Consider the following 72,089-nt stretch of genomic DNA (forward strand, 5'->3'; position numbering starts at 1 on the left):
TGTGAGATACACACACACACACACACACCACACACACACACATATATACACATTTACCAAACTATTAAGTGGCAGTATATTACTCAAATTCAGTCTATATTCAGGGTCATAGTCCTTAACTACATAGAGAGCCATATAGGACATTATCAGAACTCTAGATTTTACTCAGCAATAAATGTATGTTTTACACTACAATGATATCTCAATTGCCCAAGTAAGAATTTGAGAAGTCACTCTGATAGGCAGAAAAGTGGACCTTGCCTGCAGATATCTGTGTCCTAATCCCTGTAATCTATAAATCTGTTATATTACATAGCAAAGAGGAATTAGGGTTACAGATGGAATTAATGTTGCTAATCAACAGATAGGAAAATTATCTGGGTATGGCCAAAGTAATCAGAAGGGTTCTTAAATGTGAAATAAGCATGCAGAATAAAAGATAATTAAAGAGATGGTATTATGAGAGGCCATGGTCTGACATTGCTGGCTTGAAGATGGAAAGTGGGGCCATGAGCCACGGAATGTGGGTGGCCTCTGGAAGTTGGAAAAGGCAAATAATCCAGATTTCCCCCTACAGTCTTCAAAAGGAATATAGCTGTGTGTACTTTGATTTTTGTCCAATGGCATCCATTAATACTTCTGACTCCCAGAATTGTATGATAATATGTTTTTGTTATTTTAGGCCACTAAGTTTGTGGTAATTTGTTACAGCAACACTAGGAAACTGATAGTCATCATTAACTCTTCTTTGTACCTCTCCACCATTTCTATCAAAGTCATAATGAAAATTTGTGTGGTTTTATCTTTAATTTTTGTAAACTCCCTCACCACCATGTTGTTTTAGAAAGGATTTAACGTTCTTACTGGGTTAATATCTTCAAAAAAGTTCATTTTCTTTTCTAGCTTTATTTTTGTTTAATTCAGTACCTCATTCTCTCTCCACTGAATATTTGTGGTATTATCTTTGCTAGTTTTCTTGCCTTTTACACTTAAGCCTTGGTCCACATTTGTGCAAAGTGATCCATCATTCTAAAATGCATGCAATGACACAGGGGAGTATGTAGAAGAGAGGGACTTTAGTGAGAGCCACCAGCATGAAGGAAGTTGGATTTTTTCCCCCTATTTCCATGTGAGATTGGTTTCTTTAGATAATTCATTATGCATTAACTTACTCTCGCTATTGCTTACAGACAGGATACTTTATTTTGTTTAGAAACTACAACATGTGCAAAGCTCAGGAATGTAGATGCTCACCACAACTTATAGTTATGTGGGTGCTTCTCTACTTCCTATTCTCATCATGGGACATTGCAGTGAAAGAGAGAGATGACTTTTCACATTCCTGGTTAAGAAACCATTCATAAGCAGCAAAAAGAAAAACCATTAATCCAGCTGATTCCTAAATCCTAGTAATATGTATTCAAATTGTTTATTTGGCATTATAGAATGAAGACTGAACTTGGAATCTTAAACATCGAAGGTGAATTCTACCTTTAACTCTTATTGCATATATGTCCTCAGTACAAGTCACTGCACCTGTCAAACCTGTTTCCTCATCTGGAAAAATGAAGGTAGAAAGGAAATTATCTTGGGTTGGGAGCTGGGCTACACACATATGTACATTGTCTCATCTAATCTCCAGAAAAAAGCAAAGAACCGTTAGTGCGCAGACTTGTCTTTTCACTCTTCTATCTAAAAAACAGAAAACTTTTGTGAATTATAATGGTAGAAGAGGCTGAAATATGAACTCTGAATAACTGTGGACCTTAGCTATAATTCTGGGAGGCAATATCCATTTCTCCCAAAGGTTACATTGGGAAACCTGGCATCTACTAACTACTTTGCTGTTGATAAGATGTGTGACTTTAGACAAGCTATGTGCTCCTACCTGGGCTCACTTTCTGCCCCCTTCTTAAAATGAGAGGATTGGATTATTTCTACAAACCCTTACCTTTGATATTCTATGCCAGGAATGGGCAACTATCTTCTACAAAGGGCAGATAGTAAATATTTTAGGCTTTGCAGACCAAAATGTCTCTGTCAAAACTACTCAACTCTATCTGTACAGAACAAAGACAGCTGTAGATAATATGTAAATTAATTGGCATGACTGCATTAGAGTAAAACTCTACTTACAAAACAGATTGTGGCCTGAATTTAGCCCAGAGAACTTAGTTTGATGAGCCCTGGTCTGCGGAGCAATGAAGAATTTTGTGTGTGACCAATTCCACTCTTCCTTTTTCTGTTTGGATCAATATAGTCAGAACTAATTTTGTTCATGCCTAGCCTAAAGACGTCTCTCTGTTGAAGTGGAGTTTATTTATGTGCTTCAATCTTTTTTGTTTAAGTCAGGATTAAGCTGAGAATTTTGAGAAGTAACTAGACAGGTTTTTGGCTGTAGCTTATTAAGAACAGCATTGGCTATCTTAAGCATACATGAATACTATCATGTTCTACATATGAACATGACAGAAATGAAGAAGCCATTAATGAATAAAAGTTATATGATAGTTATGAATTTGGATAGATTTAAGATCCTACTCTCACCTATTTGTTCCAATTTTTATGTGTGATCATATTATCACAGCAACCTAGCCAATATATTGACATCAATCAAAATATATATTGGATTGCATTTTAAGTTATCAAATATACTGCTTTTTTGATATGCACAGAGATCCTTAATGAGGCTTCTTGGCTATAAGAGAATGTTTCACAAAGGGTAGGGCACAGAGGGGAATTAAGAATTTTCATGTATTTCTGCAGATGGTAGATGGACAAATGGCCTGTTAAAGGTATTTGATTAGGTTAAGCAACTGTCACAGGAAAGTGACTTGGAAATCACTGTCAAAGCCAGCATTTGAACAATAATATAACTTTAGGTCTGTGTACTCCAAGGTTTTCTTTATGTATGGCTTGGCCTGTTCAACAATGGTAGCATTACTTTAGGACTTTCTTTTTCTTTTGCTGTTGTTTAATTCAGCTAGCTCTTTGTGCTAAAGATGAATCTGATGGCAATGTATATCACGAAAGGTTTTCATCACAGCAAGAAGTACTTCTGAAGCTGGAGGAAGCTTTGGGCACGTTGACAAATTTCCCCAAAGCAAGACTGCAGTATGGGCTCCTAAATCAGCAAGTGTTTTGATATTTGAACGTTCTCTTTATTTTCTATTCTCACTGTTTCTTTCTGTTCCGCTATGCCTTCAACTTCACTTGTTCAGTGACTTCAGTCGTAGAAAATATTCAGAGGGCATGGGCAGATGGTGAATTCACCAGGGAGTTTATGAAATTCTCTGATTCATTTCATCATTCTAGAATTATACAGAAATGAGCCCAGTATGAGCTTAAGCATATTCTGCCTTGAAGAATGAAAAAAAAAAATACACCAAAAATGATTAAAACGTAAATTTAAGTAGTCTTTTATTTGCCCTGTAGAATATTTCTAATTAGATTTTAGCTGAATTCTGTCAGTTCCTTACCCCTAATAGCTGCATTTTCCAGTTCTGGATAACATTTTTATCAGTGTTTCTTTTTATTCTGATAATGAGATTTTTCTCATGATTTTTTATCTGATCAACCTTTCATGAATTTTATAAATAAATATGTATTTATTGTATGAGCTTCAACATTATTGTGCTTACTTTTGACATGATCCATTTTTGTTATTTTACAAATTGCAAACACAAAATTTAACATAGGATACAAAAATATTATGCATATTATACACATACACACACACACACACACACACACATCCATATGCAATCTGGTGCCGCGTAAAGAATCTGTCATTTCCACTGGTTCCCAGTGAGATGCAATTTTGTCCCATGTCACACATTTGGAAATGTTTGGAGACATTTTTGGCTGTCACAGCCTGGGGTGAGAGTAGACAGGGAGAGAATCTAGTTGCATCTAATGGGTACATGTCAGGGATTTTGCCAATGGTCTGCTATGCACAGTCCAGACCCTCATACCCAACATGGAAAAAAAAATATCCAGCTCAAGTTACCAATAGTGCCCAGGTCTAAAAAATTCAGGTCTGATTTAAAAGCATGTAAAAATGTACACAGATAATTCAGGCAATTCTATATCATAGCACAGATCTTTAACATGCCATAAGTCCTTACAGTACATATGGGAAAGTTTTACAGGAAAGTGCTAGAAGTTTTTTTTCTGATGGTATGCAATCTACTCTTATATTCAGAACATTGCAAAGTAGAGAGTCTTACAATGCACCCAAATTAATATATTTTTTCCTTGAGAAATGGCCAGGAGGATTTGATTAAGAATATAGATTTATATTTGTTGTTATCTTTATAGTTATATCTGCATAGAACATTTTTTTCTATTAATTGCTGTCCATCATTCTATTCCATTTCTTTGCTACCCGTACTTGAGTAATAGAGGAGCTGCTATGTTAATTCAATATAAGCTTTGACCCTGGAAATTTGGGGAAAGACATTAGGAGTGAGAATCCACTCTCTCTTTCTTTCCCTATGGCTGCCAAACCTATAATACGCAATGTACCAGATATTTCTAAGACTGTACTTTTGATTACATTAATTGAAGAAGCACTGAAGATCTAGAGGGAGACAGAGATAAACAAAAAGAGGAAGAAGTTGTATAATAAGCTCTTCTGTGCATTGTGAATGTATTTTCCACTCTGGCACTTTTTCAAAAGTAGGAAATAAAAAATAAAGTTTCTTTATGCATATTGGCAATAATAGACTGCTCTTTCCTTCTTTCTTTCCTTCCTTCCTTCCTTCCTTCCTTCCTTCTTTCTTTCTTTCTTTCTTTCTTTCTTTCTTTTTTTTTCTTTCTTTCTTTCTTTCTTTCTTTCTTTCTTTCTTTCTTTCTTTCTTTCTTTCTTTCTTTGACTGAGTTTCGCTCTTGTTGCGCAGGCTGGAGTGCAATGGCGCCATCTCAGCTCACCGCAACCTCCGCCTCCCGGGTTCTAGCGATTCTCCTGCCTCAGCCTCCTGGGTAGCTGGGATTACAGGCATGCACCACTACACCCGGCTAATTTTTGTATTTTTTAGTAGAGACGGGGTTTCACCATGTTGGTCAGGCTGGTCTCGAACTCCTGACCTCAGGTGATCTGCCTGCCTGGCCTCCCAAAGTGCTGGGATTACAGGCGTGAGCTTCTGTGCCTGGCCGACTGTTGTTTCTTTGAATGAGAAACACTGGAAATAGACTTTAATGAGAGAACATGAAGGTCAAGATTATTTTAGTCATACAGTCATATATGTGCACACGTGTGCACACACACCTTTGCACATATAAATCCATAATGGTATATGTTATCTGCTACTTTGCTACTTTTACTCATGAATGTCCTGTAAATGCCTTTTTATTTCCACTTACATCACTATTTTTATAACTGCTGAATCGTTCAGGGCTTTACATCACTATTTTCATAACTGCTGAATGGTACATTTTCTTCACTAAGCTATGCTTTTCTTGATTGGAATTTAGGTGGTTTGTTACCAGAGGTTCCCTGATAAAACAATGCTGGAGTGATCATGCTTATGTATACTCTTTATGCATTTTTTGCTATCATCTTCAGAAATATTTCTAGAAGATCTGTTGAGTCAAATAATATGTAATTTAAACAATTTTGAAGCACAGTGCTAATTCCCCTTCTGGAAAGGTTGAGACAAGTTGCATTCCCAGCAGTGCGCAGATATGCCCACATCGCATACCTTTCCTGACAGCGGGGGACCTCAGACCCCTCCATCTTTGTTCATATTTTCCTAATGATCACTACGAAGGGTAAAAAAAACCCTTCATTTTCATCTACATTTTTGATAAATAGTTAAGGTGAACATCTTTTCATTTTTACTAACCATTTTCAGTTCTTATTTTGGCATTTTCAATTCTTAATTGGCTTTTCATATTTGCTGCTCAGTTTTAAAAAATGTTACTCATCTTTTTAGTTTTGATTTATAGAAGCTCTTTGAATATTAAGAAAATTAATCTGTCAAATGTATTACAAATATTTTTTCCCAGATTTTCTTTTAACTCTCATTAGGGTACTTTTTAGCTAAAAGGAAGCTTGACATTTTTATGTTATCCTGTTTATCATTTTTTAGAAGTTCTTGGGATGCTAGTGAAGTTTAGAAAGGCATGACCTTCATCAAGATTATAAAAAGTATTCGTACAAAACTCCTTCAACTATAATTTAATTTTTAACATTTAAATATTTGATTTCTCTGGAATTGATTTGAGAGCTTTGGAGTGAGGTACTGCAGTCAAGCTTAGTAGCTAATGCTTAGGCTATATAATAAGAAAGACTTGTATTAAGGTCTGAGCTCCACCACTTAATTGCCAAGTGACCTTGAAAAAAATCACCTAACCTTTTGGAGCCTGTTTTTTTTAATCTGTGAAAAGGGACAACCATACTCCCTAACTCACAGGTTTGTGATGAAAATAACAGTTCAAAGAATTTAGAGCAAATGTTGGAACATATTAAGCATATTATTAATGTTAGCTGGACTTCGTCTTGTTATTACTATTCCAAGTAGGTAAACAGTTTTCCCTAAATGATTTATTGATTAGTCTACCTTTTACCCAAAGACTGAAAATGTTATCTTCAGTATATACTTAATTACAATATACAATTAGACAGACATATGTCTAAATGTCTAAACCCTCTCTAATCTGTTATATTGTTCTGCCTGTGCATCTGGGTAACACCATTTCAATTACAATAGCATTTAGGGTAGTTTTTAATGTCTAGTGGGCAAAGTCCCTGCCATTACTCTACTTACTTGATCTTTGTATAGATATTCTTCCATATTATTTCCTTCCAGATAAACTTTGGAATTTTTGGGTTGAGATTCACACACACACAGAATCCCATTCAGTAATATTTTTAACTTATTTTTTAAATGAAAGAACGATATTATAATTGTATATTAATTTTGCTCTCAGTTGCATTCATTTCTGATGTGTAAAAAAAAAAGATGTTGTCTTTTCCAAAAACATTAGAGTATTCTCAAAAGAATTTTTTTTTTTTTTGAGATGGAGTCTTGCTCTGTCGCCCAGGCTGGAGTGCTGTGGTGCTATCTTGGCTCACTGAAACCTCTGCCTCCCCGGTTCAAGAGATTCTCCTGCCTCAGCCTCCTGAGTAGCTGGGACTACAGCTAATATTTGTATTTTTAGTAGAGACGGGGTTTCACCGTGTTAGTCAGGATGGTCTCGATCTCCTGACCTCGTGATCCGTCCCCCTCGGCCTCCCAAAGTGCTGAGATTACAGGCGTGAGCCACCGCCCAGCCAAAATAATTTTTAATAACAGTAAGCATCCTTCGCTTGTTTCTGGAATTAATTTTGAACTTTATTTTATGATTAAATATGCTGTTTTTAGTTTGAGTCATATATTTAAGTTGTTAAGAAAGCACAATGCTAATTGCCCATCCAAAAAGCTAGAAAAATTTGCATTTGCAACAGTATGCATAAATATGCCCACATTCCATGACGTCCCTGACAGCAGATTTCCTTATGTTCTTTCCTTTTTGCTAATGTTTTTCTTTGTTATCAATTTGAAAGGTCAAAATATCTCATTTTAATCTCTTTACAGACACAGGAAGAACTGATATCTTTAAATCACTGCCTTTTCTATGTTTCTCTACTTTGATTCAGGCCTTTTTCTTTTAATCTCTCCCAGCAAAGTTTTATATGGTAGTTTTCTTCATTTAGTACTCATGCATTGCTTATTTAATTTATTCCTTGTTATTTTCTTTTCATTTTACTTTTGACTGCTTGTGTGAATGGGCTTTTTCATTTCATTTTAGCTTTTTGTTGGTATGAAAGGAAGATATTAGACATTATCTATTAATTTTACAGTCACTTTCATATCAAACATGTAAAATTTTTCTACCCTTTTCTTTTCTTTTTTGAGACACACTCTCACTCTGTTGCCCAGGCTGGAGTGCAGTGGCGTGATCTCAGCTCACAGAAACCTCTACCTCCCAGGTTCAAGCAATCCTTGTGCCTCAGCCTCCCAAGTAGCTGGGATGGCAGGCACACACATCCATGCCCAACTCATTTATGTATTTTTAGTAGAGATGGGTTTTCACCATGTTGGCCAGGCAGGTCTCAAACCCCTGACCTCAGGTGATCCACCCACCCAGGCCTCCCAAAGTGCTGGGATTACAGGCAAGAGCCACCATGCCTGGGCTTTTTCTTTTCTTTTCTGAATGTATTATGTAGCAATTGTGAAAAAATAGTTTTTGTATATATTCAAGGTATAAAACATGGTGTTATAAGATACACATATAGAGCATAAAATCTATCAATTTTAAAACAATTTTATATAACTGTCAAAAGCCACATTCTAATTTTGTTCATATACAAATTCTAAATTTTTCAATTATTTTTATAATTAAGCATAAGGCTTTTAATTTGAATCATATATTACACATTTTAAGAAAGCACTTACATTTAAATGAAGGTTTAACTTTATAAATTTCCTCATTGACATCTACCAGAATGACCATATTTCTCTCCTCCTTTGTCTTACTAATATGGTAAATTATATTTATGTAATTCTTTACAGGATTCCTGATTTTGCATGCTTTTCATTCCTAGAATGTCTCCCACTACATCATTATATATTATTTTATTGATATACTGTTGGATTATGTTTACAAATATTTTCAAATACTTTATTTCAGACTTTTGTGTTAAGACATATTTTTCAGTAGATTTATCTGCATTCATTAGTGCCATTAGGTCCATTTGGGTATTAGTATTATGCTTCCTTAATGAAACAATTAGAAAAGTTTTGTTATCTTTCACACTCTGAAACAGTTTAAAATATGTAGCAATTGTACTGGTTAAAGGAATGACCTCTCTAACCAGAGAAAGGGAGAGAGAAAGAGAGAAGCAAAGATTCAAAATCTGGATTTTCCTACTCTTCTACCTACTCTTTGTTTTTACATTTATAAAATGGTTATAATAATTGATAGGATTTGGCTGTGTCCCCACCCAAATCTCATCTTGAATTATAGCCCCCATAATTTCCATGTGTTGTAGGAGGCACCTGCTGGGAGATAATTGAAACATAGGGGCTGTTTCCCCCATACTGTTCTTGTGGTAATAAATAAGTCTCATGAGATCTGATAGTTTTACAAGGGGAAACCCCTTTCTCTTGGTTCTCATATTCTCTCTTGTCTGACACCATGTAAGACGTGCCTTTACCTTCTGCCATGATTGTGAGGTCTCCCCAGCCATGACTTAAGGGCTCTTAAGCCCAACTGATTTAGGGCTCTTTTTGGGCAATGAAAATGTTCTATAACTGGATTCTTACGATGATTGCACAACTGCTTAAATTAACTAAATATCATTAAATTGTGTAATTTATAATTCATAACCTTTATGTTAATTATACTTCAATAAAGCTGTTAAAGTCAAGAAAGTATAGAAAACTGTTCATGCAAATAATGTTAAGAAATGATAGATTTGGTGATTTCATGTGAGAGAATGGGGAATGAAAACCCTTTACCATAATACCCATAATACCCAAGGTTATAGATTGAGTAACAGGGATTACAGTCTGGAAATTCACTATACTGAGGAACACGGGAGGAGAAACCAGATCCACGGGAGAAGATAAATTCGTGTTTAACAGTTGAGTTGGAAGTGCTAGTGAGATTTTCAAGTGGATATCTGTGAGGCAGTTCAGTATAAGAGTTGGAGATTAAGAGATTGATCCAAATGGTAATTTGGATTTGGAACTTCTCTTCAAAATGACTTATTTAGAAAGGATAAAAAGTGTTTTTCACCCTTTCTAAATAAGTAACTCTTGCAATCTTCCTTAATCTACTTTATTTCTCTACTATCTCGTATTTTTACTGTGTATATTCAATATTCTATACTAAAAATGATTGCTACTTGTCATATGTGTTTTCAAACTACATATTCTCTCCTATCATGCACTTCTAGATACTTTGATAATTCCTCTAGGGCCTTTTGTTGAAACATTTCATCAATGGTAACTGAATCCATTGGAGTGGGTGAGTTTGCTCATAGCACAATGAGAAGTGGCCATAGATCAAAAGGCTGAGAAATATAGAAATATTATTAATGAACTTATGAGAATAGTTTCAGAGGACTGGAAGGAACAGAATTCCAATTACAGTGGGAAGTTGGCTGTGAAGCAATTTTCAGCTAAGACAGAGGAAAAATATAGGGCAGTAGCTGGTGGGATTTGGAGAGAAGCAAAGGTTAAGATGAAAAATATGTTAGCATATTTATATGTGGATGTGACAGATCAATGACATAACTGTAGATAAAAGGGTGAATATTTAAAAGTTAATTCCCTTAGAAGATGAAAGATGAAAGGAATTCAGTGCATACTTAAGAAAGGCAGTTTTTTCTATTATAACCTGAAGAAAAGATGAAAGAATAGCTGCCCGTACATAGATATTCATGGTTGTTCCTCTGTGTTCATACCCAATCTCCTCATTTTCTATTTGAAATTTTGGGGATATTGGCCTCATTACGTTGTAATTATTTATAACATATTACATTGTAATTATTTATAAACTATTTTGCTCATTTTTCAAGGATATGTGTGTGTGTGTATGCGTGTGTACATATATTCTATACCATCAATTGCTTTATGGGTCAGTACATTGTTTTCTACACAGTAACCCCTGACTCGTAGCTCTAAAAGAGTTGCCTCAAGACTGTTTAGGAAGCTGGGCCAGGAAAAACATGGTGATGCATTTAGTCATGTGGCTGTTCCTCTAGCCTTCCCTTCCTTATAGAGAGCTGAGGTCAAGGAATACAAAGCAAGTGGGGTGTGCTATTTCTTATGATTTGCTTTTGCTTCCTTTCCCCAGCCTTCTAAGCTGAGACCTATCACTGGAAATCTTAGTAACTTATCCCACTTACTTACTGATGAAAATAAGTTATATATGGCGTTCAAAACCTGCAGAGTCTGAATTGTTGTATCCACTCTCCTTTTGGTCTAACTGTATTGTTCTTGACCAGTAGTATTATCTGGAGATTCTAGTATGTCCTTGTAACTTTTCCTGGTCTTTGTGGAGGTATATTCATTTTGTTTGTTTTGGTGGCTGTTAGAGAGGAAGCATTGTCGATGTGCACTTATGCCACTTTCCTTTCTCAAAAGGTCTGGAGATTTTGAGACCTTGATTAGTCTTTTTCAATTGCCCCACTAACCAATACACCATTCAGTCCCAAATAATGGGCAGGATTCAGCTTGGCAGAAATGACTTTGGGATCGTGTCAACTACATCTATGTAATGACACATTTAAATAAATTCATATTTGTGTGAGGGGTTTCTCACCAATAGAAATTTGGAAGCTAAGTCACTTGGTAAACCAATTAATTAACATTGTGTATATAAACCGTATTTATAAGATACTACTGTAAAGAATATAACCCATTAACAAAATACATAAAAGTTAGATTGTTTTAGTAAGAATAATTTCTTACATGTGTATAGTGGATAGTGTCCTGTTTAAAATGTCCTTTCTTGGCCGGGCGCGGTGGCTCAAGCCTGTAATCCCAGCACTTTGGGAGGCCGAGACGGGCGGATCACGAGGTCAGGAGATCGAGACCATCCTGGCTAACACGGTGAAACCCCGTGTCTACTAAAAAATACAAAAAACTAGCCGGGCGAGGTGGCGGGCGCCTGTAGTCCCAGCTACTCGGGAGGCTGAGGCAGGAGAATGGCGTAGACCCAGGAGGCGGAGCTTGCAGTGAGCTGAGATCCGGCCACTGCACTCCAGCCTGGGCGACAGAGCGAGACTCCGACTCAAAAAAAAAATAAATAAATAAAAATTAAAAAAAATAAAATGTTCTTTCTTTACTAGCTAAATGAGTTATTACAGGAAGAGTGGGCCAGGCGTGGTGGCTCACACCTGTAATCCCAGCACTTTGGGAGGCCGAGGTGGGTGGATCACCTGAGGTCAGGAGTTCAAGACCAGCCTGGCCTCTTCTCTAGTAACTCCCATCTCTAGTAAAAAAAAAAAAAAAAAAAAATTAGCCGGTGTCATGGCAGGCACCTATAATCCCAGCTGCTTGGGAGGCTGAGGCATGAGAACCACTTGAATCCGGGAGGTGGAAGATGCAGTGAGCTGAGATCACACCACTGCACTCCAACCTGGGTGACAGAGAAATATAGAAAGGATATTTTTTTTCTGTTGAAGGAAAGAAAAGAAAAGAAAAAAAGAAAAGAAAAGAAAGAAGGAAGAAAGGAAGGAGCATAAAACAGTGTTAATTAGGCCCTGTCAGAAGCACTTTTACATGAATTATCTAATCTAATTCTTCTACAATCCAGTTTAAGTTTCCATTATTATCCTAATATTAGAGAAAAGGGGACTGAAAGACTTAGATGACCGACATTTGCTCAAAGTCACACAATTAGTTCTCCAGGTTGGAAGCCAAGCCCTATGCCATAGAGCTCACAGCTTTAACCATGATAGCAGTGTATCACCTCATGTGAGATTGACAGCAGCAATGTAAGGTAAGAATGACATAGCATCCAGATTCTCCACATAAGGAACCTAAAATTCAGAGAGGTTAGAAAATTGTCCAAAATAACCCCTTAGCAGCAAATATGATGCACCTGGGAATAAAACTCAGGTCTCCAGCAAAGTTCATTGCTCATTTTATTACACTGCCTCTATCTATGCCCTGCCTTTGAGTTATCTAGAGACTGACACTGTGTTATGGAAGGTTATTTCCTAAGTAGGAAGACTGCAGCTATGTAATGCAAGCACATCCCTCATAGATCAATTGTGAGTTTTAAGTTAGATAGTGGCTGTAAATGCCTCTCACATTCCTTACACCTAACACATATTCCATAAATGAAGGGCAATTCCTTGCACATCCTACTACTGATCATTTATCTTATTTTATTGACTCTCTGTTCTTATTCTGATTCACTTTATTACAAAGTAACAGACATCTCTTTTTACCTTCATATCTTTGACCTCATTCCTTAGTCAGTGCTGCTTTCCTTAGCTTTCTACTTTCACTGACTGCTAAGCTCAATTTACTACATGAATTCTACCAGTTGGAAAAAAAAAAGCGTGGAATAAAGCCCTAATAAAGAGATAAAGCTTGGGAGCCTGCAGGATATAAGACATCAATGACAGGAAGTCTGAGGAGTTCCTATGAGTAGCAGTGAGCAGAGTTCAGAGCCAAGGTGAATGCTAACAGACCTGTAACACTGATATGATAAATGATGCAATAAGAAAGTAATGACCATCTTTTCCAAATTAATACATCCTGCAAAGCACCTACACTGTAAAGACAGCAATTCCATTCTTGAGGTTGAAGCCTGAAGCTTAGATGGGGTCTATGATAGTCCATTTTAATTGCCAACTTGACTGGGCCACTGGGTGTCCATATATTTAGTTAAATATTATACTGGTGTGTCTGTGAAGGTGTCTTTGGATGGATTTCAGTGGGTAGACTGAGTAAAGCAGATTTCCCTCCCTGATGTGGGTGGGCATCATCCAATCAATTGAGGGCCTGAATAAAACAAAAAGACAGAATAAGAGAATTTTTTCTCCACCTTACTGACTGGGCTGGGGCATCAGTCTTCTCCTGCCCTTGTGCTGGGACTTACATAGTCAGCACTCCTGGTTCTCAGATCTTAAACATGGACTAGAATTTACACCATTGGTTCTCCTTGTTTTCTAGCTTGCAGAGAGCAGATTGTGAGACTTCTCACAATAAAATGTGGAATTGACTCATGTGACTTTGGAGGCTGATATCTTATATTACATATATGAGAATACGTATATTACATATGTAAGAATCTTACATTATTTTATATATGTATTTTATTTGTTTTGTTTTTCTGGAGAACTCTGACTAATGCAGGGCCTAAGTTATTAGGATTTTAATCATTTGGGAACTATTATTGCAGATTAATTGTACTAGCCATGTATATAAAATGTCAGTTACAAATATATGTACTACTGGCCCACTTTTACGTGCATTGTCACATTTAAACTTCATAAAAAACCAGGGAAACAGCAAAGCTACTATAATCTCCATTTCAACATAGGGAAGAATCAAGCTTCAAAGAGTTCAAATAATTAGCTACAAATCACACACCGTCAAGTAGTGGAAGACGATTTGATTCTGTTTGACTCCAAATTCCTTGTTTTTTCATTTTTCCACACTGTCTCACTAAAATGAAACATAATGGTTTGTTAATGAATAAATTAATAAATAATTGATAATATAAGTACTCATAGTTTTTGGCTTCAGTGTTAGTGACTTTGTTGGATTCTTCTTATTTGTATGGTGCAAGATTTAGGGTGGAGCTACCTAAGCAGGTTTCATTCTCATATTAAACATCTTCTCTCCACTGAACCTATTCTACACTCAGCACAGGGTCTAGAAAATCTGTGGTTTGTTGTGGTTGTGACTCTTTTCGAGCAGCCTTGCAAATAGATACCTTAAACAAAGCTACTGATGTAGAGGCACTGCTCTCACTTTCTTTTCCGTTTCTCTACACATTATTCTCTAATTCTTCCAGCAGCCAGGATATTTTTCAAACAGTCTGTTAGTATTTTCACTTTGCTGGAAATTCCAACTTCATGGGCTCCTGATGGGAACAGGCAGGAGATTATTTGGGTGTAGTATTATTTTCTTTCCCTAAAGTAAATTGCCAGAATTTCAATCCATTATTTTGTATCAAATTGCTTTTTTTTTTTTTTTTTTGGCACGGTCTCTGTTTTCTTCCATCAAAATGTAGAGATGGAAGTATGGTAACTCGAGGAACGGTATCTTCTTGGTCTAAAAACAGTGTATGTCAACAATACTGGTGGAAGAAGGTTGTTTTTGGGGTGTGTGTGTGTATGCATTTATTTAGAAGAGATCTTTTCATTTAACCACTGAGAGTCCTCTTGTGAATAAGGACCTGGACACAATCTCAATTTTATCATTAGAGCACAGGCTTACTAACAATACAGAGTTGGAGGGCCTCTCAACCCTTCGCTGGTTTCCTTTCTGGAAGTTTGAACACTTCAATGGTGTGGCTTATACTGGACCTATCATTATATACCTGGCACCTGGCAAAGATACTTGACAAGGTAGGTGCTCAGTAAGTGTTTCTAAAATAGATGAGTAAGTAACTGTAAAGAAATGAGTAAATGAATGGATAAGTGAATAAGTGAATGAATGAATACAGTATTAAGAATAGAAACTGGGATGGCTGGAAAGCAGCAAAGGCCAGATTGTGCTAAGGATGTAACTCCTAAGGAGTCAGGAAAATGAACTCCTTTGATGTCTTCCAAGAGGATACTCAGGTCTGATTTAGTCACTGTGAAAAAAAAGTTCTATTTCTTATTCATATGGTGGATTAACTTCTCATGTTTACCATCTCTCTTCAAAAACACTGTTTAAATGGTTGTAAAGGAATAAAAATTGTGTAAAACCCAAGGATAAAGAAAATAAGAGAAGTCACTGGCCCAAAAGAGATTTCAGCATTCGTTCATTTTTGCAACTATGTCCGGAATGCCTTGCTATGCACCAGGTACTCTTCTCAACACTGACAACAAATCAGTAAGCTGAACAGACAAAAATTCCTGCCGTCATGTATCCAATGTTCTAGCGGCCAGAGCACATTTTCAAAGGAAGCCTAAAAGTGATGGAAGGATCGCGATTGATTTAGCAAAGTATAGGAAGTTAAAAATGTTAACCTGGGGCAGACATGAAAGGAGGTGAGCCAATTTGCCACACAGAAGCCAGGATAGATCAGGTCTTGAGGCATCAGATACTGCAGAAGACAGATATGGAAAACTGGAGTTAAAACAGAGAGAGTTGTTGAAAGTCTGTGTTTATAGGTGATAGAGTTCCAGGTCTCCACCTGCTACTCTCCACTTTCTGCTCCTCTCAGATAAGAGACTAAATGTTTTCTTTCCGAAAGTTGAACTTGTGAAGTTCTAGACTTTGAGACACCTAACAGTGTTTGGCAGTGGCAAGATCCAGAGTGGATAAAAAATGGATGAAGCGAAGATGTGCATACTGAGATTCCCACATGTCTATCAATTTCTTCTTCCCAGAACACCAGATTATGGCACCCTGAGATGATACTGGTGGATTTTTCTATTGAGAAACTGACTGACCTCATAAAAATTATTTCCAGGCTGGGCGCAGTGGCTCACGCCTGTAAACCCAGCACTTTGGGAAGCCGAGGCAGGCAGATCACGAGGTCAGGAGATCAAGACCATCCTGGCTAACACGGTGAAACCCCATCTCTACTAAAAATACAAAAAATTAGCCGGGCATGGTGGCAGGCGCCTGTAGTCCCAGCTACTTGGGAGGCTGAGGCAGGAGAATGGCATGCACCCAGGAGGCAGAGGTTGCAGTGAGCCGAGATCACGCCACTGCACTCCAGCCTGGGCGACAGAGGGAGACTCTGTCTCAAAAAAAAAAAAAAAAATTATTTCCAGATACTGATATTCAGTGGTCCCTCAGTAAGAAGATGCAAACAGAGCTCTCAATGAGTATGTATTTGATTTAAATTTTTTTTTTTTTGAGACAGAGTCTCGCTCTGTCACCCTGGCTAGAGTGCAGTGGCTCATTCTCGGCTCACTGCAACCTCCACCTCTGGGGTTCAAGCGATTCTCCTGCTTCAGCCTCCCAAGCAGCTGGGACTACAGGCTTGTGCCCCCAGGACCAGCTAATTTTCATATTTTTAGTAGAGACAGGGTTTCACTATATTGGCCAGGCTGGTCTTGAACTATTGACCTCATGATCCACCCACCTGGGCCTCCCAAAGCGCTGGGATTACAGGCGTGAGCCTCCACGCCCGGCCTGATTTAATCTTAAATGAGAATAAGGAACCCCAAGATGATCAGACATTTCAGAAATCCCGAGACAGTGTAGGAAAAACATTGAAAGAGCAGACAGAGAATATAGGGAGACAGGAATTATCGAAGAGAGAGTAGTACAGAAATTAGGGACTCAGGACTTCAGATTGAAAAGATCCACCAAAAAACTAATGATCGGAGCCTGGTGTCTATAAATTCAGATACATCGACTGGTAAGGGGTAGGGTCCATACATTGGCATGTTTTATATAGCCCCACAAATGACTTTAATATATAGCTGGGAATGAAAAAAAAACCTGTTATACCTATTAATGTGCACTTTTCCCTTTTTGTATTTAGGCTACTTGGGTTAGCACACACACTGACATGTAAATATTTTTTTCTGGCATGGTGGAACATATGGAAAACTAAGACCAGAAAGGTGGATCCTCTTTCTCCCAGTCTAGGATTCATATATTGCCTATTTCTTTTTCTCATACTGGGTAAAATATATAAGAAACAATAAAAATGATGTTTTCTGTGATTGGCCTGTAAAATAGTTAAGAAATCTCTTTTGCCATAAGCTTGTATCTTTCCTCTTACAAAAACTTTTATTAAAAAAATTAAAATTTTTTTCTTAAACATTGCCTATATCTTATGTAGGTTTCTTCATGGAATGTTGAAACTCAGAGGCCATGCCAAACCTGATTACAACTTAGAAGGCAAAACCCAATGCAGGGGAGGGGGAAGGAACTTTTAGATACCTGTTCTCGAGAGTTAGTTATATAAAATCAGCATAGACACTACAACCTCTGGAGCAAGTAGGGCAGCCTGACAAAGTAGAGCAAAGGTTGCTGGTACTATAGGCCTTCCAAATTTATCTCAGGGCTTCTTTTACTTAACCACTAATTTAAAGCTATAGTGCTCTGCCCAGAGATGGGGAAGGACAACCCTTATCATAGCTGTAGCTGTATGGTTTGCTTTGTCCACTATTTTTCTCTCTCCTGTGAACTGGACATGTTCTCTGCATTGATGATAATAAAGTGTTAGAGTTACTAACTTGGAAATTAGTTATGAGAATCTTCTATCACTAAAAGCATCACTCCTCAGTAGAATGAGAATGCACTAGAACTAAGGCAGAAAGTGCATCAGCAGAACCCAATGCAAGTCATCCTCTGACCAGAGCTTTCAATGGTTCCCACCTTAGATATGAGCTATTACCCCAGTTCTCAGCTGAGCAACATTGTATCTTACCCAACTCCTCCTTTACAATTGAGAATATGGAAATATATTAATAGAAAGTCGTAAGACTTTCTGAATGGTAATCGTGGAACCAGAATTCAAAGCCAGTTCAGTTGTTCCCTACAGATGTAGAAACATTTTCCTACGTCATTTGGGGGTATAATTAAAGCACACCGGGAGTATAGGGAAAGGGGAGCTTCAGTGTCACCAAAGGAGTCAGGGAAAGTTACTCAGAGGAAGTAACACTCGAGGTATGAAAATAACCAAGGCAGATAGAGAAGGGGAGAGTAAGAAAGGCACAGTGTAGGGAAAAACCTGTTCAAAGTCATGATGTCTGGTGAAAGCCAAAGGTGATCTTAGAGATTATATAACTCTTTCACTTTACCCTTAGGAAAAAATAGAACCCTAAACTGTGCCAGGTACTAGGAATATACAGATAATTATGTTCCTGTCATCAAAAGCACACGGTAGAGTGTGAAAATAATCGTTTTATTTTTTCCCAACAATGTCTACTTTATGTGATGCTCACATCTGCCAGTAAGCTTAGTTCAGTTTCCTGAGTAAGGGTCATATCTCTATTTCTTGTTATTTATATTTCCAGTGGTGCCAGAATGAGACACTAACTGCAGGTTCCTTCCAACTACAAGAGAAACATAGTTCAGAGTGTAGAATACTGAGGGCAGGATCAGTATCTTCATATTTGTACCTTAAGATAAATTTTCCAAAATACATTGATTGCTCATGTTACATTTAGATTTTTATTGCCAATTCTTGAGGTCATTATGCACTAGTTCATTTCACTAATCCCCCTCCATTGAGCATCAGATAGTTGCACAGCATTGAGTCAAGTGTTGTGAGGCAGCAAAGATTAACTAGATGAAGTTTATGCCCTACAGGAGATAAAGGTTTCACTAAGGTAAATACATGTATATTACAAAAGTAAAATATAGCACAGCATACATTTTCTTAGTGTACTCTAAGGGATGCCTCATGGTGTAGGGAAAAGAACATTAATTTCACAGTAATATGGACCCAAGTGTGTGACCTAAATATTTTTTGACCTGGCACAATTTATTAAACTTCAAGTCCCAATTTTTCCAACTGTAAAGTGGAAATGATGAAAACTCCTACCTCAGTAGTTCGTATGTGTGTGCGTCTGTGCGTGTACTGAGCAAATCAAATAGTATACCAAGCAACGGGGAATAGACTAGGACTTCAGTATATTTTTACTTAGTCTCTGGTCCCTGCCAAACCATCCCAACACCCTAAGTAGTTAACATCTGAGAAGTCAGTGGAACATAAAATATTTGGTGGTATTGCACTTCTTTCATGAATTATCCAACTTTAAAAAGTACATGACAACACATACAGTTCTCTCAAAATTCAAAATAATGCCCTTACTAAAACGATTTGGAGTGGTGACTTACTGTGTCCTTGCATACTGCTTCAGAGATTTGGCATATATTATCAAGAATTGCATTTTATTTAAAAAGCTCATAAAGCTTCATCCTTAGCTATTACGGATTTAGGAGTAGTAGATATATGGAAACTTTCACACTCTATTGAACGGATTATACATTCTTCTCTAGCCCACATAACTCATATTTCCAGGCTCGTTCTAAATTCTTCACTTTCTGATTAATGATATGGATAACATGGCTCCAGGTAGTGTTCCCTTATCTGACCATGCCACAGACTCACTTCCAATTGTCCTTCAGAAAACATTAGGCAGCATTTTGGCAAAACTTCCTTTAGTAAGGAATATTGGAAAAGGAGGTTATAATTTGTGATTCTAAAACTACATACAAAGTTCACACACACATATCCAAGGACTCTGGATTGCTGATATATATATATATGTATCTGATATATATATACACACACACACACACACACACACACACACACCCCTCATCTTAGATATGAGCTATAATGACTCTTATAGTACTGCTATAAGGATGACTGATATATGCAAATTATCTGTTGTAAACACTGACACATAGTAGATGCTCAACAAGTTTGCTGAAATGAATTTTTCCATTTAAACATGTGACGATACTGCAATTCAATTTAAGTAACTTTCTCAAGGTCATATAGATTTTAATAAGAGTTGTATATATATATATATATGTGTGTGTGTGTGTGTGTGTGTGTCAGCAATCCAGAGTCTTTGTATATTTTATATATAAAATATAAAAGGGCTTTATATAAATATGTGTGTGTGTGTGTGTGTGTGTGTGTGTGTATAAATTAAGCCTATATAGGCTCTCTTTTAGTTATGAATGATTGACATCCACTTCTTTCTGGAGCACAGTATTATTAATTACAAAAATAAATTAACTGGCAATGTTCTCATTAAGGATAAATGTGAACTGGGAAGACTGTATAGATAAATCGTTGCCTGCCTCATTCAGATTGAAAGAAACATTTAGACTCTGGAGGGAACAGTGAAAAAAGTGTATATTATAGAGTTATATGTTTTAATAACTTCACCTCATTCTATTAAGCCTCTAACCCCACTGGAATCATAAAAGGTTAATATTGAGATGAACCCTAAAGGCATAAATTAGGCTTTGCCATTACTTGCCCCCGAATGAGCCTTAAGCTGTGTAATACTGGATCAGCAGGACTTTCCTTTATTATTAAAGAAATGAAGATACACTGCATTGAATGATATTATTGAAAATGCCTAAATTTTCTCATTATCCTACAAGTGCTTAAAATTGCTATTACAGATTTCTGTAGGCAAAATCCCAGATCCCAGCAGACCCCTGCAGAATGTTATGGAGTATTTGTAGGGAATGTGTTTCAATTACCCACAAAAATATACTTAAGTAGCCATATTGGGTATTTTCAGGAGGAAATGAGATATTTTATTTTTATTCTACTATAAAGAAGGGTCAATCTGAAATGGTGTGCTGGAGTTACAGGCTACAAATCAAAACTGAGGCATCATCAAAAATATTTCTCATTTATGAACTTTTTGTGATATTAAAAAAGCACCAAGTTATCTATCATTTCTTGCTTCTTGGGTAGCTTCATTTTTCAGTATTAGATATTAGTACTTCACGTTTGCTATTCATCAAGTTTAAAAGCGACACTTGTCCAATAAAAATAGTTGGATATCCTTGGCAAAGACGTAGCACTTTTGGATTGTCATATATATCATCAACTTCTTCTAAGAAGAAATCCTCAGGTTGTAAATAATGAAAGGGCAGCTCTATCATAGGTAAAACAATTTCACACAAATCTTTCTTAACATCATCTGTTTTAAAAAAATAGTTTAATTTGTAGATTTCAAAAATCCTTTTTTTTTCCAACATTTGTGCTAACATAAAAAGTTCTTAACATTTTAAAAATATATAAATCTTAACCATTTTAATTTGTGGCACAAAGATTTAATGGTATATAGTATAAGTTTCTAGAACAGTGATATTTATCTAAAACTTATTTTTTAAAGCTTCCTTTTAATATTCAATTAATAGTCTTAATTATAAGAGTATGATTTTAATTTGATCATGATATCTAACTCTACAAACAATTACCAGTGGTTATGATTATTCAGATTTTTCAACAAAACACAGAGGGAAGAATAGACAACAATTCAATTACTGAAATGATATGCTTTGTCAAAACAAATACATCAAATTTAAAGTAATACTATATTTGGTAAGTACTTTCTAATTTATAAAGCACTTTCACATTTTTGCCCATTTGATCCTCTTATCCCAAGGAGATAGGCAAGGCCTCAATATTTTTCTGCTACTCAAAAAGAACAAAGCTGAAGGCATCACTCTATGGGACTTCAAAGTATACTACAAGGCTGTAGTAACCAAAACAGCATGGTACTAGTCAAAAAACAGACACATTAGATCAATGGAACAGAATAGAGAACTCAGAAATAAGACTGCACACCTACAACCATCTGATCTTTGACAAACCTGACAAAAACAAGCAATGGGGAAAGGATTTAATAAATGTTGCTGGGAGAAGTGGGCAGCCATATGCAGAAAATTAAAACTGGACTTCTTCCTTATACCTTATGCAAAAATTAAGATGGATGAAAGGCTTAAATGTAAAACTCAAAACTGTAACAACCCTACAAGAATATCTAGGTAATACCATTCAGGACATAGGCACGGGCAAAGATTTCATGACAAAAATGCCAAAAGCAATTGCAACAAAAGCAAAAATGGACAAATGGGAGCTAATTAAACTAGAGAGCTTCTGCATAGCAAAAGAAACTTTCATCAGAGTGAACTTACAGCCTACAGAATGAGAGAAAATTTTTGCAACTTACCCATCTGACAAAGGTCTCATATCCAGAGACTACAAGAAAGTTAAACACATTTACAAGAAAAAACAAACAACCTCATTAAAAGTGGACAAAAGACATGAACAGACACTTTTTTTTTTTTTTTTGAGATAGAGTCTCGCCCTGTTGCCCAGGCCCAGGCTGGAGTGCAGTGGCGTGATCTCAGCTCACTGCAAGCTCCGCCTCCTGGGTTCATGCCATTCTCCTGCCTCAGCCTCTGGAGTAGCTGGGACTACAGGCGTCCGCCACCATGCCCGGCTAATTTTTTGTATTATTTTTAGTAGAGACAGGGTTTCACCGTGTTACCCAAGATGGTCTTGATCTCCTGACCTCGTGATATGCCCGTCTCAGCCTCCCAAAGTGTTGGGATTACAGGCATGAGCCGCCGCGCCCAGCCGAACAGACACTTCTGAAAAGAAGACGTTCGTGTGGCCAAGAAACATACAAAAAACCGCCCAACATCACTGATGATTAGGGAAATGCAAATCAAAACCACAATGAGATGCCATCTCACACCAGTTAGAATGAAAATTATTAAAAAGTCAAGAAACAACAGATGCTGGAGAGATTGTGGAGATAAAGGAATGCTTTCACACTGTTGATGGGAATCTAAATTAGTTCAACCATTGTGGAAGACAGTGTGGTGATTCCTCAAAGATCTAGAACCAGGAACACCATTTGACCCAGCAATCACATTATTGGGTATCTACCCAAAGGAATATAAATCATTCTATTGTAAAGATACATGCATGCATATATTCACTGCAGCACTATTCACAGTAACAAAGACATGGAATCAACCCAAATGCCCATCAGTGATAGACTGGATAAAGAAAATGTGGTACATATATGCCATGGGATACTATGAAGCCATAAAAAGGAAAAAGATCATGTCCTTGGCAGGGATGTGGATGGAGCTGGAAGCTGTTATCTTCATCAAACTAATTCAGGAACAGAAATCCAAACACCACATGTTCTCACTTATAAGTGGGAGCTGAATAATGAGAACACATGGACACATGGGGAAGACAACACTCTGGGGTCTAGGGGTGGTGGGGGGAGGTAGAACATCAGGAAGAATAGTTAATGGATGCTGGGCTTAATACTTAGGTAATGGGTTGATGTGTGCAGCAAACCACCATGGCACATGTTTACCTACCTATGTAGTAGACCTGCACATCCTGCACGTGTACCCCAGAACTTAAAATAAATGTTGAAGAAAAATATATATATTTTTTCTGCTATTAAATCAGGATAATCACTCTTATTACATAGTACTGCTATAAGGATGACTGAGATAATGTATGCAAATCATCTACTGTAGACACTGACGCAGATGCTCAACAAATATTTGCTGAAATGAATTTTTCCATTTTATCATGTGAGGATATTGCAATTCAATTTAAGTAACTTTCTCAGAGTCATACAGATTTTAATAACAGTTGTATTATTAGAAGTCAAGTCTTAATGATTCAGCTGAATTATTGCTAAACATGAAGATTTAAATGTCCCTATTAGTTCAGTTTTATGATATTGTATTGATCAATGTGATTTGATCAAAACAAATAAATTAAAGTATTCAAAATTACTATAACTTAAACATGAAATACAGTCACATCACAAATTTCAACTATGTCACTTAGCCCTGTAGCATGAAGATAGTAGAAAGAATAAATTGTTCACAACTGCAATTTATTTATCACTTAGTTTGGCCCAGAAACATAAGTGGTTTACATGGGTCATCTGAATTAATCCTTTCAACATCTTAATAAGGCTATTCTCATTATCATTTTATGATCTGGACAAATAAAGCACAGTGAGAGGTTAAGTAACTTTTCTCAAGGTCATTGAAGTAGGAAGTAGGGGAAGAAGAAATTTTAACCCAAGCACACTGACTCTAGTCTGGAGTTCATACTCTTAATCCCCATAATCCCTAGCTTCTACAGAGGGTATGTAGGTAAGAATGGCTCCATAGAAGTGCAGAGAAATCCAGAGTGCAAAGCAGGAGGATCAAAGCTTGACTGTTAGGACAATATAGAAAAGAGGAAGTAGAATGTTTGGAAGAACAAGGGGAATATAAATGGACAGCAGAATAAGCATGGGATTTTGCAAAGCAGTCTTGCATGAGAGTATTAAAGCTGAGGGCTATGTGAAGATTGTACTCCTGCATCTGTCACAAGGCTGAGGTGTGTAGAGAGGTTGATAGCTCTAGGAAAGAACAATCCAGAATGTTCTGGTATGTTCTACAATAGACCAAGTCATAGTCTGACAGGTTAGGGAAAGTGTGCAGCTGTAACCCAGTGGGCCAAGGAAGGGAACTGAGGTTGTGTATCAGTGTGTAGTCATGGTGCAGAGCTATGCTGGTGCAAAAGTAAAGGAGTGAGGCCTTTTCAGCTCATTCTTCTACATTAATTACACTTCTGAAGCCAGATCAGTAGGACTCAGAAGACGTGAGGTAGCAAGGAGGAGTTCATTCAGTGAGAGTTGGCTGGAATGAGAAGCCTACTGAAACATAGTGGTAAACAGGTGTGTGTCGATCTGAATGTGTGGTTAATACTTCAAATCCACACACGCGCGCACACACACACATTAATCTACAATCTCAAATCTAGTTTTTCCTTAGTATTTAAAAAATTTTATTATATCATATTGCAAGTTGAAATTATCTAATATTATGTGTGAATTCTTCCATGAAATTTAGGTTTTTTTTGGTAACACTTGTAGATAGCTAATATATAGTTTGACGAGTATAATGTTTTGTTCCAAACATATGGTATCATAATCTGTTTGAGCTGCCATAATAAAATACTGTAGAATGGGTGGTATAAACAACAGAATTTTATTTCTCATAATTGCGGAAGCTGCTATGTCCAAGGTCAAATTACCAGCAAATGGCCGGGTACAGTGGCTCACATTTGTAATCCCAGCACTTTGGGAGGCCGATGCAGGTGGATCACCTGAGGTCAGGAGTTCAAGACCACCCTGGCCAACATGGTGAAACCCCATCTCTACTAAAAATACAAAAAATTAGCCGGGACTGGTGGTGCACGCCTGTAATCTCAGCTACTTGGGAGGCTGAGGCAGGAGAATGACTTGAACCCAGGATGAACCCAGGAGGCGGGGGTTGCAGTGAGTCGAGATTGTGCCATTGCACTCCAGCCTGGGCAACAGAGTGGGACTCCCTCTCAAAAAAAAAAAAAAAGTACTAAAAAAATAAGGCCTCATTCTGAAGCTTTTTCTCTTGGCTTATAGGCAGCTACCGTCTCACAGTGTGCTCACACTACCTCTCTGGTGTCTTTGTTTGTTTGTTTGTTTGTTTTTTGAGACAAAGTCTTTATCACCCAGGCTGGAGTGCAGTGGTGTGATATCAGCTCACTGCAGCCTCTGCCTCCCGGATTCAAGCAATTCTCCTGTCTCAGCCTCCCCAGTAGCTAGGATTACAGGCACGCACCACCACGCCTGGCTAATTTTTTTTTTTTTTTTTAAGTATTTTTAGTAGAGATGGGGTTTCACCGTGTTGGCCAGGATGGTCTCGATCTACTGACCTTGTGATCCACCGGCCTCAGCCTCCCAAAGTGCTGGGATTACAGGCGTGAGCCACTGCACCCGGCTAGTGTCTCTTCTTATAAGGTTCATCGTGAGGGCCCTATCCTTATGTCATCTAACCCTAATGACTTCCCAAGTGCTCTATCTCCAAATGCTATCACATTGGGGGTTAGGGCTTCAACATACGCATTTTGGGGCGACACGAACATTCAGTCCATAAAATATGGGAACTATATATATATGGTGAAATTTACGCTAAATGCTGATGAAAAAGTTTCAAATATTTTCAAATGATCGTGATAAGAAATTACTTGTTATGTTTTATTCTAACTTTATATCCTCCTGTAAAGATGAACAAAAAATGTATTCTCCAGATGTCAGTAATTTGTCTATGCTGTGCCATTAGTTTTTCCTCTACTCAAATGTTTTGGTCAGTCAGCCAGATTTGTATCTATCAAAAATAGGTGCTGTGGTAGCAAGAGATTTAAACTGGTAGTCAGTGATATAGAGTGGGGAGTGTCAAACTTGGCACTAATTTGCTATGCAACCTTCACTTGCTCTTTCTTAGCCTTTACTCACTAGAAAAAAAAGTATGAACTGAATTATGATTATTTTAATGAATCACTTGAATAACCATATGACTGGGTTTTCCTGAGACTGTCTTGGTTTTAGCCCTAAACTTCCCACCTACCAGAAAACCTCTACCCTGGGATGTGAAAAGACCCAGTTTCTCTTTATTATTGGAGAGGGATGGGGAGGAAACCGGCGGCCTCCACAATAGGGGCTCAAAGTAATACTATTTTCAGTGTTAAATGGATAAGTCTCAGATTATTTGCCTGCTGGGTTTTCTGTTGTTCCCTCTGCCCCCACCACGGCGCCCCTCCCTTCCCCTCCCCCCAACCTTCCCAGCTTATTGCTAATGTTGCAACCCTGATCTGTGATACACAGACCAGAGTATGTGCAACTTACGCATACTGTAATTGTGTTAACGGTTCAGTTTTCAATTTGCCTGTAGGCTAGCTGTTGTGCTTTGTATCAAGATATTGTTAGTGTAACTTTTTAACATTGTGAGTCATGTTACCATGTTTTGTAACAGTTCAGATAACGACAAAGAGACAATTGCAATATCAACACAGAACTTACCTGGCTATCATTGAAAAGAAGGTTAAATGACTGTGTGATTTTAATACTGACAGAAGGATTCAGATATGAGATAAAGGAAGTAAGCAACCCAAACAGAGAATACTGTACAATATGCAGAAAATAATTTGGGAGTAAACATAATGGAGAAGGGGATGTGAAAGCACATATGTAGAGTGAATTTCATAAGTCTTGGGTGAGACAAGTGAGAAAAGTTTTTGTCTCCCCAAAAGACAACAATGCTCAGTTGAAAACACTCGCCACTGAATTAACCTGGACATACCACATGAAAGTACATTCATTATCATATCATTCCTTTGATTGCTCTATAAATCTGAATAAACTTACATTTCCTGATTCAGAGGTTTCACCTAAAACGTCTGTATGAATGAAAACAGGGATTTGATAATGGATGTGTTTGTTTCTTACACTGTAAAGCTGATTCTGTCCATTTTTTACCAACTATCATGCTTTCTACACTATATCAGTTGATACTTTGAATCATGGCAACAAGTCTCTAGCTTTCAGGTGCTTTGATTTGAAATATGGAGTTTCAAACAGTCCTCTTATATGAAGATTTTAATAATGATATAGGAAACATAAAACAAAAGATATAAATTAGGTTTTGCTCATTTATATGCATATTCAGCAGAGAGTACAAAGCTAAATTTTGGCAAATTTCTTTCAATGTATACACTTCTTACCAAAGAAGATTAAAAGATCTTGTCTAGTAAATGTTATTTAGGCTTTGTCCACAGCATTTCTGAAAAAGGGCATGATTTGCTTACTTGTGCCACTAAGGCTTTTGTAATTTTTGTAACTGAACGTTTTTGGTTTCCCAAAATGTGCAGCAGCACTTGATGAATTTTTTTGTTTTTGTTTTTGTTTTTGTTTTTGTTTTGAGATGCAGTCTCGCTCTTTCAGCCAGGCTGGAGTGCAGTGGCGCAATCTCGGCTCACTGCAACCTCCACCTCCCAAGGTCAAGCGATCCTTCTGCCTCAGCCTCCAGAGTAGCTGGGACTAAAGGGGCGTGCCACCACACCAGGCTAATTTTTTGTATTTTTAATAGAGACGGGGTTTCACTGTGTTAGCCAGGATGGTCTCGAGCTCCTGACCTCATTATCCGCCCGCCTTGGCCTCCCAATGTGCTGGGATTACAGGTGAGAGCCACCGCACCCCGCCCTTAAACAGTTTTTTAGAGGATAGTTAGCATGATGCCGTCATACTGGACTGACATCAGTAATCATTTTAATGTGGTCTTGATAAGAACTTGCAAGTCAAAATAAACATTGTATTTGGCTGTATTCAGTTTTATTATTGTATAAAAGAAAAGAAGGATGTCTTAAAGACTGTAGGCAGTTCAGACATTATGTAGTATTGGAAATGGAAACAGTAATAGTAGAAACATCTTACAACAGAAAAAAACATGTCACTATTTTTATTAAATACAGGTAACTTTTTAAATCATGTCATATTCTTTTTAAAATCATGTCGTGTTCTCTTTTTTAAGAGTCTTTTTTTGATTCAAGTGTTTTCAACCAAGCGTTGGTGTCTTTTGGGGAGAGTTCTCTTTTTTAAGAGTCTTTCAAATGTCTCAACATATAAGATGTTAAAGGTAAGCAAAGTGATGGACATGTTAATTAGCTTGACTTAATCATTTCATATTGTATACATACATCAAAATATCATATTGTGCCCCATAAATGTATATAATTAGTATTTATTAGTTAAAATATCAACAATAATAAAGCTACATGAAAAAACAAAGAGTATACAACAGTATAGCCTACAATATTTAAGTATTCAGTAGTGTTTAAAAAAGAGTTGAATGGCTATATTAGAAGACACAATGATACATTATAAAACATTATTGTATTTTTCTCACACCCATAATTTTAATTTATATAAATTACTACTAATTGCCACTGTTAACTTGTTTGATTTTTAAGTATAAATTATAGGATTTATGTGACAGAAGTAAATACAGAATAATGTATAATTCCAAAAATCTATTCATTTTTCATAGTTTAACTTAAAGTAATAACACATATAGGTATAACTGTTTATTATAGTTTATATTATTATAGATTTTTGTCTGGTATGCTTGTGTCCCAGTTTTGTTCTCTGATAAGTTAGTCACTTACTCCATGTGCCACTCAGCTCTAATGTTCTGTCTGCATGACTGTAGATGGCATCCTTAGCAGTATAAATAAGACAAGTAGCAAAGTTCCTCGAGTTCATGAGAATTAATGAAGTGTTTTGTTAAGAAAACGGTCTAACCTACTTTTCCCAGTTAATTTTGAGGTTGGCCAGAGTGAGTTCAAAAGAAAATATATGATAACTTTATATTTCGAAGAATTCTCAGTACTTTAACATGATTACTTCATGTCTGGTACACATACTCTCACTTTGTCAATGAAAATCCCAGCAATTTTAGCTCTTCAGGTAAGGGACTTTAGAGGTACATATGGAGTAGACTAATGCAAGATGAACAAGGTGTCATACCGTTTGCTAGTGTAGTCATTCCTCAGACACATGATGTGGAGAAAGGGCCCTTGTGGCCAATTGCATAGTTAGGAAGTAAGAGAGCTTTTTTTTCTAAGACGGAGGCTCGCCCTGTTGCCCAGGCTGGAGTGCACTAGGGTGATCTCAGTTCACTGCAACCTCTGCCTCCCGGGTTCAAGCGATTTTCCTGCCTCAGCCTCCCAAGTAGCTGGGATTTCAGGCGCCCGCCACCACACCGGGCTAATTTTTTGTATCTTTAGTAGAGATGGGATTTCACCATGTTGGCCAGACCTCGAACTCCTGACCTTGTGATCCGCCTGCCTTGGCCTCCCAAAGTGCTGGGATTATAGGCGTGAATCACTGTGCCCGACAGGAAGTAAGAGAGCTTTTTACACACCCACTCAGTGAAAAATATTCTATTAAGAACAGTATTTTAGGTGACATTTTTTGGAAAGTGAGTATACTCAAAATTATACATACTTTAATCTACATATTGTGTTGGCATAAGATATGAAATCAAATTAGTAGTGCCCTGGAGGTTAATGTGGTAGCAGAGGACTACTGAAAAGAATTTAGGTGAAGGGAATTTTGGGAAAAAGAAATACAATACAAACAACTTTGGACGTGATGAAAATTTAGTCACAACTGCAAGCTATTAGATAACAGCTATGCCAAATTATTGGATTTTTATGTATTTGTTTTTTTCTCTCTTGTTAATGAAAAACATAATTAACCTAATTAAGTCTTCTCTGTGTTATTGGCAATAATGAGAAGTGAAAACTTAAATATATATCACATGAAAATTAAAAACAACTTAAAAATCCATACCCGTAAATCCCACATATGCCCTTTATGAGGTGCTATATGTAAGTCATAAAATTGTTTTTTAGTGATTAGCAACAATCATTTTCAATATACTTGAAAAATATTTAAAATCATGAGAGCACTACCAAACAAGAAACATTATTTGAAAATAGAATTTTAAAATTAGAAAATGAAAGTAAAAAGTTTTATGGTTTTACTGCTTACCTTTCATTTGCTTTTTTAGTACAGAAAAAAGAAAAAAAGTCAGAAAAGACATTCTAACAAAAAGAATGCAACTGATGACCATATCCCATAAAACTCAGAGACTTCATCTATCGAGACCTCAAGATCTATTTTTCTAGATCCTTTTGTCTTGCTCTCACTCTCCTCACCCCCTTAAATGAGATTATGCCAAGAATGTTCATCTACCATCCATGTTTAACTTAATGCAATATATCACAAACATCTTTAATTTTTAAGCTTCATTATAAAATATACACATAAAAGACTGATGTATATGCTTCGCCAATATATATGATGCTGTCTGATTATTACTTCTTAATATTCCCTTCTCTCTCATGTAACTACTATTCTGCATATTATGGTAATTACTCTCATGCTCTCCTTCATATTTTACCACCTATGTATGTATCTTTAAGTGACATAAAGTTTGATTTTTCCTGTATTTGATTTTTTATTATTGAAATCATAAGTGTTTTTCTGCAGCTTCTGCTCATTATATTTTTGTCTCTGTGTTGATACAAGTAGCCACATTTCATGTATTTTTCATAACGTATGTAGTATTTAGTATTCCATTTTAGGCATAAAACGTTTTTTGTTTTGTTTTGTTTTGTTTGTTTGTTTGTTCTTGAGACTGGGTCTCACTCTGTCACCCAAGCTGGAGTGCAGTGGCATGAACTGGGCTCACTGCAACCTCCACCTCCCCTTGTTCCAGCGATTCTCCTGCCTCAGCCTCCCTAGTAGCTGGGACTACAGGCTTGGGCCACCATGCCTGGCTAATAAACATGGATGTGTTGTCCATGAATTTTTTGGTTAATTTTAGTGTTTTGATGGCACAAACAATGCTCCTGTATTTCTGTACATGGTTATGGCTGCTAGATAAAATACAAGATGCTTAGTTTAATTTGAATTTCAGATAAACAAACTCTTTTAGTATAAGTATATTCCCAATATTGCATAGAACATACATACACTATTTTTATTATTTATATTAAATTTAAATTTAACTGAGAGTCATGTGTTATTATTTGCTGAATCTGGCAACACTCTACATGGTGCAAATTTTTAGGAAGTTAAGTAGGATATATACCTAAGTGTGTAATTATTATGTCTTGGGAAATAAGTGTGTTCAATTTATTTCCAAATTGGTGATATTGATTTATATATCTATTTGCGGTTCTACTGGAATGCTCATCACTTTGTGTCTTCACTAATGCATAGTATTGTCCAACTTTATAACTACCAATTTGATGAGAGTCAAATTTTATATCATTGTGGTTTGAATTTCAATTTCCCACATTACTAATGAAATTGAGTGTCTTTTCAAATGACTGTGGACCATTTGTGTTTCTGCTCCTGAGAGATGCCCACTTATGTATTGTGCCTCCTTTTTTTATTGTGTTATCAGTTTCAGGGGTTGGAGGATTTCTTTATATGTTCTGAATACTAACTATTGTTGGTTTATATGTTGCACATATAGGCTCCCATTTTGTGGCTTATCTTTTGATATTAACATTAGTTTTTGTTCATCGCATGTGTATAGACTGGCTTCCGGGATCTCTATTTAGTTCCATTGTTCCCATCATCTATCCCTGAGCCCAAAAAACATAATGTAACTATTATAGCTCTATAAAAAAATACTGGAATAACTTGTAGGGCATGTCTCCTAATTTTTTTGAGAATTTACTTAAGGTCTGGCAGATGGTCAGTTTGTGTTAATATTTCATATGCATTTAAAAGGTACATTATCCAGTTGTTCAGTGCCATCATGTTATATTTAGATGTCCATTTGATTAAGCATGTTGTCTATGCTATTCAAATCTTCCAGATATTTACTGATATTTTTCTGCTTAACCTATCAACTATTTAGAGAGGTACGTTAAAATTTTCAAATATGCAGCTGGGTGCAGTGGCTCACGCCTGTAATCTTAGCACTCTGGGAGGCTGAGGTGGATGGATCACTTGAGGTCAGGAGTTTGAGACCAGCCTGGCCAACATGGTAAAACCCTGTCTCTACTAAAAATACAATATAAATTAGCTGGATATGGTGGCACGCGCCTGTAGTCCCAGCTATTAGGGAGGCTGAGGCAGGAGAATCTCTTGAACCCAGGAGGCAGAGGTTGCAGTGAGCTGAGATTGATTGTGCCACTGCACTCCAGCCTGTACTGCACTCCAGCCTGGGCAACAGAGTGAGACTCCATCTCAAAAAAGAAAAAAAAAATTCAAATATGATGGCTGGATTTGTTAGTTTCTTTTCCTTTGTAGTTTGGTCAAATTTTACTTTTAAACTATTTTCAAAACTATTTTTACTAGGTCCCATCAGGTTTAGAATTGCTTAATCTCCATAATGAATGAATACTTCTATAAATATGTATTGGCCCTCTTTATCTATAGAAATAAATGTTGCCTAAAATTTATTTTGTCTGATGCTAATGTGACTGTGCCAAATATCTTGTTTCACATTTATTTTGTATATCTTTTGTATCATTTTACTTATATAGTTCTTGTGTCCTTATGTTTAAATATGACTTTTGTAAACAATGCATAAATATATTTTAAAAATATGATCTGAGGGTGAACAGCATAGCTTGTGATTTGTATGTATATATATACATGTAGATATAGACATATATATACGTATATATATATACTTTGTTTCATTTCCTTTTTAATTGACATATAATAAATATACATATTTACTGGGTACAGTATGATGTTTGATACATGTGTATATAGCATAATTATTAATTTGGGATAATTGGCATTTGATTTATTTCTATCATCTTATTTAGTATTTTCCATTTGTCCCACTTTTATAGTTTTTTCTTCTTGCATACTTGATTACTTTTGGTTTAACCCTGTTTCTTTCCCTTGGTTTCATTTTTGGTTGTACTGTTCTGGAAGTTGTACATTCTATTTTATTTATTTAGTAGTTAATTGAGGAAATTTAATATAGAGTTAAACCTCAAAAATTCTACAATTAATAACATATTTCTCTTTCCTTAAGTTGTATGAAAATATTAGAATGCTTGAACTCCAATCACAACATCCCAAATTATATACTTGCATTATTCAGTATTTTCAGTTCTGTTTTGATTTTCTGTGAAGATATAGTCTTCCCTGTTAACAGAAAATAAATCCAAATATATTTTAATAAATGTTTTCTTCTCTTACATCATTTTAATCATGTAGTGTTCCATTAATTATTTTGAGAAGTCAGCATTTGTCCAACTCACTTTTGTTGGACATTCAGATGGTTTCCAAACTTCACTATTACCAGCAATAGTCTTGGTTGGCTGAAAATTACTTAAAAGTAAACCTAATAGCTCATAATAATAGTCAAATTCTGACATCAGTTTAACATCATCTATATGGAGCAGTACAAAATAGTTTATAGTTTAACATCATCTATATGGAGTAGTACAAAAATAACTCAGGAAACTGAAACTCTAAAAATAAATAACTTGGTTAAGTTCAAAGAGCTATTAAGTGGTCAAAATGCACTTTGGACCCAGACAGTTTACATTCTGAGACATACAGCAAAAATGTGGAAATTGAACACACACACACATACAAACACACACACACACACACACACACACACAATTTCCAAGTTCTATTTAAGGAATAAAAACTGATGTAAAGCTATTCTAAGACACACACAAACACACACATGCGCACACACATACACAAATATTAATTAGTGACAAAATGTGTGAAGTAGAAACATTCATTTTTGACCGATTTTCTTGAGTCTTGACTATCCAGGTGTTTTTCTTTTTGCCAAACTTTTATCTCTGCAGGTTATTTTGGACAATTGGACAATTTGCTTTCAAATATCTTTTCTTACCAAGACAACACCATTGAGTGACTACAATTCACATTGTCTAATTCTTAAGATTTCTAGTATACAGACATGTCTGCTGTAACTTTCAGGCCTCTCCAACAAAAGTATTTTCTCAATCACAAAACAGTTACTCATTATAAAGATACGCACTTTACAAAAAAGAAATCTTTACTTTCTACTTTCAATTGAAATAGAATTAAATGAACATGAAGATCTTTTACACCACTATTCAGAAACATTCCTCTAGCATGACAATAAGAATACCCATAATAGAATTTAATTGTAGATATGGAGATAGAAATAAAAGTGCTTAAAATACTGACTACTTCAATCTAAACTGAAGATGGAAAATTGATTGGCTTAGAGAAAAAATACAGATTTTGAAATTTAAATTTACTAAAATTGGCACCATCTTATTGATTTTTTCTATTGGCTACCACTTTGTATCACAGACCTCTAAGTATGATTTCAGGCTTTCATTAACAACAATTTAAACATATTTGAAAATAAGATATGCATTTTGTAAAATTAAAATATCTCCCACTCAACCTAAGGTGGAAGACGCTTATAGCCAGAACGCCAAAATATAAGGAGCATGAAAACAGGGATTTTTGCCTGTTTATTCACTACTACAATTGTAGTTTCTTGGACAGTACATGGCCCAGAGTCTGAACTCAGTAAACATTTCTTGAATGAATACACAAGTGAATAATTATTTCTTAGCATTCACTATTTGGTGCATATTAATTGTGTGTTATCAGTGAACAAAGGACCCAACGTGCCTGGCTCTAGAGCAGCAGTTTTCAACAGGTGGGCTAAGTGCTCCAAGAATATATCTGGGTCAGGAGTTGTAGTTTGAGAAACTTCCCTTGATGATTCAGAATTACAACCATGCTTTACAAGTTTTCCCAGTGTCATAAGGGCAAGCCAGTTATCATGTTTCTCTCAGAGTAGATTTAATTTTTTTTTTCTATTTAACAGCGACTCGCAAAGTCTTGAGTATGGCCTAGCATGTCTGATAGCATTTTTTCATTGTGAATAATCTTTTGTCCTTTATTTAATAAAATAGATCTGTCTTGTGCAGCAGCAGATGTGGCAAGGAATTGGTAGGCAGTTGTATAGGGTCAGCTGGGATGAAAGGAGATAGCAGACAGAATGTTAACACATGGTGGATACAATTACCAATATCGGAAGAGCCATTTTAACTATTCCATTGGTGTGTTCACTGATTTGCAGATGTTCTGGAAAACATCCTGTCATTTCATTTTAGAGTCTGAATCAAGAGACCATTCTAATCATTTTAAAAGCTTTTCATTATAAAAAGTTTGAAAAGAAGCTGTGTGTTATTAACAGCTATTGAATATATACATTTTGAAAAAAATATATTTTTGAATGGTTTTCCTTGCCCTTCTCATAGAAAACTTGGCAAAATTGTGCATTGTTTCTCAAAGGGAAATGTAGATTTAAATCAATACATGTGTGCCCCATTTATGAAGTCCCAATTTATGCAAACGTGAATTTAAAAACTCAGTTGGTTTGTTAAATTTTCTGTCTAGAGACAATATTTCTGTTCAGGAAAATACAGCAAGATCTAATAGAGATCATAGAACAAAGTTTTGCCTTTCTGTCTTGGTTTTGCCTTGTAAGATAAGACTATATCGCTCTCAGACTCAATTTTCTTACTTGTAATATAAGACACAAAAAATTCTCTAACAGGCGTCAATGAAGTAGTTAAAGCCTGATCAAATTTTATTATAAATAATTGCTCCCAATGGCAGGCTTGCTACTACTATGCCATCTGAAGAGGTATTTAATATTTTAGATGCTATGACCCCACCTTTAGATATTCTGGAGGTCTGTAGTTTTGTTAAATATGTTCTCTATGTGAATCTCATGGACCTTCTTTCCCAAAGATCCAAATTTTGGAACCCCTGTTTTAAACACTTCTGAGAGCTGTTTAATTGACCACAGACATATATTGGTCAAATTAAAAAATAGACCTTTTGTCCGGGCACGGTGGCTCACGCCTGTAATCCCAGCACTTTGGGAGGTCGAGGCGGGTGGATCACCTGAGGTCAGGAGTTCGAGATCAGCCTGGCCAAGATGGTGAAACCTTGTCTCTACTAAAAATACAAAAATTAGCCAGGCGCAGTGGCGGGCGCCTGTAATCCCAGCTACTCAGGAGGCTGAGGCAGGAGAATTGCTTGAACCCGGGAGGCGGAGTCTGCAGTGAGTCAAGATCGCACCACTGCACTCTAGCCTAGGCAACAGAGCAAGACTCTGTCTCAAAAATGAATAAACAAAACAAAAAAAAAATAGACCTTTTATGGCATGCCTTTTCATGTAGCTTATTTGATTATTCTTTTAGATTCCTTTATATATAATACTGCAAATAGACTTATTGTTTAATAATTCTTTTTCCTTTTTTCTTCTTATTTCATGTGTTCTAGTTTGGTTCACTTTTCAGACGTGGAATAACTGGATCAAAGGCTATGAATGTTGCCAGGCAGGTCGATACTAAGTACATGGGTACTAAGTACAAGGGAGGCATTTACCTTGGACAAAAGATTTTAATAATGTTTAAATGCAATATTTTAAAACAAAATTATAGCAAAAACCCATGATGAACAAAATCACATTTCAAATAAAAGAGGCTCCAATTTCTTCATTTTGCCTCAGGTTCCAACACGGCTGTGCACAGCACTGCTGCCAGCATCATTTGAATATTATCATTTCTGAAGACATTTACAAATTTGAAAGGTGGAAATAATCTCTGTATATCATTATTTGTCTCATATGTATTTATTTATACACATCTTTATACCACAGTGCCACAATACAGTATGGTGTCTTCCAAATCACATGTAATATGGCAAAATGGTGTAGATTACAAGCAGGTGAGAAAAGACAGGTGATACTATTTTGTCTGTGTAATTCTTTCTGGATTTGTTTTATATTGTTCAACTCTAGATACTTGGTCCATACCAGTTCATGATTATCATATTCTTGGAAGATTGTTTTTTACTAGTGTGGAATCTCTGTCTGTGTTCATATTAATGCTTTTTCAGTTTCATTTTGCTAAATATTAATCTTTCTTTGATTTATTTGTTAATAATTTACTTGATATTTTATTTTAAACATGTTATTTTGTTTATATATGACTGTAGAAAAAAGTATATAGCAGGAATTATTTTGGTTCTGATTTGAATACTTGCCTTTCAATAGGTGTGCTTAATTTATTTCCTTTTCCTGAGATCACTGGTCTGTTTTCATGTGTGTTTGTATATACCATCTTCAGCATCACATCTGTTTTCCTTTCCTGTTTCATTTTGGATTGTGGAGCTTATTCCATGTACTTCTCTATTTGATTAAACTTTCATTTTCTAGTCTTTCTCTAATTTTCCTTACATTTTTACCATTTAAACAAAACTCTGAAATTATTGGGACAACTGGAAAATAATGAAGTGTGACCTCTATCTTAAACCATATATAAAAATTAACTCAAAATGCATCGTAGACCTAAATGTAAGAGCTGAAAGTATTCTAAAAGTAGAAAGTTGTAATAGTTGCCTAATTCTGTGAATACACTTAAAAACACTGAATTGTAAAGTTTAAAAGGGTGTGTTTTATATTTTATCTCAAAGCTTTTATTAAAAATCTAAAATAAGTATGTCTGTCTTTCTAAGACAGCTTGCTGTAATATCCCGATTTTCTTAATTTAGATTTTCCTATTGCAGTGCTATCTCTTTCATGAATCTGAATTTCCATTTGTGCTTTTTGATGGAGGGCTGTCCTGACTGGGAGGTGGCTGTTTTATTTTGTTTCAAATCATACATGTTCCTCCACATTTGGCAATTTCATGGTTGCTTCTGCTACACGTTTTAGATTTGGGGATTCAAAAAAGAGTCAGTGAGCAGCTTGGAACTCTTTATTTGTACAACACAATCCTAGTCACTATGTTTGTGTGCAATTCAGGCTGGGTCCTAATTTTGTAGTGGCATCTCAGCTTCCTTCCTGTTCCACAGGCAGCTTTGGATGGACAGTTACATCTTCTCCTAAACAGTCAGAGAGTGCAATTCTAGGCCCCTTCTTCATAAAGGAAGCCTGGTTTTGCTATCCAACCACTTAAGGGATGAGGTCATTCTCTGTTACTGCAAGACATTAAAACTAGACCCCTGCTGCTTGTTTCTGATTGCGGTGTCTTTCACGTTTGGTTAGTGTTCTGCACTGTTAGTTTCCCCTTTCCCTGGCCTACAGATAGTCTGCCGTTCTATGTCAGTGCAGTTAGGCATTTAAATTTTTTTTTTTTTTTTTAAAAAGCACACATGCTCCCATGTTTTCAGTGAAGGAGGAAGTTTTCGTATATGCTCAGTCATCCACCTTATGTGGGAAACTAATCAAGGTTAGAAGTACGGAGCTAGAATTGAGCTAATATAAAATACTAAGAAATAGTGGGCATGAGCTAAGATTATTACTTAAGTGTGATTACTACTAGTGAAGCTGAACATTTCCCTATATCGTTGCTTATGTTTTATATTTTATTTTAGTAAATTAGGTTTTAATATTCTCTTCCCCATTTGTCTTTTTGAAACTTGCTCTTTTCCTCATCGGTTCTTATGAGCTACAAATGTGGTTCACTTTATTTATATTTTGACATTTAATTTTAGTTTTTTAATAACGTTCGAGGTAGTTTAGTTATTAGTCAATGAAATCTGTTAGACTTCTTTCTAATTTCCCCTTTTAATAGAAAGAATCCACACACACAATTGAAGAGATCAGCAAATGATCTTAGTGTATTTGTCATAAGTCAGGAAGCAAAGAAATGTTCGAGAGAGAACCAAGCTCTGAGTATTTATGCCATTTAAGAACTTTTTCTTTGCTAGAATGAATACTTTATTAAATCAAGTAATCCTCATTATGCAAATATACTTGTGATCAAATATGGTATTTATGATGGCCACAGTGAAAAAGAACACATTTCTTGAGGTCTCTTGAAGTTGTTATAGATTCTTGAGTTTGAATTTGACTGCCAATCATCAGTTTTTCTTTTATCATATTTCTATTTGCATACCGCAGAGAAACTACTATGGATGTACAACGAGTGAAATTTCACTGGCATGTTGCAAAAGTTGGTATTAACACAGATTGTAACTGAGAAACAAAGAAATGGGGCTTCAGATACAACCAAGATACGTTCTATTAATATTTAAATTGAGTTTCACATTGGAGACATGTCAACGTTCATTGACTCTTAAAGAACAGACTTTTTGTTTTACTTCATTGCTGAGCATTTCTTCAGTGAGAGTATATAATTTTCTTTCACCTTTTTTATTTTTCTTGCTTTACTCCTCAAAACAGACAGAAGCTCCTTATTGTATAGAATAGAAGGCAACTTATTTATCATTGATTTCAGAGTCAGATACAATTTGGCTCCAAGCCATTTTTCTCATATTATCCCTCTAAATGATAATAATAGTGATAATATTAATAGTACATTTTGCTGATGATTTCTGACAAGGCGCCGTTAACTGTTTTAAGCACATTATATACATTATCTAATTGAATCTTCACAACAACCTTCTTACTAGCTTTCATTTTTGAGATGTGCAATTTGAGGCTCAAAAAGGATAGGTAACTTGCCCAAGGCAAAATAGCCACTTTGAGTCCAGAGATGGTGCATTAACTCCCATATTATTTATAGCCAGGCTACACTGGCCTACATGTCATGACCTAAATATCTTAGCATCAAATGTCCACGTATTTGCTTGTCTTTTTCTTAACCCCTGGATGCACTGACACTCCTCATCTACAAATCGAACTCTTCCTCAACTTTTTAAAAAACTTCAATCCTCTTTTAAATGCTGAGAAATTCCATGCTACACCACTCCAACACAGACCATTCATGTAATGCATTTTCTCAAAAATCAAATGAAAATACAACCACAAGCTTGACAGAGAATCTCAGTGGGACACAGCTGAGTATGGGTGTCAGAGGGATCTAGTGTTAACCCAAGTTTTCTACAATAAATTGGGTTCAGGAATGGCAACTGCTTTCACTCTTCTCCTTAAAGGAATTTGTGCTAATGATTCTGTTGCTTCTCATCGAACTTCCATGGCCTGTAGCCAATAGATAACTGAAAGTTATGTTAAGTAAGATGTTATTAAGCCTATTTTAATATACCCAATCCATACTTGCACTGGTCTCTATAAAGTATGAATTACTTTATAGTAATTGTTGCTTGGATTGCCTTTTTCTAGATAGCTTAATCCAGGAACTTTCAAACAACATTTTGAAAAGTGGTTTTCTTAGATGAATAGTGCACTGTCATTAAGCCAATGTCCACCATTCCCTCATGTGCTATAATTTTGAGCCAAGAATTATCTTTATGTAGAGAAATTAAAAAGAGAATGTTCCAGATATAACATAATAAATGTCTGACTTTCTTCATACAAATGATTGTCAAAATTCTCTTAAAAGGAGGAGTACAGTTACAATATCTTCGTTAATCTTCCTCCTAAGACCTCTAAAATAACATTGACTAGAGACTTACTGAAAATCAAATTCTCAATTGACATAATATTCAGTTATTCACTTACTCATTCTTGTCTTTATTCATTTAGAACAACATGTATGGAAAAATTTGGAAACTGATCCAATAATCTCTACAATATTGTAATTTCTATAAGACAGTGTACCATTTATAGATTAAGGCATATACCTCATGAGATATGTCACAAGACGTATCTCCTATACAAATTTCTAAAAATCGGGTAAGAAGAAATAAAGGCCTTCCAACTAAACCAAATATAATAGCTATTTTTATTTATGTATTATTTTATTTTTATTTACAAAAGAAGAGAGATATATACACATATGTGCAAGATAGAAGATATTTAATGGAAAAGAAACTTGTTGAGAAATCACCAGCCTTTATTTCACAAAATAATAGAACAATATTAAGGAGCATGCGTATAGAATGTATGACTAGATAGCACTAACTAGTTAAATATTTATGTGGACCAGAATTCTAAAAGTTTGTAGCAAGTTGTTTTTCTTAAAACTAATGTGTTATGATAATTTTAATTTGAAACTGGCATATAAAGGAAATCTGAAATTTTTTAAATACTCAAATGACTGAATACGTGCATTGTGTTTAGTGCTGTGCTAAGCAGTGAAGGAGCTGTGAGGGTATATAAAGCATGAAACTTGTCTTCAACGAGCTTACCATCTAATTTGGAAAGCTTCTAATGTGACAGTCCAAGATGACCCCCTTGTGAGATGCCCCTACTGGTCTCAGAAGGCCTCAGAGTTCTTTCCTTCAAAAGTAGATGAAGTGAGGAGGTAGCTAAATTAATTTCTGCAAAAGGTTTCTATTAACTAGTTATTTGGCTATATTAAAATAAAATGTTCATATTTTAATTTAGTTTTGATTAGTTACTTCATAAATTTAGATTCCTTAAGGTCATACACACACAAAAAATTAACATTATTTTTCACTCTCTCCATTAAAGCTTGTATAGAACCAATCTATATATAGTTCATAAAAATAAACACCACTTACACAATAAAATCAGGTTATATCCACTTCTGAATCTGACAAATAACAGTTCAGTAAAATATTAACATTTGTAATTCTGACCTTTCATTGTAGTTTCCTCATTGTGGCACGTGAGAAATATATAGCTGTCTATCTTCTAATAAAATTTATCCAAATTCAGTAGCCAATTAAGCCTCAGTAATTAGTGTGTTATTTGGTTATTTATTTTCTTGGTTTAAAAAAATTATAAAGGCTACACACTAAACCATTGCAAATAAGTTGTGAGCTAATTGTCACATTTTATATAATACCATAACAGTAGAAGAAAGATCTACAGTGACTTATGAAGGGGAAAATAAAAGGGTCAAAGGAAAAGAATATGCCAGTGATTAGCTACTTCAGCCTTTTCAAAACAGTTTTCTTCAGATTTTATTTTATGGGGAGCTAATAAGTGTTAATGTTAAAAAGAAAAAAAAAAGAAATACAAGAAAAAAAGAAAAGGAAGGTCTTTCGTGGCAAAATAAGCTCATAACATTGTAGGACCTTTCTGAGACTTTACAATGTCCATATATATGGAAAAACTATAAATGAAAAATAAAGCATTTAACTGAAGGACCCCTTACCATCCTCTTTTAAAGCAACTATTATCCAGTACTGTTAAGGGTGAGGTTGGCAATCTCATTCTGTAAAGGGCCAGATACACCTGACAGGCCTTATGGTCTTTTTCTCAACTACTCAACTCCATTGATGCAACACAAAAGCAGCCATAGACAATATGTAAAAGAATTAGTGTGACTCTGTTCCAACAAAACTTGATTTATAAACAATTACATTTGAATATTCTGTACTTTTCACATCACAATACTATTCATTTTTGACTTGTTTTAACCATTTAAATATGTAAAAAATTATTCCTGTCTCACAAAGCATACACGAAGAGAGAGTAAGCAGAATTTAACACATAGGTCACACGGGGGCCAACCCTTGGTCTAGAGGAAACAGGAACTGCGTTGTGTAGACCCTGACTCTTTTTCTAGAAATATGCATTCCATATTGGAAAAGACAACTGTATTACCTCTTCCTTGTTAAGGGAAAGTGGAGTGAGGGTGAGGTAAACTCGGATGTGGCCATGCGGTTTCCAGCCAGGTTACTCAAGACTGAAAAGACATCTTCCATTTTCAGAAGATTTATTGCATGTGCTTTGGGGTGAGAAAAAATTGGATTCATATCCGGCTTTTACTACATTCAAGGTGTAAGTCTTCAAATAAATCACTTTACCAACCGGAACCTCTGCTTTCATTGCTAAAGAGTAGTACCTACAACACAAGGTTGTAGTGATAATTAAAGAAGCATTAAACACAGTGCCTGGCACCACAGAGTGTTTCCCAAACAGTAGTGTCACCTTGTTCTTAGTTTGTATTTATGCATATGGTTTGTCTACTGATTATTATTTTCATGTTGAGCAAGTTGCATCTGCTGCTTATTATCAAGAGTGGAAGTCTGAGCACTCCTGCGCACTTCCTCTTGGTATTGGAGTCACTGAGGAAAACACAAGGTAGTCAAGCACTAGCGCATAGGGAGGAAACAGAAAGATCAGCTTCAGTGGTGGGTGCCAGTCCCCCATGGCCAGTGGGTCCCCCTTGGCAATTGACACAGGGCAGTTGGCCTGCGCACACCCCTCTTGTGTCACAGCAGAAGGGCTTTACCTTCTCCTCACTGGGGTTGGCCAGTCCAAAGGAGTGAACATTGAGTCTAAAACAGAAAAATACCCTCACACAAGGTGACAAGTTTAGAACAGGCTGTGAGGATTCTTTATCTCTTGGTAAGGAAGTGCTCCTGGACCAAGGCCCATTTGTATGTGTCCAAGAGAAGATAGAAAGACTGCATGTATGGCCGGGCGAAGTGGCTCATGCCTGTAATCCCAGCACTTTGGGAGGCTGAGGCAGGTGAACCACCTGAGGTCAGGAGTTAGAGACCAGCCTGACCAACGAGGTGAAACCCCATCTCTACTAAAAATACAAAAATTAACCAGTCATGGTGGGAGGCGCCTGTAGTCCCAGCTCCTTGGGAGGCTGAGATAGGAGAATTGCTCGAACCCAGCAGGCAGAGGTTGCAGTGAGCCGAGATTGTACCACTGCATTGCAGCCTGGGCGATGGAGTGAGACTCGCTCTCAAATAAATAAATAAATAAATAAATAAATAAATAAATACTGCATGCACATGACTGCCTTACTCAAGAATTCATATAGAGACACAGGTGTAGATATAGATATTTATTTATACATATCAGAGGTTTACTACAACTTTGTGTGTGTTTACATACAGTGAGTTTTCTTTTCACTGAATATAATAAAAATAACAAATTTATTAAGAAGCGTCAGCTTAATGGAGAAAACATGAAATGGTTCTGTTTTTTGAAAAATCACTGCTTTTAATTTTTGGCTCACATCCATAAATGCTATCTGGGGTAAATTCCACCACTTTCTGTCACTTTCAATTCAATAGAGTGTGCAATTTCAATCTCTAATTCAATTCAAATACTATTTCAACTTCTCTCTTTCTCATATCTTTAGTTTGAGGTTACATGTACCCAGAGGAAAGAGGAAAGAGTGGTCTGCTCTTTTACCTCACCCATCATACCACCTTTAGGCAGGCTCAGGAATATCATCTCTCTCCCTGTTTCCTGAGTCTGACTTCTCTAGGGGGAAAAGCACGAGGAGGGACCAGTGCACCAGGATTCACTGTAGGTGGACAGAAAGCATCCCTGTTCTTGCTCTGGTTTGGTCTGTTTTCATCTACTGGTGGCCTATTCTAGTTTTACAGTCTTCTGAAAATGTCATATATATATATTTATAGTGTTTATTTAGCATAGTACAAGTTTTCTACTTGTTCTTAGAGTGATTAGTTACAAATCATTAGTTCACTATTATCAGGAGGGGAATTCTTTTAATAACTATCCTGTTTTAACTATATATATATTTTTAGTGAAGCTAATTCCCCAACACTTAACTGCTTTGAAATTTATTATATAATTTCATGCATTTATTCTTCCACTAGAACTTTAGAATAATTTTGTCAATTTGTAAAATAGACTTGCATTGCACTTATTTATTTATTTGGAAAAGTTGATATTGTTTTACTAAGATTTTATCAGGGTATAAATACATGACTTGAAAACAATGATAATTTATAAACACTCTTTTTGACTTTTATGTCATATCTTTTTATCTTCTTCATGACATTTTAAATAAAATTGTGGCTAATTTTTCAATTTTAACATGAAACTGACTAATGAATGGAATCTTTTTAAAAGAACACAATAAGCATGTATTTTTCTATTTCTCAGTTATGTTTTTTAAATCAGAAATTGATGTTGGATTTTATTCATATCCTTCTATTTTTCTTTTCTTTTAACTATTATTTATTTTTGTCTCCTAGATGCCAGGCAGCCATATATTGTAGGTATCACAATGTACAAAAGAGAGTGAGACAATTTGTAAGCTTTAATGAAGCTTATAGTCTTTATCAGTCAGGGTCTTAGCAAAAAACAGATGGCATACTCAAAAGTTACTACTATTCCTAGGCCTAAAGGGTCAAGGGGAGAAAATACTTTCTGGAACCTGCAGTGAAAGTTCTATCTGTATGAAAGTTTTGACCACGGGAGCTATTAATAGATAGACAAATCAGCCCAGACAACTTGCAGCCTATAAAGGAAGGAAACAAAGAAATTAGTACTTCATTCTCTCCTCCCATCCTCAAATATCTTTTCAGTATTTTCCTTTGGCCAAATCTAGTTGGAAGCCAGAGGGAAAAGAAGCCCAAGCAAGCCAGATTCCTGGAAAATAGTACAACATGGAAATAGATAACCAATCTATAGCAAAAACTAAAGAATAAGTAGCACATAATATATGGAAACTGGCATTTAAGTAGGTAAGTTTTATATAGAGTGATAAGTGATATGTTAGAGGAAGTTTTGCATGGCATTAAAACTTTTAGAAGGGGCATCTCTGATTTGCTAATCTGTAGTATCTCTTGGACAGGTGTTGTCTACCTGTTCTGCTCTAGTCAGATCAATATCTGCATCTGTACTCATATTCAGTAACTTTAAAAACCATTTTATTATGCAAATGTTTGAATGCACACAAAAGTAAAGAGAACAGTAATTAGTTACGATCTATCCATCACATACATTCAACAACCATCATTACTTTGGAATCTAGAGCCTTCTATTGCCCAACTACTCTTTTTAATTTTATTTGAGAGAGGTTCATAAAAGATTACAGCATTATGTTGTTTTACCAGAAAATACTTAAATATACATCTCTGATATAATACTTTAAATATATTTTACATATCACCATGTCATTATCATACTTAATAACATTAACTCATTATCCTGAGAAAATTAATTAAATTCTTTAACACCATCTGATATTATCTATACTCAAATATCTCTCAGATCATGCAATCGATTGAGAGAGAAACCAGATCATTTGTCCTATAGACCATCCCACATTCTTAATTTCAGATTGTTTCCTCATGACCTCATTTAATGTATTCCTCTTTTTCTGGTATTTCCCATAAAATTGTGTGTAGCTCTAGAGCCTTAATTGTATTTTGGTCCAATTTTAGGCAAGAATATTTAGTGAGTGGTGGTGTGTACTTTCCATTACATTACATTGGAGGCACATAATGTCTGATTGTCCTACTTCCAGTAATGCAAACTGTCATTGTGGGTTCAGATGATGCCAACCTAACCATTCCATCATCAAATTTCTCACCAACACTTCAACTAAGGTTTTTAGAATTAATTGATTATTGTTGTGAAGGTACATTATGCCTTTAGGGGATACAAAATGGAGATTTTCTCATTCTATCATTCCTTTTGAATCTATCAATTCAATAAAGAATAACTTTCTCTCCTTAATTATTAACTTATCTTAAAATACACTTCATCTGGAAAGGGAAGATGAATACTTAAGTTTTCCACTTCTTCATCAGATTTCAGAAAAATGGGTTGATGCCTGAACAACTTCCAATGGTATCTAGTAAGTTTTTATCATTCTGAATTTATTTATTTTTATACACGTGATGTGTTTTTGACCATTGAAGTTATTATTGCTGAAATGATTCCATTTTCTGTCCGGTGGGAGTTCACTAAGTTAACATGTACATTAATATTTTACTTAACTTGAAATTGAGATCGCTCTTTGAATTATACTCACTCCTGACATCTATCCTTTTTAAAATACTATATGTTGCTACAAAACTTTGACAGAATATCACATGAACACCTTTGAATGCTCTAATCACTAGCCATATACTGGATAGTGTTCAATATTCATTCTAACTTTTCAAGATATCATCAATTGACTCTGACTCAGCTCTACGTCAGACATGCCACTTAACTGAAATTTGATGTCCTATAGCTCTTCAGACCTACAAATTCTGTCTATACTCATTGTTATGGAATTTGGAGTTCTCCATGATTTATCCTTAAACTTATTTCTCATTACTACTTCACCCTACCTCATTGCTGCCCTATTTGCCTTTTTCAGCTTCTGAAAGGCAGATCCATGTTGAATACTTCCTGCAAGTCTAGGTTTGTGGAAGTTTCTGAGCTAATTTTGGAAAGGCTAAAGAGAGTTGAAATCAAAACAGTAAGAGATGTACTCGCATTTATTTTTCTGTTAATTCATCTAACTCCCTTTGTTATGGCTCTTTTTTTGTTATGGCTCACCAGAAGAGGACTGCCTGTTATGGGTCTTCCCAGGTAGATCTTACTTTCAAAAAGAGACTGCTCTCACCAAAGTAATTGATGGCCTATTTCTCTTTCAGTTATATGTTGTTTTCATTATAATTAAGTTCCTGGCATTTTCACTATAGGTAGCTTTCTATGCTCTATCTTTTACACAGGGAAAGTCTATAGAAAAAAAGATGCCTCATCTACAGTGCCTAGTTATTATCACAGTCCTGTTTTTCACTGCAATTAATTATTTGTATTTCTGATCAGTCTTGTGAGCCAGCACAATGTGAATCTACCCACTCTCTGAGTGCTGATAACTTAGATCACTGAGTCAAAAAGACTGCAGAGTAGATCTCAGGCCTTGGCATCATGATAATGAATGTATCCGTGTGAGACAGTCAACAGTCCTTCCCCTGGTGGCATAAGTCTTTGTGTTAGTCTTATCCTCATTTGTCTTATTTGAACTTCTACAGGCACAACTTGCAAGGCATCACAGATTAGATTATGCTTTGATCCAATTATTTTATTTTATAGATGAGAAAACTGAAGCCACAAGAAGAAAGGACTTGTCTGAGTTTACAAAGTCATGAAAAAGTCACAATTTATTCCAAGTCTCCTGATACTCAAATGAGCATTCTTTGCCTTGTTTGATGGGTCTAGATGGACTAAAAAAGCATTTTCCTATTATCATTTGGACTTCATAAATATTCATGGATTATAAAACTCTAGTGATGCCTGAGACCATAGGACCATTTAATCTGTTGTATCTCACAGGGATCTATGGACTAGATATATTAGAATGATCCCTGGAAATTTTCATTCTATGGTACTGGGATGAGGATAAAAAACTGTATTTTTTATAAAAATAAAAACTTCCCAAGTGATTCTGCACAGTAAGACTTGGAAACCCCTCCTATCTTATAATGTCTTCCTTTTGCAGATGAATTAACAGGCCTAGGAAGGAGAAGAAATATTTTCTTTATACATAATTTCTTGCTTGGGGTCTTGATCACAGCACAATTGACTTTTGAGCAGTTATTTACAACTCCAGCACTATGTACTAACAGAGATTGAAGCTGTTCAGTTTGGAAGATCTATGTTAGGGAAACATCACGTAGAGCAAATCCTGGAGCAGATTGGGAAGTCAGTCCCGAATGTCATTTGGGCACAAGTGTTTTTTGCTTCTATTGCTGAAATATGCATAACTTATGCTGTGGGACGTATTCAAACAGGCAGAAAGCTACAATTAGAAGGAGACGATAACACACATTGCTATCACTGAATTTAGAGAAATAATAATTGAAGTCATCATTAAAGTCAAAGCTGGATGCATTTTGGAAGCATAATCAGGTTCTGAAGGGCCCCAGTGCGAATTATTCACGTCTTTGGAGGTTGTTCTCAGCTACATACTACCATTAGGAATGTAGGGTGTACTTTAATACTCATGGGTAGTTCTGGTTCTGTAACACTAACCCATTTTAGAGGCTCGTAGGCCTATATCAATTGTCTATGCCAGTACCTCCTCAGATGTGTATCTGTACATTATTTTTCTTAATGATATTGAACACTTTTATATGTGAGGCACAACCATAAAGCATTTTAAGTCAGATAAGGGAGTAAAACAACTTGTATAGGATTGAAATAAAAGATAAGTTTACTTAGTAGTATTTGTTCAGAGGCAAGAATTATCACATTCCATTTGTGGAAGATAATGAGAAACATTGATGGCATATGAGGTGGGCCTTGGAGAATGGGGTGGATGGAGACAGACAAGAGAGAGACAGAGAGAGAGAGAGAGAGAGAGAGAGAGAGAGAAAGAGGAAAGCAAGAAAGGAGATAGAAAGAATGAATGAAAGCGTTCATTCCAGGCTTCCAGGCACAGGGAACTGCATGAATAATGCTACAGATGAATGAGAGTACAAAATAGATCAGGCTAACCCAGAGACTTATCCTTTGCAGACATTCTTTGAAAGGGCATTCCACCCTCTTAGTTTCCTTAAGAAGCTTTCAACTGAAAGCTCCTGTCTTCCACGTATTAATAAAGAGTAATGGTTTTCATAGATTGGTGGTAAACAGAGAGGTGTAGTTGAACATCACCTGTAAACCAAATAGGGTATTAACAGAAATCTAGAACTCTGACAATGATGCTATAGTTACGTGGAAGGTGGGACAGTAGTGTTAAGGAAAAGGGAGTAAAGGAGTTAGTAACAGAAGGGTAAATGTTCAGCCTCTTCCTTGTTACTAATTAACCATATGACCTTGGGTTTTTACTCAATGTCTTTTGCACCTCACTTTCTTTCTTTACAAAAATAGTATGAAAATGCCTCTTCTTTCTAGGTCTGTGGATTGCTGTGAGGGTCAAATAAGGTAAATGCAAAATTTGGTGTTATTATAGAAGTAATAATGGTAAAATAGAATATTTCATATCATTTAAATATTTTTATATATGCTGAGGAAGGGTTTTTTTCATACTTTTACAAAACATTAATTCTGTAGTGTTATAAATAATTTTATTAAGTGAATCACTGGTACAAAGATCACATTCTGATTCATAAGTCCTTTCTGGATGACTTAGAAATATTTAAATGTTAATATGAGTGTGAAAACCCAGCAGACTGAATCATTAAGGAGGAAAAAGAATCAATTTTTATGCATCAGTCAGGTTTCAGTAGCTGATATTGTCTGTCTACAGGAGTTGGACACAATGATTCTTGCATCTTTTGGATTCAAATGCATTCTTATTATTTTGTCCCGGAAGCTAGGTTTGGAAAGACAACATTTGTTGCTTAAGACAACTTCAAAAACTCCCATTTCTAAGTTATCACGTTGGAAGTGTTGTCATGAAACTATCATGTTATTTTATTTGCCAAATATGCTATGAATATGTTTCCTTAGTAATGTGCTTTTAAATTTATGTTGTTGTTATTGTTTTTAGAGAAAGAAGATACTGTTCTCAATAAAATAAAGAACATGCTCAAATAACCAACTAATAAAGAGATGAAAATAGTCAATTAACATTGAGAAGCTTGTTCACTCTCACTAGTAATCAAACAAATAAAATGTAAATCACTGAGATACTGTTTCAAACTATCGAATTGCAGACATTTAAAAGAAAAGTAGCTGGGCAAATTCATGACCTCCTTTAAAAGGGGAGTAGTTAAATGAGGTATAGTAGAGTGATTAAAGTACGTTCTAAAGAATAGATGGCAGTGAGGAAATAATCACTGTAAATACATGAAAAATATCAGATATATAATTGGTGATCTGCAAGGAAATGAGGTGAAAAGTTAGTAGCATTTACTTCTGAAAGGTTGTGCAATTTTTAGATTTTTAAAATCTCAGTTTCCGAATTTTCTGCAATGATTATTACTGTTATTATCAGTAAAAATGAGAAAACAAAATTATGTGTATGTGCACTCATGCATGAATGCACACCTATAATCATCTTCTAGAGTTGCTTGTTCTTAGCTACAGCAAGAGTATAATCTACCACAAAATGACAGCAGCGTGCTTTATTGAGCTGCAGCTGTGCATATGGCCTGTTTTTTCTTTTTCTTTTTTTTTTTGTAAACCTGTACTTCTTGTTTGGTTTTCTGTATTATTGATATTTGATATTATAAATATAAATATTATAGATATTTGCAGATTACATGTTTCCAGTTGCCCAGCCACAAATATCAGTGGTGGTATATGCACTATCTACTACACTCATTTAGGACATAAATTTACATAACAGAAAGGCTACTGTTTTTGTAATTTAAATACACACGGCTATTTTATTCTATGGGAGCAAGCAGAACTTAGTTTAAACTGGTGTTTTCTCTGTAGACCTGGGAGTAGAATTTTACCCAGGAATGCACTATTTTATGATTTTATAGTGAATAGTATCTGTGACAAGCATGCATTACATTACTACTTGCTGAGTCATGAATACTACCAAGTAAATATCTCAACTTTATAAATTTTAATGCAATTTTTATTTTTGAATTGATCTTGTGTCTTCGATAGAATATACCTAAAAGGCTTAAAGTGCACAGACTGAGCAGTTTTCTTTTATGTAATGATGCAAAGTATATATGAATAGTAAGTAATCTGACTCAGCAGAGAGACAAGAGTTCATAGCCAAGAGATTTGTGCTTTGAGCTTTGGAAATAGCTCTTATTATGTATTTTTGATCTTGGGTGGGCTATTAACTATGAGTCTCGGTGTCCTCATCCATAAAATGGTATTAATAGCACCTGCCTTTTTTGATTTTCGGGTTTAGAGACTTGAAAAGTAAACAATAATACATGGAAGTTCTCTAACACCTTCTTTGCCCAGCTTGACCACATACTTAGCTTTTTGGTAATGAGCACAATTAAAGTGAACCAAGGGGGAACAAGTTGCCGAATTAATTTGGGGTTAAAGTAATTGTCTTCACACTGTGTCATAGCCTAATTTAGTCCAAGCATTCTGTAAGTATGTGTGTCTATTTAAGAGATTAGCTGAGGGTGGCTGATATTGAATGTCAGTTTATCTCAGCTGTGGGAAAACAATCCCTGTGTGTACCCTATCTGTGCTAGTGAGTCCACAGTGAGATTTTGTATAAAGAATAGCATGTTTATGTTTACAAGACTGAAAATGTGTTAATAAACATCTCAAATAATTCTTTCTTCCTGAAAGCTTTCCTGCTCTTCTGGCATTCTACTTTGTAACATTCAGTTTCACATTTACTTTCCTTGTTACATTGCAAACTCCATGGGGTCAAAGCTTATGTTAGTTTTGCATACTACTGAGTCTGTTGTGTCCATTATAGTGCTTGACACATAGCAGATGCTCAACAATTATAATAGTAATCACACACACACACACACACACTCACATATATATATATATATATAAATATATAAAAACAATTGACAGACTCATTAAGTCCCACCACCCACCTCATAGTTCCTAGCATAGTGTCAGGTACTTATTACGTGAACAATAAATAGTGACTGCATCTTCTTCATATTATTTAGGATGGGTCTCTAGAAGTTCAGTAACTTATTGTTTTATAGTAAATCAAAATATTGATCCTTATATGACACTCAAATGCATGCCTACAGTATTGTACTTAAGTTGGATACTGTCCTCAATAATTTATATATATACATGTGCCTAAATTTTTTCCATGCATTGAAAATGACTAGTCAAGAGATGAATATGAAGGCAGTGATAAAAGTTTTGGAGCAATACAATCTAACTTAGGGCTTGAGGCTCATTTGAATTCCCTAATTATCCTGATCTAGATGTTCAAGCTTGTACCTTTCCCTGAGGGTCTTGGTTATTTTTCCTAATAGACTCCCCAGTCTTTTTAATCAAACAAATCTTCAACATTAAATATAAATCTCATCTTAAAATCGAAGTTGCATGTATTTGAGTAAAAGTCTAAAGCTACTTCTACTAATTACTAACTTCAGGGAATAATTTGCCCAGACATTAGCAATGTGCTGAGCCTACATCTGAGCTACAGTGTATTTACTTGCCATAATTAGTGATTTAAAGTAAGAGAATTTTCCCACTTGGAGTAAAAGAACATCAAAAATAAATACTATAATTCAGTGAAGTTTGTATGAAAAGAATTTATGCATGGTATTCATGACACCTTCTAAATTAGTGCAGCAATACATTATATTTTATCTCTGATTTAACTGTTTTTATAAAATAGCAAGATTATAAAAATTCCCAGTTCACCTACATTAAAAACAGCATTAAAATCTGTAGTAGCTAAAGGACATATTATCAATAAATTCCACGATATGTGCTTACAATTTTTTTCCAATGTTGGATGATTGATACTTCATTTTCTAATCTCTTTCAGACACGACAATCTGGATGGTAAACTGTAATTCAATATCTCCAAATTTATGTTTGGTTTTATTTGCCTCAAATTATCATCTTGTGTGTGTCTGTGTGAATGTGTGTGTATATGTGTGTGTGTAGCAGAGAGATGGAGAGATAAAAAATAAATAAATAAATAAATGAAACAAATCTTGTGAAATAATAACTATGCTTTGGAAGATAGGGCTTGTTTCCCTCTTGGTATAGTCTCTTCATAATCTTATTTTTATTTTTAAATTTTTTGGGGGGGACATAGTAGGTGTATATATTTATGGGGTACATGAGATGTTTTGATATGGGCATGCCATGTGGAACAAGTCAATCATGAAGAATGGGGTATCCTTCCCCTCAACATTTATCATTTGAGTTACAAAAAAATACAGTTATACTCTTTGATTACTTTAAAATGTATAATTAAGTTATTATTGACTATAGTCATCTTGGTTGCTATCAAATTGTAGGTCACAATCATTCTTTCTATGTTTTTTTTAAACCATTAACTATCCCGACCTCCCTACCAGGCCCCCACTACCCTTCTCAGCCTCTGATAACCATCCTTCTTCTCTCTATGTCCATGAGTTCAATTGTTTTTATTTCTAGATCTCACACATAAGTGAGAATATGCGATGTTTGTCTTTCTGTGTCTGGCTTATTTCACTGAACATAATGATCTCTAGTTCCATCACACTGTTGGAAATCACTGGATCTCATTCTTTTTGTATGGCTCAATAATATTCCATTGTGTATATGTATCACATTTTCTTTATCCACTTATCTGCTGATGGACACTTAGGTTGCTTCCGGACCTTTTATTTTTCCAAAAACCTCAAAACTGAGCTGCAATATGATTCAGCAATCTCACTGCTAGGTATATACACAAAAGAAAGGTGATCAGTATATTGAAGAGATATCTGCACTCCCATGTTTGTTGCAGCACTATTTACAATAGCTAAGATTTGGAAGCAACCTAAGTGTCCATCAACAGATGAATGCATAAAGAAAATGTGATACATAGACACAGTGGAGTACTATTCAGCCATAAAAAAGAATGAGATCCAGTCATTTGCAACAATGTGGATGGAACCGTAGATCATTGAATTAAGTGAAATAAGCTAGGCAACAAACATAGGAGTGCAGATACCTTTTTGATATACGGATTTCATTTCTTTTGGGTATATACCCAGCAGTGGGATTGCTGGATCACACAGTAGCTCAATTTTCAGTATTTTGAGGAACCTACAAACTGTTCTTCATATTGGTTATAATAATTTACATTAGCACCAATATCGTATAAGGATTTCATTTTCTCCACATCCTCACTAGCATTTTTTATTGCCTGTCTTTTGGATATAAGCTATTTTAATTGGGGTCAGGTGATATTTCATTGTACTTTTGATTTGCCTTTCTCTGATGATCAGTGATATTTATGCTATTTTCATTTGCCCATTTGCCATGTGTATGTCTTCTTTTGAGAAATGTCTCTTCAAATCTTTGGTCCATTATTTGATAGGATTATTAGATTTTTTTCCTATAGAGTTGTTTAAGCTCCTTACATATTCTGGTTATTAATCCCTTGTCAAATGAGTAGTTTGAGAATATTTTACATTTCCATTTTTTTTGCTGTCCTCTTCAATTCCTTTCACCGATGTTTTATTGAAGAAACTATGAAATTATGTTTTATAGTTTTCACTATAGAGCATTTTCACTTTGTTGGTTAATTCTTAGATATTTAATTTTATTTGTGGCTATTGTAAATGGGATTACTTTTTAAATTTCTTTTTCAGATTGCTTATTCTTGGCATATAGAAATGCTACTGATTTTCGTATATTGATTTTGTATCCTGCAACTTTATTGAATTTTTTATTAGTGCTAATTGTTTTCTTGTAGAGTCTTTAGATTTTCCAAATAAAAGATCATATCATTTATACACAGGGATAATTTGACTTCTTCCTTTCCAACTTGGATACCCTTTATATCTTTCTATTGTCTGATTGCTCTAGCTAGGATGTCTAGTAATACATTAAATAAAAGTGACAGTGGGCATCCCTGTTGTGTTCCAGGTCTTAGAGGAAAGACTTTCAGTTTGTTTCCTATTCAGTTGATACTAGCTGTAGGTCTATCGTATATGGCTTTTATTATGTTGAGGTGTGTTCCTTCTATCTCCACTTTTTCAAAGGTTTTTATCATAATGGGATGTTGAATTTTATCAAATGCTTTTTCAACATCAATTGAAATGATCATATGGATTTTTTTTTTTTTTTTTTTTTTTTTTTTTTGAGACGGAGTCTCGCTCTGTCGCCCAGGCTGGAGTGCAGTGGCCGAATCTCAGCTCACTGCAAGCTCCGCCTCCCAGGTTTATGCTATTCTCCTGCCTCAGCCTCCCGAGTAGCTGGGACTACAGGCGCCCGCCACCTCACCCGGCTAGTTTTTTGTATTTTTTAGTAGAGACGGGGTTTCACCGTGCTAGCCAGGATGGTCTCGATCTCCTGACCTCGTGATCCGCCCGTCTCAGCCTCCCAAAGTGCTGGGATTACTGGCTTGAGCCACCGCGCCCGGCCGATCATATGGATTTTATCCTTTATTCTGTTGATATGATGGATCACATTGATCAATTTGCATATGTTGAAGCATCCTTGCATCTCAGGGATAAATCCCACCTTATCACGGTGAATAATCTTTCTAATATATTGTTAAATTTGGTATGCCAGTATTTTGTTGAGGATTTTTGCATCAATATTCTCCAGAGATATTGGCCTGTAGTTTTCTGTTATTGACGTGCCTTTGCGCAGTTTTGGTATTAGGGTAATACTGGCCTTGTAGAATGAGCTGGGAAGCATTCCCTCCTCCTCTGTTTTCTTTAATAGTTTGAGTAGGATTTGGTATTGTTTCTTCTTTAAGTGATTGGCAGAATTCGGTAGTGAAGTCATCAGGTAATGGGCTATTTTTTACCAGAATAATTTTTATTATGACTTCTATCCTGTTACTTGGTCTGTTTGGGTTTTGAATTTCTTCCTGGTTCAATCTCGGTAGGTTGCATGTATGTAGAAGTTTGTCCATTTGTTCTTGATTTTCCAATTTAATGGTATCTAGTTGCTCACAGTAGTCACTAATGATCCTTTGAATTTCTGCAGTATCAGTTTTAATGTCTCCCTTTTGATTTCTGATTTTATTAACTTCATCACCCTGCATTTTAACTTTTTGTTGTTTCTATTTATATACTTTTATATTATGTGTTAAAAAGTTGTTGTAATTATTATTTTGATTGGCTCATCATTTAATCTTTCTACTTAGAGTAAGGGTAGTTACACATCACAATTACATTGTTATAATATTCTGCGTTATTCTGTGTGCTTACTATTACCAGTGAGTTTTGTACCTTCAAGTTATTATTAATTGGTGATTAATACCCTTTTCTTTCTGATTCAAGTACTTCCTTTAGTATTTCTTGTAGGACAGGTCTGGTATTGATTAAATTTCTCAGCTTTTGTGTGTCTGAGAAAGTGCTTATTTCTCCTTCATGTTTGAAGGATATTTTTGTCAGGTATGCTATTCTAGGATAAAAGCTTTTTGTCCCCTCTCTCCTAGCCTGTCAGGTTTCAACTGAAAAGTCTGCTGCCACACCTATTGGAGCTCTATTTTATGTTATTAGTTTCTTTTTTCTTGCTGCTTTTAGGATCCTTTCTTTATCTTTGACCTTTGGGAGTTTGATTATTAAATGACTTGAGGTAGTCTTTGGGTTGAGTCTGCTTGGTGATGTATAATCGTTTTTTGAACTAGGATATTGATACCTATCTTTAGGTTTGGGAAGTTTTTATTTACTTTAAATAAAGTTTCTACCCATGTGTCTTTCCCTGCCTCCTCTTTAAGGCCAATAACTCTTAGATTTGCTTTTTTGAGGCTATTTTCTAGATGCTATATGCATGCTTCATTTTTTTAATTATTTTTTTTCTTTTGTTTCCTCTGACTGTGTATTTTCAGATAGCCTGTCTTCAAGCTCACTAATTCGTTCTTCTGCTTGATAGATTCTGCTGGTAAAAGACTCTTATGCATACTTCAGTATGTCAGTTGCATTTTTTCAGCTCCAAAATTTCTGCTTGATTCAGTATAATTTTTTCAATCTCTTTGTTAAATTGTTCTGATAGAATTCTAAATTCTGTGTGTTATCTTGAATTTCTTTGGGTTTCCTCAATATAGCTGTATTAAATTTTCAGTCTTAAAGGTCACATATGTCTGTTTCTCCAGGATTGTTCCCTGATGCCTTATTTAGTTCATTTGGTGAGGGCATGTTTTTCTGGATGGTGTTGATGCTAGTAGATGTTCTTCAGTGTCTTGGCATTGAATAATTAGGTTATTTATTGTAGTCTTCACTGGCTGGGCTTATTTGTAGCATCCTTCTCGGGAAGGCTTTCCTGATACTTGAAAGGACTTAGGTGTTGTGACCTAAGCTGTGTATGCTTTAGGGGACATACCAGGCTCATTAATGCTGTGATTTTTGCAGACTTTTAGAGGTACTGCCTTAATGTCCTGGACAAGATCCGGAAGAATTCTCTGGATTATAAGGCAAAGACTCTTGTTCTCCTCACTTATTTTCTCCCAAGCATACATAGTCTCTCTCTCTGTTCTGCACCTGCTAAAGCTTGGGGTGGAGTGACATAAGCACCCCTGTTGCCACCACCACTATGACTGCACTGACTCAGACCTGATGCCAGCACAGCACTGGGTCTTACTCAAGGCCTGCTGGAACCAATCCACAGCTTCTGCCTATGTTTCCTCAAGGCCCTGGGGCTCTACAATTAGCAGGTCGAAAAGCCAGTTGGGCTTCTGTCCTTCCCTTCAGGGTAGCAAGGGCACCCAGGCCCTGGGTGGGTCCAGAAGTTCTGTCTGGGAGTCAGGTACTAGATTTAACTCCTTGGAAATCTACCTGATGTCCTACTGCATTGCGGCTGAGCTGGCACTTAAAGAGTGGGAAGATACCATCCTCCCACTCTTTTTTCCCCTTTCCAAAGGCTGAGGAGCCTCACACCAAAGCCACCGCCACCCGAGTCCACAAGGAGTACTGCCAGACTACAGCAGATGTTACTTAAGGCCCATGGTTTTTTAAGTCAGCTTGTGGTGGACGCTGCCTGGCCTATTACTCATCCTTCAGGGCAGTGGGCTCCCCTCTGGGCCAGGGCAGGTCCACGAATGCCATCCAAGAGTCAAGAGCCCACTAGGTGCTTTAACTCCCTCTGGCTGTGCTGGTATCTACGGTGCAAGAAAAAGTCGCCTTAACTATTCCCTCTGCTTTTCTTAAACAGAAGGAGTTTTGCTGCTAATATGCTGAGTCTCTCCCGAAGCCAGGAATTTTGAGAGGCTCACCAAGGCCCTTGATGTAGTACCTGGGTATCACTATTCCTTATTCAGGGCCCAAAGGCTCTTCAGTTAGCAGGTGATAAATGGTTCCAGGACTGGGTCCTTTTCTTCAAGGCAGCGAGTTCTCTTCTGGCCCAGGGTATGTCTAGAAATGTCACGTGGGCGCTAGGGCCTGGAACAGGCATCTCATGACTGAACAGTGCTCTACCCTGCTGTGGCTCAGTGTGTAACCTAGATGCATCTTTGTAATATTTTTGATCTATTATTTGGCAAAGACAACAAAACATACCCACTAGTGTATTATTTCTGGTGAGATTAAAGTTTATATATGTATGTTTATGTATATATATAAATTTATGTATAGATAAATATATATTTACATATATAAATAATATGTATATATAAACATACATTATATAATATAATTATATATCATATATAATATAATATAAGGTAGACATTATATAATATATAAATATATTATATATTATATATAATATAGACACATATATTTTTATAAAATATATATTATATGTAAATTTATATAAATATATATTTATTTATATAAATATGTAAAAACATATAAATATATATAAATATATTTATATAAACTTACATATAATATATATTTGCCTAGTGTCTTTATTCATCTCAGTTATTGCTGGGTTAGTGAAAGTGATGCAAACATTCTCGACCCTGCCCACAGGAATGACTGCAGAGTTCAGTGTTTAATTGCTTTGAATATCATTGAAAACGACTTTTCATTTTGAGTATTATGGCTTAAGTAGTAGCTATATTTTTACATAAATATTTATGTATATAAAGTTTTATATATATATAAATATATATAAATTTATATATACAAAGACTTTATATATATAAAACACTTGAATGCTTCATTCTTTCACAACCACAAAAGTACCCCAGGACATCAAAATCGTTTTTTCCAGTTTTGGGGAAAATGAGTAGTATACTTGAAGGGCTTTGCCAGCATCATGCTGCTAAATGTTTACCTGCGTGCCAGTTAAATGGTCTCAGGTGAATTTACTTCTACCCCCTCCAGAAGCAGGACAATTGTAGGAATTTTCACTGCAGGCTTCACAATATGCACCACAATATCTCAGTGCAGCAGAACTGTCACTCTGGAGTGGGTCTGAAGAGCAGTCAAAGAAAAGTTAAATTGCTTTACCTTAGGCTTGCTCAGTTAACTTTGGAGAATATTTCCATATTTGTGTTTGAAATCACAACTTGTCCTCAGGATTGAATCCTGAGGAGAAAGTCATTCCTCAGTCTGTTTTTGCTGATGATATGCTGACTCATGACAGCTTCATATCTGGACAGTATTTTCATCCCATGTGACTGAATGGCAAAATATCAAGTTCAATATTTTAACTTTCAAACAAAGAAAAATTCTGGAAAGACTTTTGCTTCTGACACTTGGACTCACTTAATCCATCATGCATTCACTCATTCGTTTCCTTCAAAACACATTTGTTAAGTACCAATTATGGTTCAGATTTTACATAAGATGTTGCAGATATGACAAAGAATACAAAAAATCCTGCCTTAGTGAGCTCAGAATCTAGTGAAGAAAATGAAATATAAATAATATTAATACAAAGTTATAACTACAGCAGCATGCTTAAAAACACAACTTAAAACAACAAATAGTTATCCGAAGCTGGATCTTCAAGATTCTTCACAGAAAAACAGAGTAAGGCCCACAGAGGTTTAAAATGCTTCCTTCCTGGAAGTGAAATCTCAGGGCTATGAACGTTTAAAGGAGGATAGATTAGTCTACCTTGGGTGTTCGGGAGATGGACCATCTATGAGGAGAAGGAATTACACAGATGAGAAAATGACGTCTCAGTGAAGAGAAGGGTAACAAAGGCTTAAAGGTAGGAAGATGATTTTTTATCTATCTCAAGGCCATGCTGTAAAACATGCTATGAATTTTCTTCCCTTAGTGAGTATGAGCAGTAAAGCATTACCATGGTGTTTTTTGTAGATAAATGGGATACTTTTCAGAATGATTGTCATTTGCATATTCCAAGTCACTATTACCACCCAAATGTGTAGAGTTGTTGAGGCCAAGATCCCAGGTTAAGACAAACAGCTCCATTTTGTCCTGCAGTCATAGGTAGTGCCACTAACACTGCCCAAGAGCCTCAGTGGTCCCTGGTCACAGAAAATCCCATGAAAAGATGGAGCCAACATCCTCCCTGATAAATAAAATTAACCCCCTTAATCACGTGGATGGGGTGAGCGGAGGGCAGTACCATACTCACATAAGGATATCACCTTTAATCCTAGGCTATGATACCTGCCAGTGGTGACACTCTATAGCTCAATTTACTTATCTTTAGCCTTCTGCAGTGGGAAAAAGGTTATAGCCATTTATTTAATTCAGCAGGAGATTGTTGAGTAAATGTATTGTCTATTGTCATTAGGATTTGGTCTTGCACATAAATGCATGTTGTACAAGATTGCTTCTCCAACCTACTTATGACAAAGTACAGTAAATTAAAATAGTTTTCTCTCCTATCTACTTTAAGTATCATTACTTTTTGACTGTCCCTCATGGAATTATAGAACTTTTAATCAAGAAAATATTTTAGTACAATATTTTTCAAAATGTGGTTGGAGAGCACCTATCTCAGGCATCCTGTTATTATGATCTAGATTTTAGGGTCATTGTTCGGTCTGACTGAATTAGCCTGTGAAGATGGGGCCAGAAACCTACATACTGAATAAGCTTCCCGGGTGATCTTATGTAAATGAAAATTTGACAACATTACTTCAATGATAGTTTAACTCCATCATTTCACAAACCAGTAATATGCAGTTCAAAAAGGGAATGTGACTTGTCTAGGATTACAAAGCAAATTACCCACTGACCTCAGACTTCCCCAAGCCTCTGAGATCTCAGTCCAGGGTTTTTTCTAGCAATACAGTGGTTTCCTCCCATCATATGTCTGTTGTGCAAAATGTCCAGAAGAAATGCTTTTAATGATCAACTATCAGTACATGAACTCTTTTAAAATTATCAAGGACACTTTTTAGAGTGATTATTTAGAATACACCTATGGCAATAGTTTAACATTCCAGAGAACTGTCTGAGAATGTAGCGTCAGCATGGAATCTTTGTACACAGAAAATATTAAGGAAATGTAACTGACAAAGTTTGTCATGTGGTCTCAATATAGACCTGTCATTTGTGCCTAAACTTTGTACAGGGAAGATGGAGTTGTAGAAAATGATGCTGAGAAACCAAATACCATAAATTAACTAGCCTATTCGTAAGACTGAGACTCTTGTCCACTTTGTATGCTTTCTTCGTTAAAATCACTGGGCCTAGTGCCTTTGTTCATCTCAGTTATAGCTGGGTTAGTGAAAGTGATGTGAACATTCTCGATCCTGCCCACAGGAATGCCTGCAGAGTTCAGTGTTTAATTGCGTTGAAAATCGATGAAAATGATTTTCGTTTTGAGTATTATGGCTTAAGTGATAGCTATCAGTTAAAATGGGCAATGTTTTGAAAACCCGAATAACAGTTTTTCTATAGGCTCTAAAAAAAGTCAAGACCCAGTGGTTGAAAACTCTTAAAATGATTTTACTTCTGAACAAATGTAAACTTTGGGTACCAAAAAATTGGAGCTTTTATCCATGTTTACATGTAATGGAGTTTTCTGGAAAAAAAATAAAATCACCTCACGGGTAGATTGTTTAATTTTTAAGAAAGTGTCTCTACAGAATAATGATTCCTGACCAGGTGGCTTCAGTTTTAAGTAAGACTTTCTTTTTTTCTTAAAATGACAGAGGTTTTGAACCTGAGAAGAGTGGGCTTTTATTGGTACTGCCAGGTTTTGTAACCCTGTCCATGTATTCTACAAGTCATCTGATCTGATAAAGCACTCTCACAGATTCCAAAATGAATACACAGAGATTTGGGATGTATTGTTTTGTAAATTAAACTTTTGTATTTTAAATTCTTGGACTTAAACTTTGTCAATCTTTCAACTTTATATTGAGATGGGAGAGAAGGAAAAAAAAATCACTTTGCCTCAATTGAAATATTCCCCACATGTGCTAATTATCTCAGCTGATAGTTGGAAACGGGCTTCTGTAACCATTAAAAAATTCGACTAATGGGGCCAGGTTTTGTGGAGGGACTTCTAAGCAACATCTCTTTTGATTAAAAAAACCCATCTTACTGGGGAGAAGTGGGGATGATTAATGGGTATTAAAATATAGTTACAATGAATAAGATCTAGTATTTAATAGTACAGCAGCGTCACTACAGTCAACAGTAATTTCTTGTACATTTTAAAATAATTAAAAGAATATAATAGGAGTGTTTGTAATTCAAGTAAGTGATAAACGCTTCAGGTGATAGATACCCCATGTACTTTGATATGATCATTACACATTGTGTGCCTGTAACAGAGTATCTCATGTACTCCATATAAATACATACACCTACTATGTACCCATAAAAATTAAAAATTTAAAAATTCCACTCCATTGTCTTTGATTTCCTGCTGTGTGTGCTTTAGGGCCCCCTATTTTATGGGCTCTTACTCAGTTTCTAATTTCATATCATTAATATAATCTAAAATGTGAGATAATCACCAAGTGCCCATGCCTTGATGATTACTCTCTTTATGTCACTTTCATTTTTGAAATAAAGAAGGTTCAAACACAGCTAAAGCCCCTTTTATTATCTGCAAAAAAATCACTATGTAGGATTCAATGATTTGCAAAATCTTTTCCCAATTCAACATCATGTGGTTAGGCCTAGGGCACATTTAAATCTGTTTTATCTGTCTTTTTTGGTATGTATTTGTAAAAGGGAGATAGTTAATATTTTGTTGTGTTAGAAAAGAACTGCATCCCCACATTCTCAAGTGAGGAGATAGTAGATTTCAAGTTAGAACATATTGTAATAAAAAGACTATTGTAAAAGCCCTTTTTATAATAAGCACCACTAAATGTAATGCATTAGGTCGTATATTTGTATCTTTGTTTTTAATATCCGTATATGAACAGTGTGTAAAAAGTATATAAGTGTTCTCATTTGCAATCTCATTTTGATTACCATTTTATTTTTAAGAGAGAAGCTCAGAAATATAGGTAAAATCAAACCATACACTGTTACTATGGTTATCGTCTGTTTAATGGAAGCATTTGAAGAATATTTATCCTTGACATTTTCAAATGAAGTTCAGTGAATTGTGCGCAGGGGAATACAAATGGATACATTCATCCTTACTTGAGACAAAGAATCTGGCTTTGTTAAACACTCTTAAAACTTTACATTCTCAGCCAGGCATTAAAATCTAGTTTTATGATTCAAAAGTAATAATTTAAAAATATGATTAAAAATATTTTAGGCCAAAATATGACATTCATCATCAAAACAAATTTAAGACATTAGAAATATACCTAATGTTTTCATTTTTTCAAAGAGTATTGGTAAATGAAGAAGTTAGATCATGAATGGTAGCATTAGGTTAGAGTTTTAATTTGTTATGAAATATGAAGGTTATTTATCTCTTCCTCTACCATTTTATTAAGAAATCATATTAGAAGCATATGAGCAGGTTACCCTTTGCACAGTGCTCTAGATTGTTGTATAGATAAGTTGAGGACACTTCCATTTTTCACTTTCCTTTATTAGGATATCATCCTTTGGGTGCTTTCCAGTCTACCAGTGAATGACAAACACTGCTATATCGAGAGTGTGAGAAATTGAATACCATACAAGTTGTCAGACATCTAAGACAGAAGATCCCTGCAAGCAGTGAGGAGAGATTGGATACATTCATTGGAATTACAGTCGTGACAAGCAATAGGGCTGCCACTGAAGACAACCTTTGTCTGCTTGTTAGTGAAGTGAGTGTTCCTAATTCAACGTTATAAAAACTCTAATGAGATCATTCTGAGTTACTCTCCTTGTAGGTTTATTGCTTATGCAGGTGTATAAAATGTTGACAGGTGAAACTACTCTGAGGAATCCAAACATATATTCTTCGAATAGGTTATATTAATACCATAGCTTTCTATTAAAGAGCCCAGAAACTGCAGTGTGGCAAAAAGTCACATGCAATAGATAACTTACTGAATGATGTTTAAAATGTTCTTTATGTAACAAACCTGCACATTGTGAACATGTACCCTAGAACTTAAAGTATAATAATAATACAAAAATGTTCTTTTAAAGAAACAAAAAAGGAGGGAAGAGAATGGAGGTTGTGATGTGATAAGAAGGCAACGAAGAGCTGGAAGCAAACACCAACAACAGATAAACGACATGATTCAAAAACAAAGGGTTTAAAGACACCAGAGGTAACATTTTTCTTCTAAGCCACTGTTGCTTCTGCTGGTTGTATGGCTAATTGATATGGTTCGTTGATTGGTTGGTTGGTTTTAGCCAAGTTTATTAATGGGAAGAATTCTAAAATAGTTTTGCAACCTTGAAGAACCAGTTAAACAGATAATTACTTTTAAGATGTAAATTGAGATGTTATATTCTTTTGGCATTTAAGCATGCTACGTTTGGACCATTCAAACAAAGCAAAATGATATTTTTAAAAGTTGGGTTTATTGAGGTATAATTTACATCAAATGAAATTCACCCTTTTAAGCTGTACAATTTTATTAGCTTTAAAAAATGTGCAATCTACTCATCTGACAAAGGGCTAATATCCAGAACCTACAAAGAACTCAAACAAATTTATGAGAAAAAAACAAACAACCCCATCAAAAAGTGGACAAAGGATATGAACAGACATTTCTCAAAAGAAGACATGCATACAGCCAACAGGCACATGAAAAAATGCTCATCATCACTGGCCATCAGAGAAATGCAAATCAAAACCACAATGAGATACCATCTCACACCAGTTAGAATGGCGATCATTAAAAAGTCAGGAAACAACAGGTGCTGGAGAGGATGTGGAGAAATAGGAACACTTTTACACTGTTGGTGGGATTGTAAACTGGTTCAACCATTGTGGAAAACAGTATGGTGATTCCTCAAGATCTAGAACTAGAAATACCATAGGACCCAACCATCCCATTACTGGGTATATACCCAAAGGATTATAAATCATGCTGCTATAAAGACACATGCACACATATGTTTATTGCGGCACTATTCACTATAGCAAAGACTTGGAAGCAACCCAAATGTCCATCAGTGACAGACTGGATTAAGAAAATATGGCACATATACACCATGGAATACTATGCAGCCATAAAAAAGGATGAGTTCGTGTCCTTTGTAGGGACATGGATGCAGCTGGAAACCATCATTCTCAGCAGACTATCGCAGGAACAGAAAACCAAACACCGCATGTTCTCACTCATGGGTGGGAATTGAACAATGAGATCACTTGGACTCTGGAGGGGGAACATCACACACTGGGGCCTATTATGGGGAGGGGGGAGGGGGGAGGAATGGCATTGGGAGTTATACCTGATGTAAATGATGAGTTGATGGGTGCTGACAAGTTGGTGGGTGCAGCACGCCAACATGGCACAGGTATACATATGTAACAAACCTGCACGTTGTGCACATGTACCCTAGAACTTAAAGTATAATAAAAAAAAATGCGCAATCTACTTTTAGATAATTTCTGTCACACCAAAATGTTCCTTCATATCCCTTCAGAGTCAATCCTCTCTTCCTATAGCCAGTCCTCAGCAGTTACTGGTCTGCATTCCTGTAAGTTTACTTTTTCCAGAGTGTCATATCAATGAAATCTTGCAATGTGTAGCTTTTTGTAAATGAAAGGTGTCCTTTGCTTGACATAATGCTTTTTAGAGTCATCTGTGTTGTTGCACACAACAACTGTTTTTTGGGATATGATAATATATATTCTTTGTAAATGAGTTTAAAACTGCAATGCAACTCTAAAGAAATATCTGGCTCACACCTGTAATCCTAGCACTTTGGGAAACCAAGGCGGGTGGATCACGAGGTCAGGAGTTCAAGACCAGCCTGGCCAATATGGTGAAACCCCATCTCTACTGCAAATACAAAAATTACTTGAGTGTGGTGGCACATGCCTGTAATCTCAGCTACTCAGGAGGCTGAGGCAGGAGAATTGCTCTAACCCGGGAGGCAGAGGTTGCAGTGAGCCAAGATTGTGCCACTGTACTCCAGCCTGGGTGACAGAGCGAGACTCCATCTCAAAAAAAAGAAAGAAATATAATCACTAATCCTTATGCAAGGATAATCACCACTCACTGATTTTAAACATTTCTGTTCAGGTTTCTCTTTATGCATATACTGTTTCTGATACACATGCACACACATACACATACACACATCATTCTTAAACCTTCTACCATATTTATATGTAATGTTGTAGTTTTTCAGACGAGATTGTATTAAATTATTTCTCATGTCATTACTGTCTTTGTGAGCCTAATTTTAAGGCCTGCAAATGGCACATCGTATGTCAGTTATTTAGCCATTCTGATATTTTTAGATATCTTGCAATTGTTTCCAATTTCTTACTATCATAATGGAACAGTGAACATCTTCAGACATAATGCATCAAAGAAATAGAGACTTTAGGTGTCAAATGGTCACAGATACTTTTAGTCTGAGTATAAAAGAGGGGAATCTGATGTGGATAGGTGTGATAAATGCAAAAGAAAGAGTACATTACCAGAAAAATTGGTCTGATAAGATAGATGCATTATAATAGAAGCAATATTATAGTACAAAACACAGACTCAAAAACTGCACAAACAAGCAAACAAACAGAAGAGTATACAGAAATAAATTTCCTGCACTGAATTAGGCATTAAGCATTTGACTTATTATCTCATTTAACTCTTGCAAAAATCTTACGAGGTAATATGGTAGGCACAATACCCTCCAACAAAATGTCCTCACACTATCCTCCAGAACCTGTCAGTATGATACGTTACATGACCAAAGGAGTTTTGAAAATATAATTAAAGTTAGAGACCTTCAAATAGGGAGAGTACCATGGATTATGCAGGTGAGCCCACTGTAAGCAACATTAGCCCTTAAAAGCAGAGAACTTTCACTGGCTGGAATGGGTTATGTCAGAAGGAGAGGTCAGAGGGATCCTAAGTATAAGAAGGACTCAATACATTTTTGCTGGATTTGAGGGTGGAGGGGCAAGGTGACAAGGAATACAGTTGGTATTAAGGATCTGAGAGAAACTCCAGGCTGATAGTAAAAAAGGAAGCGAGAACCTCAGTCATACAACCACAAGAAACTGAATTCTCTCAATGACCTGAAGGAACTTACAAATAGATTCTTGCCCACAGTCTTCAGATAACAGTACGGGTCACTGCTGCCTCGAATTTGGCTTTCCAAGACCCAAAGCAGAGGAACCAACCAAGCCCACATGAATTTCTGACTTGCAGAACTGTGGAAAATCAATCTCTGTTGTTTTAATATGCTACATGTGGCTATTTGTTATGGCAGCAATGGAAAACTAATATAGTGAGGCCCTATTATTATCTCTACCTAATTAAAACTGCAAATTTGTAGCAGTGCAGTAACTTACTCAAGGTCACTTTGTGGTCCAGTCAGAATTTAATTCCAAGTCAAACCAACTTTGGGGACAATTTTAGTATATGTCATTTTTCATACAATCATTTCTTTTGTTGTTTTGAAGATGCATATGGTGTTCTTTGAATGATTTCTAAGTTTTTCACATTTCTTTTGTATCCACAGTTTTTAAGGATTTATTAAAATAATACTCTTTATATCTCTAATATTGTTCCAGGATTGATTATTTTATTGGTCATTTTCAAGAAACCATCTTCAATTATTTTAATCAGCTCTACCGATTTTTCTGTATTCTATTTATTAATTTCCTCTACTTTTTAAGATTGTTTTTTAAACCTATTTTCTACATTGTCTAGTTGAAACTTTAGTTGATTTAATTTGTTCTCATTTTCCAATAGTAGCATTTAGTGCTAGGTAAGAAACTTCAGGTACTGCTTTGGCCATATTTCCCCTTTTCTGAAATAATTATCCTATTATTATTTATTTCTATTACTTAAGATATTTTTTGTTTCTCCTTCAACCAGAGGTATTTAGAAGTACATGTGCATGTGTGTAACTACATATGTTGTGGAATTGTTTATCTGACCCTTAATTTTCAAATATATTGATTTCTATTGACTGTTTTTATGATGTTATTTTATACTTACATTTAATTGTAATCAGTAAGTATAGTCTATATGACGCTGGCTTTTTGAAATTGGTAGAGAGGTACTTATGGCCTAACACATGGTCACTTTTGGTCACTCACGTTTGTTTAAAACAAATCTGTAGACTCTAAGAGGACAAAATTATTGGTATCTCTATGTTTAATATTATAAATGAGTTATTCAGTTTCTCTGTATATTTCCTCATTACTTGATTTGTTGTTTTCTGAGAATGGTGCATTAAATTTCCCAATGATTATTGTTTTCTAATTTCTCATGTTATATTTCTATTAGCCTTTGCTATATTTATTTCAAAGCGATGATGTAATGTGGATGAAGATTTATGATTCCCATCTTATTTGTGGATTTAAAATATTTAATTTGAAATAGTTTATATAAATGATTTTACCTTGAAATTTTTTGCCTAAAATTAATATCACCACACTTGCTTTATATGTGCTATAAAAATAATAGTATAATTTTAATTTACCTATATAGGTGCCTCTATATTTTATTAACAATTTAATATTAAATTATTCTGATATTAATAGACTGAGACATAGTCTTTTCAACTTTTCTGTGTTTTCTTATGTTGATTTCAATTTGCTTCATATTCCCCTTTCAAAGTATTTACTTAGTTTCATGTTTTTAATGAAATTTTTCATTTACCTTGAGGCTTGGACATTATATTTATGTTTATATTATTCAAGTGTTGTCCTGGCCGGGCGCGGTGGCTCAAGCCTGTAATCCCAGCACTTTGGGAGGCCGAGACGGGCGGATCACGAGGTCAGGAGATCGAGACCATCCTGGCTAACATGGTGAAACCCCGTCTCTACTAAAAAATAAAAAAAAAACTAGCCGGGCGAGGTGGCGGGCGCCTGTAGTCCCAGCTACTCGGGAGGCTGAGGCAGGAGAATGGCGTAAACCCGGGAGGCGGAGCTTGCAGTGAGCTGAGATCCGGCCACTGCACTCCAGTCTGAGAGACAGAGCGAAACTCCGCCTCAAAAAAAAAAAAAAAAAAAAAAAAAAAAAGTGTTGTCCTTAAACTTTAATACACACATTTAAATATATTTTTCTAAGATATATATATTTAATTTGTATCTATTTCCTCTCTCTTACAATACTAATTTCCTCACATTTGGTGATACTTTATTGTGTGCTTAAATTTTGTATTGAGAATCTGTAATAGCTTGTGTTTACATTCTTTCCCTTTTAACTACTACTGACCTCAAGTGATTATTGTGGAAGGGCATGCTGTGATAGAGAGCTAATTTCCAGACTCTACCCTGTCCTTCTGGTTATTGCTAGTCTTCCTACTTTTTAACTTATTTACTGTTCCATTCTCGGGCTATACATCTTTGTTGCTTACTCCATGACCGAAAGGGAGAGAAGCAGGAAAGTAGAGAAAGAGCCACCTGTCTTGCTGCTTCTATTATGGTACCCTAAACATTCACAGTTAGTTCATTAGGAACCCCCTCCTCCACTTCACAATCTAGGACACCCCTGTGGTCTTTCCTACTCCTTTTCTATCTTTGTAACAGATTATTCTCATTTTGAGCTGTGGTTTCCTTTTCAATTGAATCTTATCTGCCTTTAGTACATCTGGTATTCCTCACTCCACAAAAGATGAAACTGAGACACAGAGAATTAAGTGTCTTATTCAATGTCACACAGATAGTGAGTGAGTGGCAGAACTGGGTTTTGAATCTAGGCAATTGGCTCCAGAATCCATACTTTTAACCATTGAACCATGGAGCTTTCCCTTTCTGCCTATAACCTCTTTCTGTTAAATCTCTCATTTTTAAAATGTGCTATTCCCTTAAAAAACAGTATTAATTTTCATTAAAATAAAGATAAAATCATAGTAATACAGCTAGAGATGAATACTTAATTCTTGTCTCTCCGGGGTGTCACTGTCTATTCATAGAAATATTTTTGACTCATTGCTACTACTGTACATTTTTACCTTGGTTTTTTTTTCCTTCTTATAAGCCATAATAAAGAAGAAAAGCCTCATTTTAATTAGCTGTGTATATAACAAGAGCAGCATATTTGATCATTTGGTGGTTTTAGAAATGAAAATAAAGTTGTTCCAATGAATATATAATCCATTAACTATGAATAAAACTAAAGCCAAATGCATCCAAAGAAAGAAAAGGGATCAGTTTCTAAATGAAATATTTGTGGATAGTGAAGCATATATGTTTAAAAAGTGTTAGATATAAAAAAATTTAGTTTGATTCTCATGATCAATTTTTCTCCCACTGAATCTTCCTCTCACAGATATGTCAGAAGTGTTCATGGCTAAAGAGAGATGTTGGAAAGCAAATGAATCCTCATAGGTGTCTCACTTCAAAACTTTTAAAAATACCTGCAAAATCACCAAGAAGTTAGTTTACTTTGGGCCTTTATTTCTGTGTGCTTCCCATACAACTCAGGATACATCACCAGCTTCTCTTCCAAAACAGTAAGACATTGAAGGCTCATATTTTTCTTCTGTGCATTATGATCCAAGTGTGTTCATAAAATAAGATATAGTAAGGCCATTCTATGAAGTATTACAGTAAAATAAAAATCCAATGTTGAACCTAATTTTCCCTGTAAGTCTCTGACCTCATTAGCTATATCCTTTCAACTCTGGAGTAGGGATTGCATTTTTGCTCAATGCTGTCACTATGGGAGATGCTCAAAAAATATTCTCCAATTCTTCACATTTTATTGAGGGTTCTTCCTTGAGTATGACAGCCAATCCACAACTTCTAACATGAAGTGATTGGGAAGCCCAGAGATACTGACTAATTCTTACAATAGGGACACAGCTTTGCAGCAATCCTATTCTAGTCCTTTTCTTGACAGTCCTGATGGAGGCAAGAGGGGTGATAATGGCCTGTAACTTATTGCCTTAACACTACCAGCCTTTTTTGTTGTGACTTTGA

This window comes from Macaca thibetana, chromosome X, assembly GCF_024542745.1.
Source record: "Macaca thibetana thibetana isolate TM-01 chromosome X, ASM2454274v1, whole genome shotgun sequence".
NCBI classification, from domain to species: Eukaryota; Metazoa; Chordata; class Mammalia; order Primates; family Cercopithecidae; genus Macaca; species Macaca thibetana.